Raw genomic sequence first — 72,089 nt, forward strand, 5'->3', positions numbered from 1 at the left:
CTTGGCGAGTGGGCTTCTCAGTTGAGGCTCTTGCCTTTGACATGGGCTGCCTGCCTGCTGGCCTTTTGATTTTCAGACCTGGCTTAGTGCCTTGAGCTGGCTCAACTCTCTTGGAGGTGGCCTCTTCCTCTGCCACATAGTCCTCATCTTCGGAATCTGAAGTCCTCTTCTCCCTTTGTCTCGTGGCAGCCTTTGGCAAATTGCTAGGAGTGCTCCTGCTGCCTTCATCAGATGAACTGGAGGGACTAGTGCCCTCACTCATCACCACTTGCTGCTCTGACATATTTTGGCTATCACTTTGATCAGACATGCTGCAAACTGACTGCTGAGCCTGTGAATAGATTATAGATGAGATAGAAAAGATGAGCATCACAAAATGCAGAGATTTTTGCAAAAGAATGATCCACAAACTTAGTTTTAGTTTCCCACTGAAATCATCTCGGATCTACCGATTTTCAAACTCGGTGATACCGAAGCAGTTTTGGAACCTAAACTAGTGAACTCGGTAGGACCGAGTCACAGTTCGGTGGCACCGAGACTGCTAGGGTTTCACTGAGTTCAAAAATCGGTCACACCGATAAGTAATTCTCGGTCAGACCGAGTCTCACTTGTGCAATGGAAAGAGCCAAATCGGTGGGACCGAGTTTTTCAACTCGGTGGGTCCGAGATGGTTTCGGCGGAAACCTAACCCTAAAATTTTCGAATCAAACCTAATCTACGGGCGTTTTGACTGGATAGGAGTGTTTCAATCGTGGCAAGAATCATGAAGAACACAATGTGCTAGGAATTGGACGGGGAATAGCACTGTGATCAAGTCCATACCCTAGTTCGGCGGAGACTTGCTACGGCGGCAACGGCGGGGCAGAATTCCCGTTGACGGTGACGGAGACCAGCGACTGGAGGCTGCTGGCGGCGAGAAGATGATCCGGAGACCACGAGGGCAGAGCAGGCTATCGCGCGGGCGAAGGGGTTCGGAGAAATTTCCAAATTTTGCCCGTGACTATATATAGCCCGACCCTGTCGGTGTGACCGAGTGGAACAACTCGGTGGCACCGAGATTCATAAATGCGTGCAGTTACTGAAACTCGGTGCGACCGAAAGGTTCAAATCGGTTGCACCGAGATCGAAAACCTAGATCAACTTAATGATCTCGGTAGGACCGAAAGTGGAGTATCGGTCAGACCGAGAATCATAAAGAGGTTTTGGAAGTTTAAGTCTATGACGAATCGGGGACTCCGAGCACTCCTCACACAGAGTGGTTCGAATCTGACTTGATCAAATTTTGTGATGCAGCATGAATAGAGTTTGAGACGAGAAAAGCATAGATAGCTAGAGGAGGTTCTTAGGCATTCTTGTCCATCCACTTGGCAAAAAGAAATAAAGCCGAACAATCAAAGCAACAAGTGGATGTCCTCGAATGAGTAAAATATGCAACCAGCATGCTCACACAATAAGATGGCAAATGAAATATGTGGCAAGGCATGCACAACCAATTCTAGCATCTATCAAGCAATTTGCAATGACTAGGTCATCTATATATGAGTATATTGACTTAGGAGTCAAGTGAGAACACTTGATCATAGGTCATACTCATCGTTTAAGCTCAAGTGGGGTTACCACTTTTACATAAAGCATTGTTGTGTTCACATCTTTAGAGTTGCTTTAGCTCAAGTCTTAGAGTAAAGCTCCCCCTAGATGTGATATCCCCCCTAAGAGGGATGAACTAACCTTGGGTTTTGTCGATGATGACTTCATGTAGATATTGAAGATGTGGATGCTCAATGTTGATGTAGATCTCTTGGAGCTATCCATTTGAGTGAATTGCACTTTCAATACCTACATGGGTTAGTCCCACAAGGAACAAACAAGGATATCCATAGACATAGAGTTATGCACACAAAAGATGATGTCCATGAAAACTTTTAGGTTACATTGTCCCTTGTCTTACCAACAAGAGGGTTTGTGACTCCTTGAACTAGTGCAAGATGTGGAAGTTCATTGCACTTGTTCTTGCCAAAATGATAAGAGTGAAGTATGTTGGCGGAGTCACCATCAAGAACTCTCTAGTTCTTCTTCTTTTGGATCCACATCATCTTGATGGGAATCCTTGGAGTTGTAGTCGTACTTGATGAAGTGGAACTTGAAGTAGTCTTGGGAATCCACTTGACTAAGGTCTTAGGAGCTTCTTCAAATACATGACTTGAGGCATGTAAGTAGATAAGAGTAAACGCTTGGCAATGTGAGAAGAACTTTTCTTGCGGAGATCATCATTGATTGCTTTTAAGAACTCATGCTCTTGCTCAAGATTGAGCTTCTCAAAGCATAATTTCTCATGAGCTCTTAAAAGTTCTCGATGATCTTCGAAGATGGTTTCATGAGCTAACTTAAGAGTGTTTAGTTCTTTAGTTAGGGCCTCAATCTTCTCCTTATCATTGTCATTCGTTTTATCTTGATTAGCATGTTTAATTGACATTTCATCATAGTATTCATCACTAGAGTTGTCACCAAGCAAATCATCACCTAACAAGTCATCTTCATCACTATTGAAATCAACATACTCGGGGTGTGTTACCTTAGGACCTTTGGCCATGAAGCATCTTCCAATTCCTTCATTTGGTGAGTTAAATATGTCGTAGGAGTTGGTTGACACAAGTGCTAGACCGGCAACACCTTCATCTTGAGTATCTTCGGAGCCGGAGTAATAACTTCTCTCGGAGTGGCTGTCGGAGTCGGAGCCGGATACCCATTCACCAACATGAGCTTGATGTCTTCGTCTTGTGTAGCTCCTTGATGATTTTTCCTTCCTTTCTGAATCCTTGCTTCTCCGTGAGTCTCTTCATTCATAACGATCATCTCTACTCCTTCTCTCTCTTGGTGGTGATCCTTTGCTTCTTCTTTTTGGAGAATCTTCTCTTCTCTTGTAGGGAGCCGTACACTCATTGGAATAGTGTCCGGGTCTTCCACAATTGTAGCAGTTTCGCTCTCGACTAGAAGATCTTTTGTCATTGTAGGACCTTGACTTGGAGCTTCTATCTTTGCTTCTACTCTTGTACAACTTGTTGAAGTTCTTCACCATTAAGCTCAATTCTTCATTGAAGTCTTGTTTCTCACTTGATGATGTAGGGGCTTCACATGAGGCTTTATAGGCACCACTTGATTTGTTGTGAAGTTCCTCTTTATCCTTAAGTGACATCTCATGAGCAACAATTCTTCCAATCACCTCCGTTGGCTTGAGATCTTTGTAATTGGGCATCATTTGGATCAATGTGCACACGGTATCATATTTTCCATCCAAGGCTCTTAGAATCTTCTTGATGATGAATTTATCGGTCATCTCTTCACTTCCTAAGCCGGCAATCTCATTTGTGATGAGAGCAAGCCTAGAGTACATTTCAGCGACACCTTCACCATCCTTCATCTTGAACTTGTCAAGTTGGCTTTGAAGCACATCCAACTTGGATTCCTTGACGGAGTCGGTACCTTCGTGCATATCAATCAAAGTGTCCCAAATTTCCTTCGCATTCTCAAGGCGGCTGATTTTGTTGAATTCTTCGGGGCACAATCCGTTGAAGAGAATATCACAAGCTTGAGCATTGTATTGCAACATCTTCAACTCATCCGCGGTAGCTTCACGGTTCGGTTCTCTCCCATCAAAGAAGTCACCTTGCAAACCAACACACACAATAGCCCAAACGGCGGGGTTATGTCCAAGAATATGCATTTTCATTTTATGCTTCCAACTAGCAAAATTAGTACCATCAAAGTAAGGACCTCTACGGTGATAATTTCCCTCGCTAGACGCCATACTCTCCTAGGTTGTGAAACCAAGGCTATGACCACCAAAAGCTACGGAGATCAAAGCAAATGGAGACCAAGGCTCTGATACCACTTGTAGGATCGAAAGTATGTCTAGAGGGGGGTGATTAGACTACTTGACCAAATAAAAACTTAACCTTTTCCCAATTTTAGTTCTTGGCAGATTTTAGCTAATTTAGGACAAGTCAAGCAATCATCACATGATTCAAGCAAGCATGCAAAGAGTATATTGGCAGCGGAAAGTAAAGCATGCAACTTGCAAGAATATAAAGGGAAGGATTTGGAGAATTCAAACGCTATTGGAGACACGGATGTTTTTCCCGTGGTTCGGATAGGTGGTGCTATCCTACATCCACGTTGATGGAGACTTCAACCCACGAAGGGTAACGGTTGCGCGAGTCCACACAGGGCTCCACCCAAGGGTAACGGTTGCGCGAGTCCACACAGGGCTCCACCCACGAAGGGTCCACGAAGAAGCAACCACCCACAAAGGGTCCACGAAGAAGCAACCTTGTCTATCCCACCATGGCCATCGCCCACACAGGACTTGCCTCACTAGCGGTAGATCTTCACGAAGTAGGCGATCTCCTTGCCCTTACAAACTCCTTGGTTCAACTCCACAATCTTGTCGGAGGCTCCCAAGTGACACCTAGCCAATCTAGGAGACACCACTCTCCAAGAAGTAACAAATGGTGTGTAGGTAATGAACTCCTTGCTCTTGTGCTTCAAATGATAGTCTCCCCAACACTCAACTCTCTCTCATAGGATTTGGATTTGGTTGAAAGAGGATTTGAGTGGAAAGCAACTTGGGAAGGCTAGAGATCAAGATTCATATGGTAGGAATGGAATGTCTTGGTCTCAACACATGAGTAGGTGGTTCTCTCTCAGAACATATGAGTTGAAATGGTGTGTGTGTTCTGATGGCTCTCTCATCGAATGAGAAGAAGGTGGAGGGGTATATATAGCCTCCACACAAAATCCAACCGTTACACAGTTTTCCAATCTCGGTGGGACCGAATCAATAAGCTCGGTCGGACCGAAAAAGTAAACCTAGTGACCGTTAGTGATTTTCGGTGGGACTGACATGCAACTCGGTAGGACCGATATGGTTAGGGTTTGGGCATAACGTAATCTCGGTGAGACCGATTACACAAACTCGGTGAGACCAAATTTGGTAATTAGCTAACCAGAGAGTTGGTCAGGCAAACTCGGTGGGACCGATTTGCTCTTTCTGTGAGACCGAGTGGAACTCGGTGAGACCGAAAAGTTACAAAGGGGAAACACTGAGTTTACATTGCAATCTCGATGGGACCGATTCGCTCTTTCGGTGGGACCGAAAAGTTACGAAAGGGAAACAGAGAGTTTGCAACCCCATCTCGGTGAGACCGAGATCCCTATCGGTAGGACCGAATTGCTAGGGTTTGGCAGTGGCTAATGACAAGTGAAACTCGATGGCGCCGGATAGGAAGAATCGATAGGACCGAGTTTGGCTTAGGGTTTAGGTCATATGTGGATATGGGAAAGTAGTTGAGGGTTTTGAAGCATATCACTAAGCACCTGAAGCAAGAGGCTCATTAAGCAACACCTCATCCCTCCTTGATAGTATTGGCTTTTCCTATAGACTCAATGTGATCTTGGATCACTAAAATATAAAATGAAGAGTCTTGAGCTTTTGAGCTTGAGCCAATCCTTTGTCCTTAGCATTTTGAGGGTTCCACTTTCACATCCATGCCATGCCAATCATTGAGCTTTCCTGAAATAATCATCTTGGAATAGTATTAGCTCAATGAGCTATTTGTTGTTATGAATTACCAAAACCACCTAGGGATAGTTGCACTTTCAGGCGATGAACTGATGGGAGGAGTTCAGCCACCTTTCTCTCTCTCTCTCTCTCTCTCTCTCTCTTTGCTTCTAACCTCTCTAACGAGCCTCTTTCTTCCTACCACCCCCCTTTGCTCTGTGGGTGGCTGGTCCTATTTATAGAGGCCCTGGTCCTCTTCCCAAATATTGAGCGGGAAGGGAGCCAACAATGGCGGGCTAATTTGAAGGGGGACAGCAAGTATCAGCTATCCTGACAAAAGTAGTCTTCGCTTGCGCAAAGCTCTGGTGATGACGCCGTCTTGGGCTCCACGGTGACCTCCATCTCGTAGTCCTCCTGGTCTTGGTCTCGTTGCACCGAAATGGCAACCTTTGCCTGATGCCTCGGTACTCCGCGGCTGCGCTTGCCCCCTTTGCACCAAAGAGGAAAGGAGGACGCTGCGCGGGCTCGCACCCGCCTGGCGCCCTGAGTCGTCATGGCTTGCGTCATGGCACCTCGTGAGGTACCCTGTCTTGATCTCTCCACCTCCTCGTGAGCCAGCCTGACGAGGCCGTGCCTGAGGAGGCTCCGCATCATCCGCCCCGCGAGGCTTGGCCCCTCGCGAGGGTCTTGAGTTTGTGTTGGTGAAGATGGGCCATGTTGGGCCCCCCTTTGAGCCACGCCGCAGGCCGCAGGCAGGCAAGTCTGGGGACCCCTGTTCCCAGAACGCCGACAGCACCGAACAAGTCGTCAAAGAGGAAGGCAGACAATAACACGTCCGAACCTTCATCAAAGAGGTATGGCTTTTTAGATATGCATCCTGGCCGTCACATCAAACCGTGACATTATCCGCGGCGTCTTATTAGGAACAGCGTTCGCCGGACTATGTCCGGCGATCCCGCCAGTCGCTCCTCCACTAGTCAGATTCCAGACCCTGCCCTAAGGATGGGGGCTGACATGGGAGTAACGCTGGATTGTCCTTCTGCAGAGGATTCAGATGATATGTCTGTCACGAACTCTGAAGTGGAGAGCGCCATGAATCATCGGCGCCGAAGGGCCGCTCTTTGCGACCCCGACTTTACAAAAGAGGCATTTAATGCCTTCAGCTCGGCTGACGCATACATCCGAGCTACTCGGGATGGGCTTGCCAAAGCCACGGACCAACATTTAAAAGATATGCGGGTAAATACAAATTTGGTAATCACGTACCAGTAGCCCCTGAGACTTGAAGAAGTTGATACAACTGATTTAAGGATCATTGTATAATCAGGCGCTCACGGAGAAGAATAGCCTGTTGTCTCAAGAGTTGGAAAAGTGTCAGACCCGGCTGGTTGCGCTTACCGCCAAACTGGAGAAATCCAAGAAGGCAACGCCTGGTAATATTCCCTTCCATCCAGAAAAATGTAATCATAAACCAGTAATGTTAATAATATTGCGTTTCTGATGATAGGATCAGTAGATCAACTGGAAGGGGAACTGAAAGTCACGCAGGCAGGCGAACAAGAGGCCAAAAGGCAACTGGCCGCAGGCGAACGTGTGCTGACACGGGTCAGGGATGAAAAGAACAAGCTGCAGGATTCTAATACCCTGCTGGGTGAAGGACTAAAAGATGAGCGAGCCCAGCTAGCTGACGCTGTCAAGGAGAATAGGAGGCTATGAGGCAGCATATTCAGTATGCTTTTGACCTTACCTTAATGTAATTCAGCGAAGAAATGATTTAACAGATTTATGTCTACAGGTATGCTGACTGGCCGTCCTGAAGAGGAAATGTCCGGCTCTCAAGGCGACCTGCTGCAAGAGTTGTCCCAACTGCACGAGCGAGCTCGACAAGCAATGCAGAGCATTTCCAAAGGTTTGTGGCCATCCGCCTCTCCTCCAGGAAGTATAGAGGATCTTGTGAAGCTATTCCAAGGAGCTTGGCGGCGCTTCCGATTATGGAAGATATCGGCTTGCCAAGAAGGTGCGCGAGAGGCCTGGGCCATGGTAAAAACACGGTACACCAAGCTTGATCTAAATCATATGGCCCGGGTCGGACCTCGGGGGTCAGATGGAAAAGAAATTCCAGTTAGTCTGGTATATGACCAAGTAAAGATAGCCGCCAAGTTTTCACAACAGGATTGTAAGCTAGACAGTCTGTTAGATAGCATAGAGGAAGAAGTTTTTGAGTCCAAGTGACTATGTACTTCATTTGACAAATTTGTCCCTAGCCGGATTATAAAATGATTGTCATGGCACACCTTTTCGCTTCGACCTCTGGATCCGAAGGAGTGTTTCCGAATACCCGCTCGATAATATAGACCGGGGTACGCGTGGAAACCAGATGTAGGGGTTATAGTTGCTTGAACAGACAAGTTGTATCTGGCTAGCTATGTTATATTACATGTTGATTGTAAGAAACATCTTCCAGGGAGAATAGTTCCGTTAAGGGTTCCTTTCCCTGGGCGGATACGCGTTAGTATGCATGTCCGAACTGTGATTGAAAAATCACAGTATACGTAACATCTGGGGATTCATAGTGTGATGAAGGTAAAACGTAGTTAGTTCGCCGACCGAATATTCCCTTAAGAACGCTAGCTTTCGGCTTCACCCAGTCTGAGGTACAAATCCGGATGACCCGGCTGTAACAATCGCAGAGGTGCTCCCTTTATGCCCTAGCCGAACAAACGGGAACGTAGGGCATAAGCACAGGAGCCAGGCAACCTAGCTTGGCAAAAACTTAAGTCATAACGATGCATATAATGGCGAAGAAAAGGTACATATGCGGAAGAGGACACGTATGTGTTGAGCTTGATGCTCGGAAAATAATAATAAGCTTCTGTAAAAGAAGCCCCCAGGTATTATGAGTGTATACATTTAAGGATGTGCACATCATAGGTGTGCGGTCCGGCCGCACAAAAGCTAAAGAGCTAGAGAAAAATTAAAGAGGGTAAAAATGAAAACAAAGGGAGAAGAAGACGAACAAAGAGTACGGCACTAGGCGTAGAATCTTTGGAGTCTTGCGGCATTCCACGGGTTCGGCTCTAGGCGATTGTCAGATGCATCACGCAGGCGGTACACTCCTCCAGTGAGAACCTCATCTATGATGAAGGGACCCTCGCACTTGGGCTTGAGTTTGTCCTTTTTCTTTTCTGGCAAGCGTAGAAGGAGTTCACCAACATTATAAGTCTTGGCCCACACTTCTCTATTCTGGTATCTGTGAGCCTGTTGTTGATAGAATGCAGAACGGGCCTTTGCAACGTCATGCTCCTCCACCGGGGCATCTAGACTGTCCTGTCAATCGAGCTCGTCCTCTCTCTCTTCGTACATGTGCACTTGAGGTGAGTCATGAAGGATGTCGCAGGGCAAAACGGCCTCTGTGTCATACACCATGAAGAATGGTCTGTATTTGGTAGTGCGACTGGGCATGGTCCGTAGCCCTCAGAGTACGGAGTCGAGCTCCTCAACCCAGTGCTTGTCTAATTCCTTTAAAGACTGCACTAGTCTAGGCTTGATGCCGCTCATGATAAGACCATTAGCTCGTTCGACTTGACTGTTTGTTTGTGGGTGATAGACGAAATCATAACCGAGCTTAATGCCTAGGTTAGCACACCATGTTTACTTCGTCGGCTATAAAATTGGAGCCATTATCGGTAATGATGTTGTGTGGGACACCATAACGATGCACGACACTAGATATAAAGTCTGTCACCGGTCCGGCTTCGGCCATTTTAACTGGCTTGGCCTCTATCCACTTTGTAAACGTATCTACCATGACCAGTAGATATTTTTTCTTGTGGCTTCCTCCTTTGAGGGGTCCGACCATATCAAGCCCCCAGACCACGAAAGGCCAAGTAATGGGGATTGTTTGTAGAGGGGTAGGCAGCATATGGCATTGATTGGCGAAAAGCTGGCATCCGACACAGCATTGGACAAGGTCCTGTGCATCTGCTCGGGCTGTCAGCCAAAAGAAACCTATACGGAAGGCTTTACTTACAAGGGCCCGAGCCGCGGCGTGGTGACCACCAAGGCCAACATAGATTTCAGCCAGGAGCTACCGTCCCTCTTCTTCAGAGATACATCTTTGAAGGACTCCGGTAGCACTTTTCTTGTAGATCTCTCCTTCATGGACCTTATAGGCTTTCAAATGTTAAACAATGTAGCGAGCCTCATTCTGATCCTTGGGGAGCTCTCGCCTATTAAGGTAGGCCAAGAAGGGTTCGGTCTATGGGGCAATTACTGCCATTATTAGATGGGCCGATGGTGTTATCTCGGTGGCTGAGCCCCCGATGATATCGGTATTATGTTCGGATTCTGGAGGTATAATCAAATCCGGATTGGCGTTGCCGTTCTCGTCCTGCCACACCACGGATGGCTTGAAGAGCCATTCCAGAAAGATGTTAGGCGGGACGGGGTCGCGCTTAGCGCCCATGCGAGCAAGGACATCCGCCGCTTGATTACTTTCTCGAGCCACATGATGAAACTCGAGTCCCTCGAACCAAGCTGATATTTTGAGTACGGCGTTATGATATGCCGCCATCTTTGGATATTTGGCGTCGAAGTCTCCATTTATTAGGGATATCGCGAGAGTTGAATCCCCGCGCACCACCAGGAATTGTATGCCCATGGAGGCAGCCATCCGAAGACCGTGCAATAGGGCCTCGCATTCGGCTGCATTGTTGGAGTCTGTGTATAATATTTGGAGTACGTATTGAATTGTGTCTCTAGTGGGGGATGTCAAGACGACGCTCAGTCCCAAGCCGGCCAGCATTTTAGAGCCATCTAAGTGCATGACCCAGTTGGAATATGTACCATACTCTTTAGGGAGTTCGGCCTCTGTCCATTCGGCGACGAAGTCGGCCAATACTTGGGATTTAATGGCTCAGCATGGTTTGTATGTTATGTAAAATGGTAGGAGCTCAATAGCCCACTTGGCAATCTGGCCCGTAGCGTCGTGGTTATTTATTATATCATTGAGTGGTACTTCGGAAGCCACCGTGATCAAACACTCTTGGAAGTAGTGTCGTAGCTTCCGGGATGCCATGAAGATTGTGTATGCTATCTTTTGGTAATGAGGGTACCGGGATTTTGCATGGTGTGAGGACAGTGGATACGTACTATACCGGTTTCTAAAGTGGGAACTTGTGTCCGTCCTGTTCTCGCTCAACGACGAGCACTGCGCTCACCACCTGGTCTGTTGCAGAGATGTATAATAGCATCGGTTCACCGATGTTTCGCGCAGCCAGGATTGGGTTGATCGCTAAAAGAGCCTTTATTTCCTCCAGTTCAGCTGTTGCCGCTTCCGTCCACTCAAAGTTGTTGGTACGTCGGAGAAGGCGATAAAGTGGCAATGCTTTTTCTCCTAGTCTGGAGATAAAGCGGCTTAAATCTGCCACACATCCGGCTAGTTTTTGGACCTATTTAAGGTTCGTTGGTGTAGCCAATTGTGACAAAGCTCGGATTTTGGCTAGATTTGCCTCAATTCCTCTATTGGAAACGATGAAGCCCAACACTTTTCCGGCGGGAACGCCGAAAACACACTTTTCCGGATTGGTCTTGATGTCATATGTCCAGAGGTTGTTGAATGTGAGACGCAGGTCTTCTATTAATGACTGGACGTGCTTAGTCTTGATGACGACGTCATCCACATATGCTTCAACTGTCTTGCCGATTTGTTTCTCCAGGCATGTTTGAATCATGCATTGGTAGGTGGCGCCGGCGTTTTTAAGCCCAAAGGGCATAGTGTTGAAGCAGAAAGGCCCGTATGGGGTGATGAATGCCGTTGCGGCTTGATCGGACTCCTTCATTTTAATTTGATGGTATCTGGAGTATGCGTCAAGGAAACACAGTGAGTCGTGTCCTGCAGTTGCATCAATAGTATGATCGATGCGGGGGGAGGGATCCTTAGGGCAAGCCTTATTCAGGTCTTTGAAATTGACGCACAGGCGCTAGGATTTGTCCTTCTTTAGCACCATCACCAGGTTTGCTAGCCAGTCCGGGTGTTTTATTTCTTTGATGAATCCAGCCTCGATTAACTTGGCTAGCTCCTCCCCCATAGCTTCTCGTTTAGGTTCGGAAAAGCGCCGCAGTGTTTGCTTGACCGACTTATATCCCTTCAATATGTTGAGGTTGTGTTCGGCCAGCCTGCATGGGATTCCTGGCATATCAGAAGGGTGCCACGCGAATATGTCCTAGTTCTCACGCAGGAACGTTTGTAGTGCGGCGTCAACCGTTGGGTCCAGTTGTGCCCCGATGGAAGCTGTCTTCTTGGGGTCCGTCAGGTGGACTTGAAATTTGACTATTTCATCTGCTGATTTGAAGGAGGTGGATTTGGGACGCTTATCAAGGATTATGTCATCCCTATCTACCATAGAGCGTAGTGCGGTTAACTCTTCAGCCGCGAGGGCCTCAGATAGTGCCTCGAGGGCCAGGGATGCTGTTTTATTTTCGGCGCGGAGGGCTATGTCCGTATCACTAGCAAGAGTGATAATACCGTTGGGCCCGGGCATCTTGAGCTTCATATACCCGTAATGAGGTATAGCTTGAAAGCGTGTGAATGCGTCTCGCCCCAACAGGGCGTGATATCCACTGTTGAAAGGGGCCACTTGGAAGGTTATCTCTTCGGACCGATAGTTCTCCAGCGTGCCGAATACCATTTCAAGTGTAATTTTCCCCGGGCATCGTGCCTCCTGGCTGGGAATGATCCCTCGGAGGGTCGTATTACTATGCTCGATGCGGCTCTTGTCTATTTCCATTTTATTCAGTGTGTCCTCGTAGATGAGGTTTAGTCCGCTGTCGCCGTCCATGAGCACTTTAGTGAGCCGAAAGCCATCCACAATTGGGTTGAGGACCAAGGCGGCTGGTGCCTGGACTGACCAGATTTTTGGTTCGTCACTGGCATTGAAAGTTATGACCGTGTTGTTCCAAGGATTTATTGTTGCGACTTGGCAGACTTCGGCGAGGTCGCGGAGTGCCCTCTTGTGCCGATTGTTTGAAGCAAAAGTCTTGAAGACTGTTAATACTCTGAGGTCATCGTCTTCCGGGGGAATTTGCTCCGCGGTGTTTTTGGTGAGGATATCCTCGCCGGTCTTGGCCACTTGCCAGAGTATCCAACATGCTCTAAGGCTGTGGGTTGGTACGGTATCCGGTGTCGCGTGTATTTTGCATTGCCTATCGAGCCATCCCTCTAGAACGGTTTCGTGTCTCGTAATGGGTTTAGTTTTCTTTACTATGGGTTCGGGTGCCCTGTGAGGGTGCATCCGTTTTGCTCGCCCGAGGGGTTGGGTGGAGACCGGTGGCTGCCAGTGAGCTGTCTGGGTTTTCCAGGTGCTTTCCATTATACAGTACTTTTGTACTATAGTTGCCAAGTCAGTGAAGTGTAATACGCGACGGCGGTTGATGGAGTTGAGGATTCCTTCGTCCGTGCAATTATTGCAGAATACTGAAATCGCGTCCTCGTTGCGGCAATCTTTAATCTTGTCTTTGACAAGGAGGAACCTGGCCCAAAAGTGATGGACTGTTTCCTGAGACTGTTGTCGTATGCACGTGAGGTCGCACATATCCGGATGACCGGAATTTTTGTTGAATATTGCATGTGGTGGGTGGGTGGCTTTAAATCTGAACCCTGACCCAATTTGGAGTTCGGAGTTTGAAAGGCTTCCGAGCTTATTAGACTGGGCTTCGGGATGTCAGTTGATTTTTCAGGCCCAACGTCCGACTCTAGGTTCGGAGGACTGGGAGTATCATTCCATAGACAGGTGTCTGGCTCTTCGAGCTTGGAAATCCGAACATAGTTCGTCTTCAACATAGAGGAAGAGTTGTTGTTTTGCTCCTCTACGACTGCTATCTGATGGGTGATCGGCAGATATTTGATTTCTCTCTAATCGGGTTTAAACCCAATCTAATCGTAGTCTGTAGCGACCCCATGGCGGCGATGCGATCCAGGAGTTCGTTTAAAGATGACAACTCCGCCGGATCCATCCGTTTGGAGTATTCGGAGTCAACACAGAGGGGATTTTCGATGACCTGAGAAGTCATCGTCGGGTTAATGGCCGAACGGGCGATCATGGTAAAGTCGCCTAACCGGAGGGTTTGGCCTGGGGCCAGGGCTCCTCCAGAGGTGATGCCGTCCTTGATGACAAGGCGAGCCATCGATCCTTCTGGTGACGACGCAGCGAAAATCTTAATGAAAGCACCAATGTCGGTGTCAAAACCGGTGGATCTCGGGTAGGGGGTCCCGAACTGTGCGTCTAAGGTCAATGGTAACAGGAGACAAGGGACACGGTGCTTACCCAGGTTCTGGCCCTCTTGATGGAGGTAATACCCTACGTCCTGCTTGATTGATCTTGATGAGTATGAGGATTACAAGAGTTGATCTACCACGAGATCGTTGTGGCTAAACGCTAGAAGTCTAGCCTGTATGATTGTGATTGTCCTCTACGGACAAAACCCTCTGGTTTATATAGACATCGGAGGGGCCTAGGGTTATACAAAGTTGGTTACAGAGAAAGGAAATAATACATCCGGATGCCTATCTTGCCTTCCACGCAAAGGAGAGTCCCATCCGGACATGGGAGGAAGTCTTCTATCTTGTATCTTCATGGCCCAATAGTATGGCCCATGTCACACAGGCTGGATGCTCGAGGACCCCTTATCCAGGACTCCCTCAGTGGCTGGTCGTGCCGTACTTGCATCGGACGCCCGCCACGTTGTTCGCATGGGTCGCGTCGTTCGCCTTGTCCGCGGCCCGCTCGATGCCAACGTGATGGTCGGTAGGCTCAACCGCCTCCTTGGCCCAGGTGTCCACCTGAGCACAGTAGAGGAACATGGTCGTCACATCCTCGAGCTGGTGATCTCCGATGAAATAGCCAACTTGGAGCTCGAGATCGCACTCCGGATGTACCGCGAGCGTGTCGACCGCTTGGAAGAACACCTCCACGAGTTCAGGCAGAGCCAAGAGCTACCGTTGGCAAGGGCTATTGGTCATGGTCTCATGGACGTTTTTTTCTTTTTTTGAGTCGTTTCGACATGAATAGCTATGTATTCACAGCAATCATAGTATTGCTCTCTTTATTACTCTGTTTCAATGTGTGTACTCTATTTTCCGTTCTTATATGTTCTGTTTCAATGTGTGTATATACGCTTTCCATTCCGTATATGTGGATGATAATAGCTAGATTCAAATTAGTATACAAAAACAGAGTGCCTAATTAATGATCCTCGCCACTCACCTACCAAACCTCGACCGCGAGATAGAGCGCCAATCGTGTGGGGGCGGTTGTCTTGCCAGATCTTTACATTTTCTTTTTTGAACACCAGATATTTACATCGTCTGATGATTTTTTAACTCGCACACAAGTACACAAAAATATGATTTTCCAAACCGTTATGGTTACCCATTGCATGTAGATGTAGTTCAAATTTGAATTACGGTCATTAAATGGCTAGAAAATCACTTAAATGTGTTTAAAAAGTCAAACGACCCCTGGAATTTTCCAAATTTTCACATGACAGTTGTATTAGTGCATGTTAAACATAGAAAAAAATTGAAGGTCGTAAGAGGAAGCCATCTCCCGTTCGCCATCAAACATGCATTGTTCCCTCTCGGAACCACGAACCTTCTAGTGAGTTGCTCCAGTTTGTGAGGGGGGTTGTCCAAACTTTCGTCAAACAAGCCAATTTTTTTACCACATCATCTTGGTGACATGACATTACATCAAGCAAGGTTTCATGTTTTTCTAATCATTTTTTAATTTTTTGGAATTAAAATGTCATGGCACTCCATGCATGTGCCCATGCCGTGCAACCAATATGTTTGAAAATTCCTTCTAATTTACTGCACATGGAATTAACTCGCACACAAGTACACAAATATGATTTTTCAAACCGTTATGGTTAGCCGTTGCATGTAGATGTAGTTCAAATTTGAATTACGGTCACTAAATGGCTAGAAAATCACTTAAATGTCTTTAAAAGGTCAAATGACCCGTGAAATTTTCCAAATTTTCACATGACAGTTGTATTAGTGCATGTTAAACGTAGAAAAAAATTTGAAGGCCGTAAGAGGAAGCTATGTCATGTTCGTCATCAAACATCCATTGTTCCCTCTCGGAACCACGAACCTTCTAGTGAGTTGCTCCGGTTTTGTGAGGGGGGTGTGCCCAAACTTTCGTCAAAAAGGCCAATTTTTTTACCACATCATATTGGTGCATGACATTACATCAATCAAGGTTTCATGTTTTTGTGATCATTTTTTAATTTTTTAGAATTAAAATGCCATGGCACTCCATGCATACATATGCATGTGTCCATGTCGTGAGACCAATATGTTTCAAAATTCCTTCTAATTTACTGCACATGGAATTAACTCGCACACAAGTACACAAATATGATTTTTCAAACCGTTATGGTTAGTCGTTGCATGCAGATGTAGTTCAAATTTGAATTACGGTCATTAAATGGCTAGAAAATCACTTAAATGTCTTTAAAGGTTAAATGACCCCTGAAATTTTCCAATTTTTCACATGACAGTTTTATTGGTGCACGTTAAATGTAGAAAAAAAATTGAAGGCCGTAAGAGGAAGTTATCTCCTATTTGTCATGAAACATGCATTCTTTCCACTCGGAACCACGAGCCTTCTAGTGAGTTGCTTTGGTTTGTGAGGGGGGTGTGTCCAAACTTTTGTCAAATAGGCCAATTTTTACCACATCATCTTGGTGGCATGACATTACATCAAGCAAGGTTTCATGTTTTTCTGATAATTTTTTAATTTTTTTGGAATTAAAATGCCATGGCACTCCATGCATACATATGCACGTGTCCATGTCGTGAGACCAATATGTTTGAAAATTCCTTCTAATTTACTGCACATGGAATTAACTCGCCACAAGTACACAAATATGATTTTGCAAACCGTTATGGTTAGCCGTTGCATGTAGATGTAGTTCAAATTTGAATTACGGCCATTAAATGGCTATAAAATCACTTAAATGTCTTTAAAAGGTCAAATGACCCCTGGAATTTTCCAAATTTTCACATGATAGTTGTATTAGTGCACGTTACACGTACAAAAAATTTGAAGGCTGTAAGAGGAAGCTATCTCCCATTCGTCATCAAACATGCATTGTTCCCTCTCGGAACCATGAGCCTTCTAGTGAGTTGCTCCGGTTTGTGAGGGGTGTGTACAAACTTTCGTCACACATGCCAAGTTTTTACCACATCATCTTGGTGGCATGACATTACATCAACCAAGGTTTCATGTGTTTCTGATTTTTTTTTATTTTTTGGAATTTAAATGCCATGGAAATACATGCTTAATTGTGGCATAGCCGTTAGACCAATATGTTTGAAAATTCCTTCCAATTTACTACACATGGAATTAAATCGCACACAAGTACACAAAATATGACTTTTCAAACCATTATGGTTAGCTGTTGCATGTACATGTAGTTCAAATTTCAATTACGGTCATTAAATGGCTAGAAAATCACTTAAATGTCTTAAAAGTTCAAATGACCCTTGAAATTTTCCAAAATTTGACATGACAGTTGTATTAGTACTACAAATTTTCTCGTACATTTAAAACACCATATGTTGCCACTTTACTCCAAATTCGTCTTTCATAGGTAATAAAAAATATCTACAACATCACACACAGTTGTTTTCTAGGAACCGTTCGCGATGAAAATATCTAGGTCTATTTAAGTCTTCATCCTTAAGCTTCGCCGGCTCGTCTGCTCCAGTGCCGGCAACCCCCGAATCCATGAATCATGATCCCCATTCCCACACCCCTTCTTGCAAAGATGACGCCATGGAATCGTTTCGTGAAGGCCCGTACGATGGTCGCGTCCCCCCGAGCGCCACCGCCTGCGCCGAGAGTGCGGTCGCCTACGCCGAGAGTGGCGCCGCATCCACATTGAGCGCGGCCGCTTCCGCCGAGAGGGCGTCTACGACAGCCGACAGGGAAGCTGCAATAGCCAAGACGGCTGCAGCTGCTACTGCGACGACGGCTGCAAACATCGAGAGCGCTCGAGCTGTCGTCCATGCCGCCGATGTCGCCCTGGCCCGGGTCGAGGCCATCCACGCCAAGATCGAGGATGCACACGCTAAGATATTCTAGGCCACCTCAGACTCTAGCATGCAACCCACATCTGAAAAGGTGGTGGTGGCCATGGACCACATGCTTCCTCATGAGGTCGCCGAGCGGGAGCTGGAGATGTAGGAGGCGGCGGAGATTGAGGAGCGACGAGAGGAGGAGTTGCGCGTGGCTGAGGTCGAGGTAGAGAAGAGTTTGTCCATCGAGGAATCGGCCGTGGAGTACCAACGCGAGCTCTGGCGCAGCCACTACTACGAGTACTACAACCTTGAGGGTGGCGCCGAGGACAAGGACGAGGATGCGGCCGACTTCAGCATGGGGGATGCGGAGTCCACCAACGGCGGCATGTCGCCAGGACAAGTCATCGACGTCTCATCTCACACCGGCGATGCATAGACCGGCGCGGCGGCAGATTTGTTAAAATTATGCGTACTTAGGCTTTATTTTTAATGCTGGTCTTTTATTAGAGCAATGTTTAGGTCAATTGGCTCTATTTAATTACTAAAATTTCTCGATTCAGTAAGTGTGGTTTGTCTGCTGTACTCTCTTTTGTGTGCCCCAATTAGCAAGCGATGTTAAATTATGCAATGACGTATCTGGGGAAATTTCCACCAAAATTTGAATTATCAAACTCATCCCATGCGCGTAAAGCAGAAGAATCATTTGCAATGCACACAATCGTTCAAAGTGAATGGTCCGGCGGCACCGCGCGCAAAGTTTCCCTCCACATTTCCAAAATTTTGGCCAACCGCCAAAATATCTACCCCCACCCCCTTTTCTCCCCGACCACAACTCACATTTCCCACGTTTCCTCCTTCCTTCCTTCCTTCCTTCCTAAGCTATAGCCGCTTCCTCGCTCTCGCCATCTCGCATCCTACCGCCGGGGTTGCCATGGTCTTCTTCAAAGACCTCTCCAGCGGCTCCTCCTCCGGTGATGACTCCTTCACTACCCGGGTATGCCTCTCTTCTCTCTCTTGAGCTATGATTTGGAATGAAGGATTTTTACCCGCGGTCGATTTGAGTCATTTCTTCCTCTTGTAGCTCCCTAGGACCATCAGTGGCAACGAATGGAGCGGGGTGGTTGAAGATCTATCTACTCGTTGTCACCATCAATATACATGCGTGAAGATAGTTGCGTTTGAATCTGTGGACAGTGGGAGGAAGTTTCTGGCATGTGCAGAGAAGGTTAGACCCTCTTTCGTTGTTACAAATCATTTGTTAGATGTGATTCAGACACTGTCACGGTCCCAACCCATTCATAGCACACCTTCAACCAAACGCATCCTAAGACAGTGTCACAGTTTGTACCTGGTATCTAAAATTGTTGCCATCTCATCAGCGATGCCATTAGAAAATTATTTGGCACCGATTCAGTAGTTTGTGCAGCCAACTTTGGTCCACACATCCGAACAGCCAAGCAGTAAAATACTAAATCTTTATGGCACGAAGGAACTGGGCATCGGAGCAACTAGGTGCTTCGGAGTCCGGGTCCCTAATTTTTTTCCGCTGCATCGGCTCGCCAGTGCAGGGCACCGGTGCGAGATGTAGCAATAGTTGTCTTTACACCAGTTTTGGCATACATAGTGGACGGCCTTAGTGCTATTAGTTCTATGTTACTAGATTTGTGCATGTACACACCTCTTAGTATCAATTTGCTGTCATCTAAACACTGTCGCTATGCTGTTGCTGTTATATTTACCTTCCTCATAAATGTTCAATTTCTTATTTATTGTACATGAGTAAGAAGTTGTAGCGTTGTTGTAGTTAATTATAGCTTCTGATGTTCCAGAATTTGGTTGTTATCTCAGTAGCAATTAATTCATTTGCACATTGATCTTTTTGAGAAGATATGTCATAATTAACATGTTTATTCAGTTTTTCAAAATAAGCATTGGTGATTTTCTATGTTGCTATAAACCCATTTCCCCTACAATTGTTACCGATCTGGTTTTAAATATTATAGGATGAACGGAAGTGTTCTTACTTGGAGTGGGTTGATCAAGAGTGGCCACAGTCTTTGAAGATGTGCCGAGCGAAGTTCTGGAGCATGTATGAGGAAGAGAACAGATAAAGTGTTGTCAACGCTGAAGAATATTTGAAGATGGGGGATAAAAAGAGGAAGGTGGAGAATGAGCTCAGATTTTTTAATCAGACTTTGCTAAGATGGTGTTGGTGAAGGAGGAGGCACTTTCCTAGTTGGCCAGTGCAAAACAGGTTCTTACTGAACTGAAAGCAGAGGTGGATAAGACGAGCCTGGATGATCTCAATTAGGGAAATGAATATATTGTTCTAATATTGTTCTTATGAAGTTGAACTAGCTATATGATGTATTGTGCTGTTTTCATGTAGCTATCGTACTATGATGTTAAAATATATTCATGTGTCTGATATGAAATTGGCAAACAGTTGTTCGATATGAAATGTGAATTTGCATAATACTGGTATTATTAATTGTAAACTAATAAACCTGCTAAATGTGTGATGGAACTTTGCAAACGGTTCTAGCAGTAAAAGCGCTTGTGATGGATAGTGTAACGCCCTCGATGCGGCTATATCTCCCACGTGTCGAAGCATGACTTAGAGGCATAACTGCATTGAAAGCAATGTCGCAAGTGAGGTAATCTTCACACAACCCATGTAATACATAAGGCAAAGAGATACATAGTTGGCTTACAATCGCCACGTCACACAATGCATGAATATAACATTACATCAGCCGGATACACACAAGGTCCGGCTACGGAACCAAAATAAAATAAGACTACCCCAAATGCTACACAGATCCCCGATCATCCCAACTGGGCTCCACTACTGAACAACTGAAACGAAACAACACAATGAACGAGATCTTCATCGAGCTCCTCCTTGAGCTCGGTTGCATCACCTGCATGGTTTCATCGGCACCTGCAAACTGGTTTTGGGAGTATCTGTGAGCCAGGGGGACTCGGCAATCTCACACCCTCGTGATCAAGACTATTTAAGCTTATAGGTAGGGAAAAAGGTATGAGGTGGAGCTGCAGCAAGCGACTAGCATATATGGTGGCTAACATACGCAAAAGAGAGCGAGAAGAGAAGGCAAAGGCACGGTCGATAAACTATGACCAAGAAGTGATCCTAGAACAACCTACGTTCAAGCATAACTCCAACACCGTGTTCACTTCCCGGACACCGCCGGAAACACACCATCACGGCTACACACGCGGTTGATGCATTTTAATTAAGATAACTTTCAGGTTTTCTACAACCGGACATTAACAAATTCCCATTTGCCCATAACCGCGGGCACGGCTTTCGAAAGTTCAAAACCCTGCAGGGGTGTCCCAACTTAGCCCATCACAAGCTCTCATGGTCAACGAAGGATATTCCTTCTCCCAGGAAGACCCGATCAGACTCGAAATCCCGGTTACAAGACATCTCGATAATGGTAAAACAAGACCAGCAAGACCGCCTGATGCGCCGACATCCTGATAGGAGCTGCACATATCTCGTTCTTAGGGCAACACCGGATGAGCGCTCCGTACAACTAAAACCAGCCCTCAAGTTTCCCCGAGGTGGCGCTGCAAAGGACTCTAGTTCGGACCAACACTTAGACAAGCACTGGCCCGGGGGTTAAAATAAAGATGACCCTCAGGATGCACGACTCCCAAGGGAAAAAGGCTAGGTGGCGAATGGTAAAACCAAGGTTGGGCCTTGCTGGAGGAGTTTTATTCAAAGCAAACTGTCAAGGGGTTCTCATTATAGCCCAACCGTGTAAGGAACGCAAAATCAAGGAACATAACACCGGTATGACGGAAACTAGGGCGGCAAGAGTGGAACAGAACACCAGGCATAAGGCCGAGCCTTCCACCCTTTACCGAGTATATAGGTGCATTAATTAAATAAGAGATATTGTGATATCCCAACAAAACCATGTTCAAACATGGAACAAACTCCAATCATCACCTGAAACTAACAACGCTATAAGAGGGGCTGAGCAAAGCGGTAACATAGCCCAACAACGGTTTGCTAGGACAAGGTGGGTTAGAGGCTTGGTTTAACAATATGGGAGGCATGATATAGCAAGTCGTAGGTATCGCAGCATAGGCATAGCAATAGAGCGAGCAACCTAGCAAGCAAAGATAGAAGTGATTTCGAGGGTATGGTCATCTTGCCTGCAAAGTGTCGGAGTAATGGGCCACGAGTAGGCAAACCCGAGTCCCTGAACCTTTCAAGACATCGGGGCAGGTTGCGCCCCTCAAGACCCCAGGACGAAGAGCCGCCTTCTGAGAAGTCGGCGGCAAGGCAACCGACTACCCACTCGCGGCCGAGTCCCGGAGACGGCTTCAGGATGAGCCGACTCCTAACTAGCGACCTCCAGAGAAGCCGGCCATGGGAGCCGGCCCGTGACTCCAACAAACCCCACGCCCTCATCAAGAGGGACGGGGCGGGGAGTGGCTACAATAAAGCCCACTCCCACCCCTTTCCAAGGGCAGGCATGGCCACAGTACGCCGAACCTGCGGAGATCTCCGTTTGGCGCGGCACTGTTGCCATGACGGCCCTGACATCAGCACCAGTGGGCAGAATCCTGCGCCCATGACGGCTTGTCTGTATGACCCTGGGACGGCGGGTCCCACCAGTCAGCAGGAGTCCAGAAGACAGCGAGAGCGACACCAGTCGGCCCGGATGGGAGTCAGCCAGCCCCTCCCCCGGGGCCCACGCGCCATTAACCAGATGTGACGAGGAGTGGCAATAGTGATCGCCCGCCAGGTGGCGGGGCTGTCGCCACGACCCCATGACCAAGCCCGCGTCATTAGAAGCACGGCTATAGTAATCAGCAGTCGGCAAGACCCGCCAGCGGCGGACACGGCCTGTCGGCGCCGTACCGGACCAGTCGATGGGGCCCGCGAGTTGGCAGGCCCCAGCAGTCGGCGAAGAAGACGGAGGCCGGAGAAACTGACGGCTGGGCCCGCGCCCAGCCGGATTACCATTGTACCCCGGGGGGTAGGCCTATATAAACCCCCCAGGGCACCCATGCAAAGGGTTTGAATCCATTAGCACTAGACCAGATCGTATAGGAAGAAGGGACCTAGCCTAGCCTTCTCCTACCTCCAGGAAACAGCTCAAGGAGCAACCGTGTACACACTTTGCCATAGTGATCATGCGGAGACCCCGCAGAGCAGCAGTAGCGGTATTATCTCCACGGAGAGCCCCAAAGCTGGGTAAGATTCGCCGGCGTGCATGCCTTCGCCTTATCCTATTTCCAGGCACCGGCGACGTTCTACTCTCCCCCGCCATGATAAGCCATCCTTTGGCATATGTCGCACCCAACCCCCGACATTTGGCGCCCACCATGGGGCCTGGTGCGCCGTCGTCTGGAGACCTATTCTGGACGGGAACCCTTTTCCTCCCTAGCGAGCGCAGCCAGCCCGGCATGCCAGACGGAGTTTGCGCCGACACGCTGCACGGCGCTGAGATTGCCTGCGCAGCTAGCTGCCTCGCCGATCTTGTCGGCGAGGTTCGCCTCTCCGACGAGCCCGCATCCGACGCAGGCACGGGCAGCCCCGAGAGCCTCCTCGCGGGCCTCCTTGACCAACTCCACGTCACCGGCGAGCTTGCCGTGGACTTGGAGTCTGTAGGCTCCACCGACCCGATGCTGGTCGACTCCGACACCGCGTCGCTCGATGCGTTCCCCACCAATGTGGTGGTCTACGATGAGCCGCTCCCTCGCGTGGAGAGCGATGGAAGCACTGTCACAGAGGTGCTCGTCATCAGTCATGACGAGCATCCCCGCGGAGGAGCGCCTGACCCACTTGGCGCGGCATTGCAAGACCTGACCGCGCCCATTCCGGAAGACGCTGACGCGGAGACATTGGAGGCGCGCCGCCTTCAGCTCATCGAAGGCGCGAAGAAGCTGGCTAGCATGAGACGCTTGTCAGAAGCCTACCAGCACGAGTAGGATCGCGATGTAGCGCGGTCCAGCTGGGCCCAGCCGCCTAGGCGCGGTCCAGCAGCGCGGCGTGGCCATCGCCAACCTATTCGGGGCAAGCCGCCCTGTGTACGCCACGCCTGCGGAGAACATTCGGGCCGCCCAGGCGGCGGCGGATGAGCTGGACAACTTCGAGGGTGAAGAGCGCCGCTTGATGACAGAGCGAGTCCAACGGCTCCTCGACGCGGCTGCCGCGCAGAATGAGGTCGGCTGCCGCACAGAGGCACCGCAGTGACAAAACGACGACCCGCCTCCACACCGAGACCAAGGCGTGACGTCTCGGACGCCGACTGGCGGCTCCCGAGGAAGGAAAGGCAAGGAGCCGGCTGTCAGCCACAGTCGGACTCGCATTACCATAGAACGCGACCAAGACGGCCGCCCGAGAGCAGTGGAACGACGGGACGACTGTCCGCCTCCTCCTCCTCGCAAGGAAAGGCGAGTCTCCCCGCCGTCTGTTGACCATCCGACTCTCGGCGACTGCCTGGGCCGCTGAGAGGGAGTCGGAGAAAACGACGCCCGCCACCGGATCGACCGACTTCACCGATCCCTGGCGCTGGAAGAAGAAGATGAGTTGGGTCCGCCTTGTTTCGGGCCCCGCATTCGAGACGGGCCCTTTCCCAAAGGGTTCACGCTCCCAAGAGACACGCCCAAGTACACCGGCTCCGTGAAGCAGGAGGACTGGCTGGTTGACTACTCCACGGTTGTCAGCATAGCGAACGGCAACAAGCGTGTTGCCGTGAAATACGTTCCGCTCATGCTCCAGGGCATGGCCTGGACATGGCTGAACAGCATGAAGCCCCGCAGGATCAACAGCTGGGTCGACTTCACCGATGCATTCGTCCGCAACTTCACAAGCACGTACAAGCGTCCTCCCAAACCTCGCCAGCTCTCCTTGTGCGTGCAAGGCCCCAACGAGTCGACTCGCGACTACCTCACGCGTTGGGACGAGCTCCGGAACTCTTGTGAGGGCGTGCACGAGGTGCAGGCTATCGAGTACTTCACCGCCGGGTGCAGAGAAGGCACCCTCCTCAAGCACAAGCTCCTCTGTGACGAGCTAGAAACCCTCGACGAGCTGCTGATCATAGCAGACAAGTATGCTACGGCAGACTCCTCCATGAAGGTGGAGATTCAAGTCAGTGCAACTGGCAAAGTGGCCCCTCAGGCTCCTAGAATTCCGGCTGGAGACGCCAGTCGGCGACAACAGCAGAGCGACCACAAGCGCAAGGCCCCGCAGCCGGCTTCCAGCAGCCGGCAGGTGGCGACAGACGAAGACCAGCAGCCGGATGGGCAGCCTCCACCCAAGCGACTGAAAGGCGGCAAGCCCAACTGGTTGCCGGCTTTCTCATACAAGCAGACTCTGGATGGTCCTTGCAAGTTCCACAGCAACGCGAAGCCGTCGAATCACACCACCCGGAAGTGCCACTGGCTCACCAGGATCGCCAAAGGAGACGGCCTCCTGCCTCCCCCGCCTGCTGGGCAGCAGCCTCCGCCTCCACCCCAGCAGCCGGCTGTCAGGCCAGTCGGCGCAGTACAAGACGAGTACCCCGAAGAGCACGGAGCCTACATGATATTTACCAGCGTGGCTGACGATTGACGCAGCAGGCGGCTGCAGCAGCAAGAGGTGAATGCAGTAGCATCAGAGACACCAGAATTCATGCACTGGTCCGAGAAGTCTATCAGCTGGAGCAGAGCTGATCACCCAGAGGTGACGCTGAGTCCGGGCTCCTATGCCTTGGTCTTGGATGCCACCTTTGCCACAGATAGACGAGCTGCTCGTTTCTCACGAGTTTTGATAGACGGAGGCAGTAGCATCAACGTCCAGTACAGACACCATGGAGAAGTTGGGAATCAAGCAAAGACAGCTTTAGAACAGCCGGACTGTGTTCCACGGCATTGTTCCTGGCCTTTCCTGCTCACCAATAGGCAAGATCCTGATGGACCTCCTCTTTGGAGACAAAGATCACTTCCGCCAAGAGTTAGTTTGGTTTGAGGTGGTGGATCTCGAGAGCCCATACCATGCACTACTTGGCCGACCCGCCTTGGACAAGTTCATGGCGGTCCCCCACTATGCCTACCTCAAGATGAAGATCCCTAGTTCCAAGGGGATTCTGACCGTAGCCGGTGACTACCGGAAGTCGTCTGCTTGTGCGGCTGAGAGTAGTCGGTTGGCAGAGTCCCTGGTGATCGCGGCCGAGAAGCGGCTCCTTGACCGGGTTATGGCGATGGCCGGCAAGCAGCTAGAGGTGACGCCTAACCCCAAGGAGTCGGAGGCTGAGGGTTCGTTCAAGCCGGCCAAAGAGACAAAGAAGATACCCTTGGATCCGGAGCACCCAGTGAGGTACGCTGTCGTAGGCGCAAACCTCGACAGCAAATAGGAAGGCGAGCTCGTCGATTTCCTCCATGAGAATCGGGACATCTTCGCATGGTCCCCCAAAGACATGCCAGGTGTACCGACGGAATTCGCCGAGCACAAGTTGCATGTCCGATCTGATGCAAAGCCAGTCAGGCAGCCCTTGCGCCGCTTATCAAAAGAAAAGAGAAGAGTTGTCGGAGAAGAGATAGCCCGACTCCTAGCAGTCGGCTTCATTATGGAAGTGTTCTTTCCAGAGTGGCTAGCCAACCCGGTCCTGGTACTGAAGAAGAACAAGCAGTGGCGAATGTGTATTGACTACACAAGCCTCAACAAGGCTTGCCCCAAGGACCCGTTTGCTTTGCCAAGAATCGATCAGGTGATAGACTCCACAGCCGGATGCGAGCTGCTGAGCTTCTTGGATGCATATTCAGGATATCACCAGATCAAGCTAAACCCGGCTGACAGACTGAAGACCGCCTTCATCACACCATTTGGAGCCTTCTGCTATCTAACCATGACGTTTGGCTTGAGGAATGCCGGCGCCACCTTTCAGCGTTGCATGCAGAAGTGCCTCCTCAAGCAACTCGGCGGAAACGCCCATGTCTACGTGGATGATGTGGTGGTGAAGACGGAGAAGCGTGGAACACTGCTGGAAGACCTGAAGGAGACCTTTGAGAACCTGCGCCGATTCCAGATCAAGCTCAACCCTGAGAAGTGCGTCTTCGGAGAACCAGTCGGCCAACTCCTTGGTTTCCTGGTCTCTGAACGCGGCATAGAGTGCAACCCCATAAAGATCAAAGCCATTGAGAGGATGGAGGTACCCAGCCGACTGCTGGACGTGCAAAAGTTCACTGGCTGTTTGGCGTCCATCAGCCGATTCATCAGTCGGCTGGGCGAGAAAGCTCTCCCCTTATACCAGCTCATGAAGAAGACCACTTTTTTCGAGTGGAACCACAAGGCGGACGAAGCCTTTCTTCAGTTGAAGAAGATGTTGACTACTCCACCCATTCTGGTGGCTCCAACTCCTAAGGAGCCCATGCTCCTGTACATCGCCGCCACCAGCCGGGTAGTTAGCACAGTCATTGTAGTGGATCGCAAGGAGGAAGGCAAGGCACTACCTGTCCAGAGACCGGTATATTACCTGAGCGAAGTACTGTCGACCTCCAGGCAGAACTACCCCCACAACCAGAAGATGTGCTATGGCGTGCACTTTGCCGCCAAGAAGTTGAAGCCTTACTTTCAAGAGCATCCGATCACTGTGGTCTGTACGGCCCCACTTGCGAGAACATCGGAAGTCGAGATGCTTCTGGCCGAGTGGCCAAATGGGCCATAGAGCTGGCTCCCTACACCATCTACTACCAACCCCGCACTGCCATCAAGTCACAAGCACTGGCCGACTTCCTCGTTGACTGGGCCGAGACCCAGTACTTACCACCAGCGCCCGACTCCACCCATTGGCGGATGCATTTGGATGGCTCCAAGATGCGCACTGGCTTGGGAGCCGGCGTTGTCCTCACTTCTCCTAAAGGCAACAAGCTCAAATACACAATGCAAATCCACTTTGCCACCTCCAACAACGTCGCCGAGTACGAGGCGCTCATTCATGGGCTCCGGCTTGCCAAAGAACTTGGCATTCGCCGGATCCTGTGTTATGGCGACTCGGACTTAGTGGTCCAGCAGTCGTCTGGCGACTAGGATGCCAAAGATGCAAACATGGCGAGTTACCGTTTCCTTGTGCAGCAACTCAGTGGATATTTCGAAGGGTGCGAGTTCCTTCATGTGCCAAGAAACGACAACGACCAAGCAGACGCCCTGACACGAATCGGCTCTACCCGCCAAGCAATACCATCCGGCGTCGCCCTTCAACGCCTCCTCAAGCCATCTGTCAAGCCTTCACCAGAATCAGACTCCATCTTTTTGCCGGCTCCTCCCGAAGAAGTCGGATCCGACTCCAGAGCCCCGGCAGATGGTACGAGGATTTTGGCAGATGGCTCCAAAGCCGCCACAGTCGAAGCCAGCCCAAAGACTCCAGAACTCGGCCCGAGGGCTGCACCAGTCGGCCCGGGGACTTCATTGATCCAGCAAGAGGTCGCTGACTCCAGCTCGCCGCCTCCCGGCCAAGCCGCCCTCGTCCAAGTCACAGTTCTGGCAGTCGAAGAAATAGCAGCACCCTCATGGGCCCAGCCCATCCTCAAATTCCTGGTGAGCAAAGAGTTGCCGACTAATGAGACCTCAGCTCGGCAAGTACAACTCCGAGCGGCAGCCTACACCATAGTCAACAGAGAGCTGGTCAGGTGCAGCGTCACTGGTGTCTACCAGCGCTACGTAGAGCCAGAGCAAGGCCAAGCAATTCTCAAAGACATCCATCAAGGCGAGTGCGGCCACCATGCGGCTTCCAGAGCACTCGTCGCCAAAGCCTTCCAACACGGTTTCTTCTGGACGACGGCCTTAGGAGAGGCCAAGGAATTGGTCCAAAAATGCAAAGGGTGCCAGAAGTTCCGCTCCAAGCCGCATCAGCCGGCTTCTGCATCAAGACCATCCCCATTGCCTGGCCCTTCGCAGTTTGGGGCCTAGACATGGTGGGACCATTCAAGACGGCACTAGGTGGCTTAACTCACTTACTCGTCGCAGTGGACAAGTTCACCAAGTGGATAGAAGCGAAGCCAATCAAGAAACTGAATGGCCCGACTGCCGTGACTTTCATCTCCGGCATCACAATTCGGTACGGCGTACCACACAGCATCATCACCGACAATGGCACAAATTTTGCCAAAGGCGCCTTGGCCCGTTTCTGCATGATGCAGGGCATCCGACTGGACTTAGCGTCCGTTGCCCATTCGCAGTCAAACGGCCAGGTGGAGCGAGCAAACGGCCTCATCCTGTCCGGCATCAAGCCCCGACTGGTCGAGCCTCTGGAGCGCTCGGTTGGCTACTGGCTCGATGAGTTGCCAGCCATCCTCTGGAGTCTGCGCACGACTCCAAAAAAGTCAACCGGCTTCACGCCTTTCTTCCTCGTCTACGGTGCTGAAGCCGTCATCCCAACGGACATAGAGTTCGACTCCCCGCGAGTCACCATGTACACCGAGGAGGAAGCAGAAGAAGCACGTCAAGACGGCGTTGATCTGCTGGAAGAGGGCCGGCTGTTGGCACTCAGCCGGTCCAGCATCTACCAGCAGAGCCTGCACCGATACTACAATAGGAAGGTCAGGCCGAGATCTTTCCAAGAGGGCGACCTTATGCTCCGACTGATCCAGCAAACAGCCGGCCAGCACAAGCTATCGGCACCTTGGGAAGGCCCTTTCATCATCAGCAAAGTGCTGGGCAACGACTCCTACTACCTGATTGACGCTCAGAAGCCCCGAGCACGCAAGAGGGACGACTCCGGCAAAGAAACGGAGCGGCCATGGAATGCAAATCTCCTTCGAAGATTTTACAGTTGATGCAGTATGTACCACGCTACCTCTTGTATTAAAAGTACCAAGACTTCGGGCCCCCCCGAGACGAGCTCGGGGACTGCCCTCTTTTATCTATATGATCATAATTATGCCTACGAGTATGTTACTCTTTGGTATGCCGCTTGGCACCGGGTTCGGCTAGTCGGCCCAGGGACTTGCCGCCTTGCGCTATGAAATGGTTCCTGCAGCCGGACAAGTAGTGTGTGGCGCCTAAGCCATCTCCTGTCAGAAGCCGCAGCTCGCAGAGCGACTGTCCGGTGGGCAGGATAAGGTAGAATGGGCGTTCACATGAAAAATGGCAAAGGACTCAAAGCATAAAACATAGCTTAAGCCAGCTTCCAGCCTTTTTTCGCAAACCGACTATTAAGCAATCGGCTCGCCGCCTTCCATCCAATTTGCTAAACAACTCTAAAACGGCTAAGTACTTTCCTTCCCAAAAGTAGCCAAGCATTTGATCCAGCGGCAGTCCACAGAGCGGCTGTCCGACTGGCAAGACGGCAACTAAGGGAAGGCGGCAAAGGAAAAAGCCAAAGGAGCAATGAGCAAGAAAAAATAGAATTCGGATAAATATTTACATAACATAGGCCCTTGGCCGAATCTTTGTGCAGAAGTGCAAAATACACCCCGCGGGTGGAATTGTGCGAATTAACAAGTTCTTCAAAGACTACTAAAGCAGATAAAATAAAGATAAGGCGGCAGCCTAGGAAGCGGCAGACGGATTCAGAGGGTCAGAGGAGACGGCAGTGTCAGGCGTTGGGCGGCCGGCTGGGCAGTCTCGGCTTGATCGCCTCTGGCGGCAGTCGACTCGGTCGCACGCGGCTCGTTGCTGGAGGCGCGGTCGAGCTGAGGCTGGCCGTCTGCTCCGTCTTCTGGTGCCTCTGTCTTGCCTCCGTCCTCCGCCTCGCCTTCCTCCTCGACACTGGAGCCGATCACCTCCGTCGAGTCCTCGCCGTAGTCTGGGTTCATCCCAAACCACTCCGGTGGTACCTCCCCGCCGTCTTCAGCCCGCTCGGGGACAAAGATGCTGGTGTCGGTGTACTCGGTGATCGCTGCCGCGCGCTTGACAAGGGCGTCTTCCGCGGCTGCCAGCTTCGGCTGGGCCTCTGACCGAAGTGTGGCCAGCCGGTCTAGGTCCAGCCCCGGATACCACGCCTTGACGAATTCCAAGGCTCGGCGCGCTCCAGCCCAGGCCGAGGAACCTTTCCAGGCCTCAAGACGGCCAGCCGCGACCTCCAGCCAGTCGGCAGTCCGGCTGGGGGTGCGCGGAGCCTGCATGTCCGGCCACAGGGCAGCAATCGCCTGGGCGCCGACATGTTGAAGCCGGCGCAGTATCCGGTGGGCCGGCCGAAGGCGAGCCTCGATGCTCAGGATATGCTCGTCAAGGGTTCAGGGGGCGTCGGCGGCGATCTCTGCGCCTTCCGCCCTCCGCCTTCACGGTCAGCCTCGATGGCTTGGTTGGCGGCCTGCGAGTGGCCAGGGAAGAAGTCTGCCAAGACGAAAAGAATGAAGAAGCAAGTCAAAAATCAGGAGTCGGCTCGACCTATAGTCGACAGCTCGAAGAAAGAAAGTAAAGAAACTCACCATCAACGATGTCCTCAATCTCGTGGAAGCCAGAGGCCAGCAATGCCTCCTTGTCAGACCAAGAGGAGAGCTCGCTTGCGAACTCGGCCAGGAGGGCAGTCTCCGCTTTTTCCGCCTCCTTCTGCGTCTTCTTAAGCAGCTCCTTCTACTCTGCCAATTGTGCGGCCAGCAGATCGCGCTCTACGGCGAGCTTGCTGCACTCCTCCCCTTTGGCGTGCAATGCGGAGTTGGCTTCGCTCAGCTGCTGTTCAAGAGTGGCGTTAGCCTCTGAAGAGAAAGAAGAAAGAAGGCATTAGGTCATCAACAAAGAAGGTCGCTGGGGAGATCTGGCCCGACTGCTCAGCAGTCGGCCCGAATCTCGGGGACTACAGCTCGCGGGTGCGCCAGCGCGCCCCCGCAAAGAAGAAAAAGGACTCACTCCGGCTCTTCGACAAGTCGGCGGTCCGCTTGCCCAGCTCTTCAACATTGCGGTTGAAGGTGGTGACACGGAGGTTGTGATAGTCCTGCGACAAGTATTTCAGACAAAAGTTAGTACCCAGAACTCACCAATTGGAGTTCCGGGCCGCCTGCTCAGCAGCCGGCCCGAAACTCGGTGACTACACCTAGTGTGTGCTGTCGGCATTTTGGGAAAGGGGGTCCCCAGACTTGCCTGCCTGCGGCCTGCGGCGTGGCACAAAGGGGGGCCCAGTACGACCCATCTTCATCAACACAGACCCAAGACCCTCGCGAGGGGCCAAGCCTCGCGGGGCAGACGACGCAGAGCTTCCTCGGGCATGGCCTCATCAGGCTGGCTCACGAGGAGGCGGAGAGATCAAGGCGGGGTACCTCACGAGGTGCCCGTGACGCAAGCCATGACGACCAAGGGCCCCAGCGGGTGCCAGCCCGCGCAGTGTCCTCCTTTCCTCTTTGGTGCAAAGGGGGCAAGCGCAGCTGCGGAGTACCGAGGCATCAGGCAAAGGTTGCCATTTCGGTGCAACAAGACCAAGACCAGGAGGACTGCAAGACGGAGGTCATCATGGAGCCCAAGACGGCGTCACCACCAGAGCTTTGTGCAGGCGAAGACTACTTTTGTCAGGATAGCTGGTACTAGCTATCCCCTTTCAAATTAGCCCGCCATTGTTGGCTCCCTTCCCGCTCGATATTTGGGAAGAGGACCAGGGCCTCTATAAATAGGACCAGCCACCCGCAGGAGGGGGCAACTCAGTGAGAGGTTGGAGATCGAAGGATCAGGGGGAGAGAGAGAGAGAGAAGGGTGACTGAACTCCTCCCAGCAGTTCTTCCCCCCAGCCAAGAACAGACCCTCGCGAGGCTGTTCTTCCTTGTATTGTTCATCATCATCAGCCCAAGAGGCAATCCACCACACCACACACTGGAGTAGGGTATTACACCACAACGGTGACCCGAACCAGTATAAACCTTGTGTCCCTCGTGTTATTCTTTCCATAGCTCAGACCTTAGTGAGGCGGAGGGGTGCAGGTAGGTAGGAGGCGAAATCTCCGTGCGCACCCCAGTGTTCGAACCTCAAGGGTCTGCCGGAACCCGAAATCCGACATTTGGCGCGCCAGGTAGGGGTGCGCCGGGATTCGTCTTCCACCACCTCGTTCTCCTCCGACCATCGCACCCATGTCTGACGCTCGTCGGGCCCGCGCCGGGCCGCTCTCGCTTCCCGCGTCGCCCAGACTGCTCCTGTCGGCGGGCGTCCTCGTCGTTCCCCGTCACCTGCCGTCAACGCCGCCACCGGCCCGGCGGGGGACGAGCAGCAAGCATCGTCTCAGCATCCGTCCGTGCAGCAAGATGGCCGCACCGCAACTCCCTCGCTCACCCCAGTTGGTTCTTCGTCCCGCGCGCTCCGCGCGCCCATGGAGGCTCGGGCTGCGCTCATCGCGGCAAACAAGCTCCTGCGCTACCGTCCCGTCGACGACGTCTACGAAGAATGGCTCGACCGCGTCGCCGAGCTCGTCCGCGCCGCAGGGGCTCTCCTGCGCCGTCCGTTCCGCTGCACCGCACCCTGCCCCGCGCGGGCAATGAAACTCCGGCGGCGCCCCGGCCGCCTCCTCCTCAGGAAGGCGCCATGGCTCCAAGGCGCGTGGCCCCTGGGCGGAACCCGCTCCGTTAGGTGCCAGCGTGGCAAGAGCAGAGCTGCCAAGAAGTCCCTCGCCCGCAAGAAGCTGCCCGGGCGCTCCCTGCTCCAGCATGTCGCGACCATGCTCCTACTCCCGCGCGTCAAGACCCCGCGCTGCTCCCAGCGGCAGCACGTGGGGACATGCAAGACCAAGCTCTCCATCATCTAAGGCCTCCCGTGGCCACAGCAGGCTGCCGCGCCTTCACCGTCGAGCTACGCAGCGTCGCGTGGCCCGGCAAGTTCAAGCCAGACCTGCCTCCTCGTTACGACGACACGGCTGACCCTGCGGAGTTCCTCCAGCTCTACGAGCTGGGCATCGAAGCTGCCAACGGAGACGAGAAGGTCATGGCGAACTGGTTCCCCATGGCGCTCAAGGACGGGGCCCGCACCTGGCTCCTGAACCTGGCTCCAGGCACGATCTCCTCCTGGGACGAGATGCGCACCTGCTTCATCGCTAACTTCCAAGGTACTCGCGACCGGCCACCCGCCGTGAGCGACATGCTCCGCATCAAGCAACAGCCTGGGGAGACCCTTCAGAAGTACATCCAGCACTTCAACAACGCTCGCCTCAAGATTCCCAAGGTGACTGAGGAGGCCATCATCTCAGCCTTCTCCGACGGCGTGCGCAATGTCAAGATGAAGGAGGAGCTGGCAATGCATGAAGACCTATGTACTTCCTTGGAGTTGTTCAACTTGGCAACCAAGTGTGCCAGGGCTGAGGAAGGGCGTCTCTCCCTCCTCGAGCTGCCTGCCGCAGACCCAGAAGAGAAGAAGCCCAAGGCCAAGGATGTGAAGCGCAAGGGGGCTGCCGTGCTCGCGGCAGAACCAGACACCAAGCGGGGCAGAGATCAGCCCGAACCTTCCAAGGGCAGCCGGTACTGTGTGTACCACGACCTCCACACCCACAACACCAACGAATGTCAAGAGCTCCGAGCCGTGCGAGAAGGAAGGATCGGATGTCGCCCTGACCGTGGTGACCAGGGCTATGGTCGAGGAGGAGGAAGGAACGCAGGACGCTGGGAAGACCGTGGCCCGCGCCAAGGGTGGCGCGATCAACCTCGCGAGGATCGCTGGCAAGACCCGCCTCGCGAGGGAGACTAGAGGGATCAGCCTTGCGAGGATCGCCCGCTAGGTAACGTAGGCCTCCCTCCACTGCCGCCGCAGCCAAGGAGAAACGAGGACCGCCACCAGGACGAGGGGGCTGGGGGCTTCCAGGAGCCACGCGCGATCGCCTGCATCCTGGGCGGGGCTCAAGCCCCAGCCTCTCAACGCATCTTCAAGCAGTTCGCCCACGAAGTGAATGTAGTCCTCCCCAGGCTCGAAGCCACGCACCCTCTCAGGTGGTCGGCGTGCGCCATCACGTTCAGCTCAGCAGATCAGCTCAAGTGTGCGGCTACAGCCGGAGTCCTCCCGATGCTTTGTTCCCCAATCGTCAGCAACGTGGTGGTCACCAAGACCCTCATCGATGGAGGGGCAGGGCTCAACGTCCTGTCCGTGGAAACATTCAACAATCTCCAAGTGCCCTACAGCCAGCTTCGGCCAACCAAGCCTTTCTCCGGTATCACCGACGGCTCCACGGTCCCGATTGGGTAGGTCCGCCTCCCAGTCACCTTCGGGGCACGTGACAACTACCGCACCGAGCTCATCGACTTCGACGTCGCTCACATTCGCCTGCCGTACAATGCCATCCTTGGGTACCCAGCGCTGGCCAAGTTCATGGACGTAACTCACCATGGCTACAACGTCCTCAACGTGCCAGGAAGTGGCGGAGTCATCACGGTGCCCTGTGAAGAGAGGGACACGGTGTGTTCCCTGGAACGAGCCTTCCAGGCTGCGTCACCGGAAGACCCGGATCACGGAAGCAGGAGGCCTCCCGAGACCGCCCCTAAGAAGAAGAAGACATCGTCCGGCCCGACCACTCAGGAGGCAGGCCCCTCTGGGCCCGTGCCTGCCCAAGGGGAACCTCCTTCCATCACATAGGAAAGCACGCCCGGCGCCCTCCTCAGGCAGGGCTCGGGGGCCCTCCCCTGGAGGGCCACCGACCTAGCTAGGGTCACGAGGGAGGCGCTTGGGCACCACATGGAGGCGTGTTTCGAAGCACGTTTCCCTCAAGAAGGAGCAAGTCAAGGAGATCCAGACCCTCAGGAGTTCGTCAGCAAGGCCATCCAGGAGCTACATGAGTCAAGAGTCATGAAAGGCGGCCGCCGCCTACCAGCAGTGGCTCCCCATCCAGGCAAGGATGGTGGGCTGCGCGTCTGCATCGACATACCAGGGCTCAACCGAGTCGCCTCTCTGGAGCGCCTCTGGCCCTCGCGAGTGGGGCGCTGCGGAGGTCCACCCCACAGCTACGTTCGCATGCCTTACGCCTGGCCGAACGCGGCCGCCACGTACCAGCGCCTCATGAGGGGCATCACGGAGCCACAAGAGGCCAGGCGTTCCGCAGCCCTGGCAGAGATGGAGATGGTCCGCGAGGAGCCACCAGCGCCTCCGGAGCCTCCCGAGGCCCCTGGGCCTGGGGGCTCGTGAGGATCGGCTTCTGCTGCCCATCGAGTCTGCTACACCAACACCCCTTCGTCTTCAACGTCATCAGGTGACATCTTTCAAGTTTCACTTCCAGCTGGGAGCGCCCCCCCAGGGCTGCATTATTCCCAGGCCGCATGGGTCCGTCCCTGCGGCGTGTATCCCTTTTATTTCATGTTGTTAGCTTACCTTGTTGGGGGCGCCCCTCGGGCTGCATGACACCCAAGTCGCTCGGGCCGGACCCAGCGGCATGTACCCCATTTGCGTTTATTTCCGGTTATGCGTTATACCCGCCATGCTTGGTTATTTGATGCCGGTCCACGGCACCTCTTCTTCTCCATGCCGACCACTTGCATGTTAAAGGGGGGGTACCTGAGCATCGCGACTCAGGGCTCTTACTGGCTCTCCAGCCCTCACCCTCTGGCCTTGTCCACGGCATCGCGACCTGACATACCAGCGACGGCTGAGACCAGCTCGAGGGCCGGGACCCGAGGACGTAGAGTGCCGACATCTAACCAAATTTGCAGGGACACATCATGAGATAAGGCCCAGTGCCAGGCGCAACCCGCCTAGAGGTAGGGCCCCGTGAGTCCCGCGCTGGCTCACGGGTGCCCAGATACACCTCGCCAGGCCCTACCGTGCCAGCCATGTGTCAGGGCGGGGCTGTACACGCCCCGGGGGCTCCTCCCGGAGGGGGGGCCCCTCCCACGTACCACTGGAAGCACCATGCTCTGCGCTGGCTGATGACACTGCCGAGGAGCGGCTATGCCCGTACACATACGGAAGCGCTATGCTCCGCGCTGGTGATAAACAACTGAGGGTGGCCCCCGGGCCGCATCAACCTCAGGGAGCCCAGAGCTCAGTGTCTAGCCTCATCATAATGCCTCCCCTCGGGAGTGCCGTGCGAGGGGGCTGGGCACGGGGGCTGCGCCCGGGTCACGCCCGGACGCACGCCGCCCAGCCAGGCCCCCCCCCCCGGGCCTGGTTCGTCGCGCGTCTCTCCCCGAGCGGAGCCAAGGTACGAAGGCCGTTTGAGCGTCAAGGGGGACTCCTTAGCATCGCGACTCAGGAGCCTAACTGGTCACGTAGCCCCTCACTCCGTGGCCCCGTCCTGGTTTCCGGTCGGGACCAACGCTGGGTGAGGCATGCGCACGGCCGGGCTCTGCAGACGTAGAACGGTAGATCCACCCGCATCACATCTCCCTACTTGCTGTTCGTGCGCCAAGGGGGACTCTTGAGCATCGCGACTCAAGAGCCTAACTTGTCACGTAGCCCCTCACTCCTTGGCCTCGTCCTGGTTTCCGGTCGGGACCAATGCTGGGTGAGGCATGCACGGGGCCGGGCTCTGCCGGCGTAGAACATAAGCAAGTAGGAAGGAAAAGCGCAAATTTCGAGGAATTAAAAAGCAAATATTACAGTTCACACTGTTATCTCAATGCCAAACGCAAGTTAAAATGCCTCCCCGAGGCATGATACATGTGCAGGAATTAAAGGCAGGACAGGAGCCACGGCGGAGTCACTTGTCGGCGGTGGAGCAGCGCGGAGTGGGTTCGCCTCATGGAGCAGTGGGGTCGGCAGCGCTTTGCTTCGGCTTGGTGCTAAAGGCCCGGAACTTCCCCAGCAGAGCCTCCGTGCGACCCTTCACGGCCTCGGCAGCGGCACGCTCGCCGCTTACTGGCTCCAGCAGGCTGTCGAGGTCGACGCCGGGATCGCAAAGGTAGATGTGGTTGAGGACCCGCGTCAGTGCTGCGGAAGACAGGACACGCGCCTCGGCCTCGGCCGTGGGGCCAAGGCCAAGGGCGACATCTTCAAGAGCGCGAACCAGGAAGGGAAGCAGCTTGGCGGGGCCGTCCTCGGCGCCAGCCAGCGGGCTCTCCAGGCCGCTGTCGTAAAGCATCCTCAGCGAGGAGCGAGCCTTCGCCTCCATCTCCGTGAAGGCCACGCGGTCCTCGGCAAGAACTAGGGCCTTGTCGTCCAACTCGGCCTTCTTCGCCCCCAACTCCTGCTCCAGCGCGCTCAGGCGGTCGCGGCGCTTCCTGAGCTTGACCTCCCTCTCCTTGACGGCCGCCTCGCGAGCCTTCACGCCTTCTTCTTGCTCTTGGTGAAGGCGGACCTCTTTCACGAGCTGGTCCCGCAGGCCTTGCAGCTCGTCCTGTAGCGCCTTGCAACGACCACGGACGTCGACCACCTCCCCCAGGGCTGCGTCACAAGCAGCCTTCGCCTCAAGGACGGCCTGCTTCTCCTCATCGCAAGCCGTCGAGGCCTGGACCAGTGCCGCCCGAATCAAAGCGTCGGAGCGAACCCATCCTGAAGCCAGCTCCAAGCGCCCGGCCACCAAGCGAGGGTCGGCGCCAAGAAGATCCTGCCACAGTCAGTCCAGCTCAGCAACAGCACGATCCAGAGCGGCAGAAGGAGTCAGAGAGACAGCAGCCGGTGGAGTAGGAGGAGAAGGCGGCAGCGCGACCACAGCATCCTGAGGCGGAGTCTGCCGCGCCCCAACAGCTGTAGTGGCGGCGGCAGGCAAGAGCACCTCGGGAGCCGCTTGGGCCGTGGGGGCTGAGCTCGCCCCAGCCGGCTCAGCCAGGCCTCGCGAGGACGACCGGGCAGGAGAAGCCTATGCATCGCGGTCACCCTCCTTCGCGGGCAGAGACGCTGCCATGGGTGGAACCTCAGGAGCTCCCTTTGACTTCTTTGCTGCGGGCGCCAGCCTATCCAAGAGATGTGGACATCAAGCCTCAGAAGCAGAGCAAGAAATAAAGACAAGAATCAAATGCTTACAGGTCGTCGCCAGTGAGCTCAAGCGGCCTTCGGCCGAATTTGAAGCCTGAAAGCCGGCAGGAAGTGTCAACCTCGGGAAGCTTGGAAGCGGAAGGTGCGTCTGCGGTCCGCCTCATGGCCGGGGCAGACCCGCGGGAGATCAGCCCAGTCCTGTCCTTCTTCGGGATCGGGGGCAAGCTCCCGCCGTCCTGCTCGTTGTTATCCGCGTCATCATCTTTGTCGTCATCCTCGTCGTCATCGCTCGGAGAGAGGCAGAGAACGCAGGACCTGCGCCGAGGGAGGGGAGCCCTCGACTCTCCGTCAGTCGCCTCGGAGCCAGGCCCTTTTTCCCGCTCCCCTCATTCCTCCTCTTCGCTGGAGTCATCGGAGGGCACGTCCACCGGTTCCTCGGGAGTTTCCATGGGCACGGGCCCATCCCCGTTGAAGACGGGCATGGACTCCACTACCTGCTCCCAGTCGTCGCGGAGGAACAAGGGCGTAGGAGCGCCCACGAACCTCGCCACATTGCCCCCGACCAGAGATTGGAGAACCGCAGCCAGGTCTCCGTCGGCCAAGGCCGCGGGGCTCGAACGGGGCCTCCACATTGGAAGTGAGTACTGCCGAAGCGGAGCCAGCTAGTGCTCCAGGAATTCCCTCAGCAGCGACGCGCCGGTCAGCTTCGCCGCCGCCATGTTGGCCGGCCTCAGATCCGCGTCCATCTTCTCCAACACCAGCTTCGCACGGGGGTCCGCGAGCTCCGCTCGACCCCAATCGCTGGAGCTCGTGGGCTGCTCCGTGGGCAAGATCAGCCGAGAGTGGATGCGCCCAGCATCCACCAAGACCCACTTGCTCCTGAAGCCCTCAATCCTTTTCCCGGGGTTCGAAATGGCAATGGCGCCACCGTACGCGATGAAGCTCGCTCACGCGGAAGCAGGACCGCGAGAGGTCCGGAGGTAGAAGTAATGGCGCAGCAAGGCCACTAAGGGCTGCACCCCTATGTGAGCCTCGCAGTAATAGGCGAAGATTGCCAGGAGAAGGACGGAGTTGGGGTGGAGATGCAGAGCCTATAGCTTATAATGGCGGAGGACAAAGAAGAAGAACTCGGAAAAGGGAGGCACCAGGCCAGCAGCAATGGCACTTACGAAGAGCGGATAGAAGGTGCTCCCTTGACCCTCAGGGGTGGCGGAGCCGGCTTTGAACACCTTCGCCCCGTTGATGCCCCGCGCCGCCGCCATCTGGCGCAACCGGGCGAGGCTCGCCTCTGACACGTTCGGCGGGTCCAGGGCAGACGAGTACCAAGCTACGGCCGGGGGCTGACGAGGCGCCATGGCTTCCTAGGTCACACGGTCGGAGTAGATCTGGAAATTTTGGAGGAAGGAAGGAGAGGCGCAATAAAGGGGATCTGAGCAGCAACCGGGGAAAGCAAAAGGTGAAGCCTAGGCGGATGCCGCTCCTTTATCAACTCGCACGGTTGCTAAGGCGCCCGCGTCCAACCAATCGCCACGCGGCGCCCAAGGCCGCAGGCTGTTAGGGCCCGCGGCGCTTCGCTCTTGCCCTTCCGCCTCCCTGCACAGCCAAGTCCGGGCGCGCCTTGGGCCCGGGGGCTACTGTCGATGTTCTGGGAACGGGGGTCCCCAGACTTGCCTGCCTACAGCCTGCTGCGTGGCACAAAGGGGGGCCCAGTATGGCCCATCTTCATCAACACAGACCCAAGACCCTCGCGAGGGGCCAAGCCTCGCGGGGCGGACGATGCAGAGTTTCCTCAGGCACGGCCTCATCAGGCTGGCTCACGAGGAGGCGAAGAGATCAAGGCGGGGTACCTCACGAGGTGCCCGTGACGCAAGCCATGACGACCAAGGGCCCCAGGCGGGTGCCAGCCCGCGCAGTGTCCTCCTTTCCTCTTTGGTGCAAAGGGGGCAAGCGCAGCCGCGGAGTATCGAGGCATCAGGCAAAGGTTGCCATTTCGGTGCAACAAGACCAAGACCAGGAGGACTGCAAGACAGAGGTCATCGTGGAGCCCAAGACGGTGTCACCACCAGAGCTTTGTGCAGGCGAAGACTACTTTTGTCAGGATAGCTGGTACTAGCTGTCCCCTTTCAAATTAGCCCGCCATTGTTGGCTCCCTTCCCACTCGATATTTGGGAAGAGGACCAGGGCCTCTATAAATAGGACCAGCCACCCGCAGGAGGGGGCAGCTCAGTGAGAGGTTGGAGATCGAAGGATCAGGGAGAGAGAGAGAGAGAGAGAGAGAGAGAGAGAGAGAGAGAGAAGGGCGACTGAACTCCTCCCAGCAGTTCATCCCCCCAGCCAAGAATAGACCCTCGCGAGGCTGTTCTTCCTTGTATTGTTCATCATCATCAGCCCAAGAGGCAATCCACCACACCACACACTGGGGTAGGGTATTACACCACAACGGTGGCCCGAACCAGTATAAACCTTGTGTCCCTCGTGTTATTCTTTCCATAGATCAGACCTTAGCAAGGCGGAGGGGTGCAGGTAGGTAGGAGGCGAAATCTCCGCGCGCACCCCAGTGTTCGAACCTCAAGGGTCTGCCGGAACCCGAAATCCGACAGGTGCGCTGGCGCGCCCCCATAGAGAGGAACAAGAAAACAAGGACAAAGGAGAAAGCATACCCGGACGGCTGCCCGCGACGCCAGGTACGCCTTCGTGCAGTTCTGGATAGCGTCGCCCTTAGCTCGCAGCTTTGTCTGGACATCCAGAAACGCCTGGTTCAGCGGGCCCGTGCCGCCTCCTCGCACCCACCCAATGGGCGCGGCGCTCGTCGCTTTGGCATCTAGGATCACCGAGCTGGCGGTGCCGGTCTCCAAAGGGCGTGGCGCCTAAGTCGCCTTCTCAAGACGGCGGTGCGTTGGCGAGCCGACTTGAAGGAGAAGCCTCGCCACGGCCTCGTCTTCAGTCGGCGGCACCGGCGGGTCCGCCGGCTGTTTGCCTTGCGCGCTCCTAGACGGTGGCGGAGGCGGCGGCGGAATGATCACGTCCGGCATGGAGGCGTCGCCGCCTTCCCTCTCCATGATGGGGTTCTCGCCGCCGGTTTCCCCAGTCTGCCCCATGAACTCCGGAGGCGGCGGCGCAAAGTTTAGCAGGGTGACGAACACCGCCGATTGGTGGTGCGCGGCCTCCTCAGCCTGCCGCCTCGCCGCGATAGCGGCTTCGGCCTCCGCCAGCTTCTTCTTGGCGGAGACCTCCGCCTTCTCGGCCTCCACCTTCTCCAGGCGGGCGGCCTCTTCCTCGTTGCGCTTCTCATGTGCGTTCCGCTCCGTCGCCTCCCGGAGGTCGGCGGCGGCGTCAATCCACCGAGTGGTGGCGGACGTCTCCGCCGACCCCATGACGGAGGCGGCGACGACCCTCTCAAGAGTGAGGGGAGCCCTGAAGCGAGGGAAGCAAGTAAAGACTCAGACAAAAGCCACTAAGAAGGAATAAAGGCGCTAAGATGGAATACTCACGCGGAGACCAGTTGCGGCTTCTTTACTTCCTTGCGGAAGCGGATGGCCTTCGCGGCCGCCTCGTCCCGTTTGGTCGCTGCGGCCGAACTCTTGGGCTTCTTCGGCCGACTACTGAACAAGGTCAGCACGGCCCTGCGCTTCTTCCCGCCGCCTGGAGCGCCCGGCGCGGCAGAAGAGCCCGCGCCGGGATGGCCGACTCCCGGCCGGTGGCAGGGGCGACCTCCTCCTCATCATCAGGCCAGTCCTCTGGACTAGCCCCGAGTCGCGGGCCACCTCCTCCCTCGGCGTCGTCTTCCAAAGCCGCTGCCCCCAGATCGGGGTCGTCGATGTCGCTCTCCGCCCGGTCGGCGAGGAACTCGCGGGCCGGCCCCGCGGTGCCGGTTGATGGATGGAGGAGGGGATTCTGACCAAAGCCGACTGGTTAGGTCGGACAAGACAAACTCGGCAAGAAAGAAGACAATTCAAAGAAAGAAGGAAAAAAGGCAACTCACTATGGGCGAGGGGTTGGCGCGAGAGTACGGCTCCTTGCCGAACCGCCAATCCTCCAGGAGCTTGCTGTCCGAGAGGTAGTTCACCATGTAGGCCACCTCCTCGAGAGGCATGTCCTTGGTGCACATCCGACTCGGGTCATGGTGCCCGCTCATTTGGCATATCATGTGGGGGCGACCTTGGAGCGGGAGAACTCGGCGCACCACGAAGGCGGCCAGCAGATCAGGAACAGTCAAGCCCTCTGACTGCGTCAGCATTCAGAGTCGCGTGACGGCGCCGGCTCCCGCAAGCGTCAGCGACTTGGCCCGATACGACCAGTTGGGCAGCCTCCCAGCCCGCGGGCCGGCTTCGAAAGCCGGCAGATTGACCTAATCGCCCTTCGTGAAGACGCTCTTCACGTAGAAGTACGATCGCTTCCACATCTTCACCGACTTTATCAGTTTGATGGTGGGGAAGGGGTTGTCGGCCCCCGACCTCCGCACGGCGATGAACGCGCCGCACTGAGCCGGCATGCCTGCGGCCTGGGTGTCGAGCTTGGAGTAGAAGAACTCCCCCCAGAGCTCGATGGTGGGGAGAACTCCGAGGAAGCCTTCACATAGAGCAACGAAGGCGGACAGCAGCACCACCGTGTTGGGCGTGAGGTGGTGCGGCTGGAGGCCGTAGAACTCCAGAAAGGAGCGGAAGAAGCTGCTCGCCGGTAGCCCCAGGCCGCGCAGGCAGTGCGAGCGGAATATAACCCGCTCGCCCTCCTCCGGCGCCGGAGAGATCTCCCCCCTCGACGCAAGGCGTACCCGCACATAATCCTCGCCGGGGAGCCGACGAGTCTTGCGAAGGAACTCGATGTGGTCGTCATGGACCTTTGAGCCATCCCAGGTGCCGGAATGCACCGAGGGAGGCACGTCGGCGGAGGAAGAGCTCATCGTGAGCGGATCGCCGCAGCGTTCGGCAAAGCTTGGGCGCACGGCGGTGCGAGGAAGAAGAAGAAGAGCAAGGAGTTGCGTGGAGGAGGGGCGCACATGCTCTGCCGCGCCCCCCTCCTCCCCCTACTTATAGCCTCATGGGCTGCGAAGCCGAGGGTGCGATCGTGGGATTTACTGCGCCCATGACCCCATGACCCCCACATTTCCACGCCAAACTTACTGCGCGCAGTAACTTCACGGGAGTCCCAACCGTCCGCTCGGGCCGCAGCGGATCCGCTCATGCGCCGAGGCGCGGTAATGGCGGGCCCCGCCTGTGGGCCTGTCCCGTCACGTGCGTGGGCAGGCAGACTGGCCCGGCCGCGTGTTGCCACGTGACAGGCCCGGAACGGGCGGCGGCCGAGAAGCTTAGCCAGCACGCCACTTGGATCCCGCCGTGGCGTTCGAAATATTGTTCAAATCAGAGTTGAGTGAGTCCGACTCCTTCTAGTCGGCCCAGCAGAAGTCAAGCAAGATCCATGTCTCGGGCACCCGGAAAGAGAAACTACTGAGGCTCCTCGGCCAATCGTCCGCGGCGCCTCATCAGCTTCGGGGACTACTATCGGAGTAATGGGCCACGGGTAGGCTAACCCGAGTCCCTGAACCTTTCAAGACATCGGGGCAGGCTGCGCCCCTCAAGACCCCAGGACGAAGAGCCGCCTTCTGAGAAGTCGGCGGCAAGGCAACTGACTACCCACTCGCGGCCGAGTCCCGGAGATGGCTTCAGGATGAGCTGACTCCTAACTAGCGACCTCCAGAGAAGCCGGCCATGGGAGCCGGCCTGCGACTCCAACAAACCCCACGCCCTCATCAAGAGGGACGGGGCTGGGAGTGGCTACAGTAAAGCCCACTCCCACCCCTTTCCAAGGGCAGGCATGGCCATAGTACGCCGAACCCGCGGAGATCTCCGTCCGGCGCGGCACTGTTGCCATGCCGGCCTTGACATCAGCACTAGTGGGCAGAATCCTGCGCCCACGACGGCTTGTCTATACGACCCTGGGACGGCGGGTCCCACCAGTCAGCGGGAGTCCAGAAGACGGCGAGAGCGCCACCAGTCGGCCCGGATGGGAGTCGGCCCCCAGGAGTCGGCCAGCCCCTCCCCCGGGGCCCACGCACCATTAACTAGATGTGATGAGGAGTGGCAATAGTGATCGCCCGCCAGGCGGCGGGGCTGTCGCCACGACCCCATGACCAAGCCCGCGTCATTAGAAGCACGGCTACAGTAATCAGCAGTCGGCAAGACCCGCCAGCGGCGGACACGGCCTGTCGGCGCCGTACCAGACCAGTCGACGGGGCCCGTCAGTTGGCGGGCCCCAGCAGTCGGTGGAGAAGACGGAGGCCGGAGAAACTGACGGCTAGGCCCGCGCCCAGCCGGATTACCATTGTACCCCTGGGGGGGTAGGCCCATATAAACCCCCCAGGGCACCCATGCAAAGGGTTCGAATCCATTAGCACTAGACCAGATCGTATAGGAAGAAGAGAGCTAGCCTAGCCTTCTCCTACCTCCAGGAAACAGCTCAAGGAGCAACAGTGTACACACTTTGCCATAGTGATATGCGGAGACCCCGCAGAGCAGCAGTAGGGGTATTATCTCCACGGAGAGCCCCGAAGCTGGGTAAGATTCGCCGACGTGCATGCCTTCGCCTTATCCCGTTTCCAGGCACCGGCGACGTTCTACTCGCCCCCACCATGATAAGCCATCCTTTGCCATATGTTGCACCCAACCCCCGACACAAAGATCTCGTAAGGAAGAAGAACGAGTCCATGAAGAAGACAAACGGACGTAGCCAACGTATCCTCACAAACGCAACGTTACCGGATTACTGAGAAGAAGTACACTGGAAAGAAAGCAAAAAACATAGTGAACAACCATCACATAATCATGGCATGATGCACAACCAAGTATGATGCATGTCCGGTTTAAAGATACATGGCATGGCAAAATGCACAAGCAATCCTACAAATTAGGTGGAGCTCAATATGCAACGAGTTGCATATTGACGGAACACCACATGACTTATTTAGTTCGATCTTGTTTATGTACCCAACAATATTAAAAGTTGTTAAACATGTCAAGAGGGTGAAGCAAAAGTAAACTAACTATCTAGTCAAGTTTAAATGAGGCCGGAAATAAGAAACAACAATTCCGGAAACTCCTCATGTGCATATTTTAAGGTTTGGTACTGTTCTGCCCTAAACACAATTTTAGAGTTGTTAAACATGCAAAGTGATGCCACCATGTTAAACTAGACATTTTTCTACCCCATTTACATAAAAAGATTATTTAAAACCGAGCTACGGTTATTTAGTTATGAATTAAATCATTTTAGCAAGTTATTTAAGCAAATTTAAACAAACAGCATTTTAAACATGGATGAAAAAGACATATTATGAAACTACACAAAATTCTAAGCAACTTTCATATTAAGTTTGTTTTAATCCGATGCACGGTTCAACAGTTATTAAATGCATGATGCTGGGGGGTTTTCTACAAAACTGCAATCCTGCGGATAAAAGCTAAATTCGCGCAGACTGAAAAAAAAACACTACTAGGCTGAAATCTGGGACACTGCACAGGGGCTGGAGGGGGGCTTCTCACATTGGGCTTGGCCCGGTTGGTGCTGGGCTGGAATCTGACTGGAGAGGCCTGGGCCTCAGCGCCCTGCTGGGCCGCGACGAGGCACAAGGCGAGGCCGGCCTAGGCGCTCGATCGGGAAACACCAGCGGCTGTTCAACGCGCAGGGGCGCGCGTACGGGCAGATCGAGCAAGCAACGGCGCGGTTGGAAGCAGAGGTTCGGCGCGAGGTGCAAGAGGAAGACGGCGGCGCAGGGCAAGGGACTTGGCACGGTCGAGGACGTGGGCGGTGGATCTGGCGACGCAGTTAACAGGCACGGTGCTGCTCGTCCTCCTATGGAGCAGGGACGAGGCAGGCGGGCCGAGCGGACGCTACTCTTGGCGGCGAGCCATTGTTCCTGTGAAGGTTCAGAGAGAGGGAGAGAATTGCGTGAGAGGGAGAAAGCAGAGGAAGGAAGGAGAAATAAGGGGAGGCGGCGAGGGCCCTGGCCTAATGAATCTGGCCGTCGGGCGACTCCGGTGGCCTGCCGGCCGGAGGCGGGGCTGGACGGAGAGAGGAGCTCGGCCTTCTCTCGATGCTGCGAGCACAGTGCTGCGGGCACTGCAGCGAAGCGACGGCAGCACGGGGACGAGGTGACGAGGTGCTCAGGCGTCTGCGCGCTGGATCGAGGGCTCGAGGAGCACCTCTCCTTTGGTGCTGGACACGCACGGGAGCAGGGAAGGGGAGGCAGTTGTGAGCTGGTTGGGTGGATCGGCGCAAATCGAGGGAGATGGTCGGAGGGAGGTGATTGGCCTGGCGCTGAAATTGAGGAGAAAGTGGGCGGCGGCGCTAGGGTAGGATCCCTAGAAATTAGGGGTTTGGTCTCGGTTTAGACTAGTATATATAGCGGGTAGGTTAGGCTAGCGGCTACCTCGTCCCTCCGATCGTGATCAGGCGGTCGAGAAAAAATATGTTAGGAACTCCAATTAACAAAACGGAGACGTTTTGTAGATGTTTGGGGATGATCCGGACCCAACGGTGACGACTGCCCGGGTCGGGCTCGGGACAACTTTCGGACGCACGCGAGGGGAGGTCCGCGGGCTGACGAGAGAGGTCAGGTTGGGCATGGCGGTAGGCAGTGGGCTGTGCAGAAAGCCTTGGGCTCAGAGAAGAGAAGAGAGAGACCCAGCGACTGTTTTCGGAGACCGAAAACGTCCGATGTTAGACCGGCTATACTACCGCTATAGTTATCCGTTGGGGCGTTAAACGGACTCCGAACGCGATGAAACTTGGCAGACGACCTATCTACACTATAGCAACATCGCATGCCAACTTTCAACCCATTCCGAGAACATTTTCCTGCCACTTGTAAAATAATATCTCGGACGTGCCGCGGGCATGTGCAAGTGTGTCTGGACTCAGAACAGACAACGGAAGGAACGGGGAAACCCGGACATATGCTAGTTTCAAGAAAACATGATCATGCAATGCACATGATGACATGACAAGATGCAACACGCAAGCGACTGGCATGGCAACGACAGCGAATAACTGGAAGACACCTGGCGCAACGGTCTTGGGGCGTCACAACACTCCACCACTACGAGAGGATCTCGTCCCGAGATCTTGAATGGCACCAGAGGGAAAAACGGAAGAGGAAGAGAAAAGGTAAACTAAGTTGCTTCTTTGACAAACGAGTGAAACCAAAGAACCTTGCGAGGTTGAACAAATTGAAATAAAGAATGCAACGGAGATGAACGAAGTTGAAAACACTCCGTTAGAAAAGAGGAACAAGGAACATTACGAGAAACTTTGAGGTTAAATGCCAAGATAGATATTGGAACCACTCCGGTTAAAACAAGGTAGAGAAGGAATAAGAATGATATAATTTGGGCAGCACTCCGATTGAAAAGAGATGCAGGAATTGATAAGATGAAAAGAACTTGAGCCGAGGGCACAACACTCCGGTTGAATGGATAAGCAAAACAAAGAAACATGATCTTGATAAAACAAGATGATGGGTCGAAGAGAGCAACATCGCAAAGCCTCCGGAAGAAAAGAGATAATGGAATGGAATGAACAGAGGAGAAAATCAATATCTTCTATCTCGAATGAGCTTGAAAGCATCTTTATGAGAAGGGTCGAACGTAGTTGTTGGAAAACCAACAACGAAAAGAGTAAGCTTGTCATGGGCTTATGGAGAACATCTCAAAACTATGAGGTGAAATACTGCCACTAACGGAAAACAATAGATTGGATTGATATCAACAAGGAGACGAGAAACTTATTTCGCCGGGAGGATAAATAAAGAACTTGGGTCATCTACACGCACCATAAATAACAACAATCCTTAGGGAAGGCTTTAGGTGAAACATGACACAAGATAACTCCAAGGAAGGAGGTGATAGGTTTAAGATACCTCATTCTTGATGACATGTGAAACATGAAACATGAACTAAAAATATGAAGAATGACATAGCACCACCTCAAATGATACAGTAGAAAGAATCACACTTCGGAATGCAAGATGAAGAATACTTGAGCTCCTTTGAAAAGAATCTTGATGAACACTTCGAGAATGAATTAACTCCTAGATGAACCATCATGTAGAACCTCCATGAAGAACTTCGGTAATAAAAGAATGATCGAAAAGAAAGTGAAGTTGAAAACACAAGGTGAAGCCTTGCAATGATTTAGATGAATCTTCGTGGTGATATAAACGAGAAAAACTTGGAACTCCGGAAAGGAAGATGAGCACTTGAAACTAAGAATTTACTCATCATGAGCAAACTCCGGAAGAAAGAATCCATCATTTGGATGAAGCAAGGATAAGAATTACATTATGCTTATCCTTCACCAATTTAGATTGATGACAAACAACGGATTTGGCATACTACTTATTCTTCTTGAAAAGATTGGAGAGAGATATTGTGCAAACTTAATGGACCACCGGTAGGATTTAACCAATGAATAAATTGATAAGGAAGAGAAATCTGGAAGAACCACCGTAAGAATTGAAAATGAACGAAGGAAAGATAAAGAAACACCGTGTAAAATTAGCAAATGAACGAAGATGCTTGCTAGGATTTAGATACTTGAGAACGAAGAGATCATGAATTGATTAGAGAATATTTGAATGATGCACCGGTAAGATTTGGAGAATCATAGTTGAAAGCTGAGAATGAATAATATTTGAAAAGATGGCCTTCGGAGGAAATAAATGGAAACAACTCACGAAATGCTCCAGGTGGGTGAAAAGAATTCTCACAATCAAAACCAACTATGAGAGGATGGCACGAAGCTAGAGCCATGAATCTTGAAGAGAAAGGAGCAAGATTTAGAGGTAAAATCTTCTTTGGTCTTCAAATGTTGAGAATGACAATGAGAAACACCACCAAGAATTGTTGAGATACTCCGGGAGAATGAATAATGGAAAGGTTGAATCAATCGATGAAAAGAATTTGAAAGATCTTAGAGAAGACTGATGATAATTCATTCTTACGTCAATTTTGAAAGAATTTCGGTTAGCTCTGGGAAAATTAGAAGAGTCAGGTAAGATTCTGGGAAAAGACCTGTGGGTTAGGGCCCACTCAAAAGATACACCATAGAACGATTACTTAGGAAGAGATATTGCACCGGTTGATTTAAACGACTTGAATGAGATAACAGCCTCGAGATATCTTGAATACTCCGGAACAATTGGATAGCGAGAAGTGGAAGATTATGAGGTGCACCGGCATAAGAAGGTATTTTCCACGAAGAAAAAGGATAATATCAACACCAAAAGCTTGAATTGAAACCATCGGAGAAGAAAAGAATGAAGAATGATGATCTTGAATCTCCGTAAGAATCTTCTTGAGAATCACCGTATAAGAATATTGACGGAAAAGATTGGAGAGACTTCCCATCCATAAAAGGGTACTTGAATAAGAAATCTGAGTCCTTGAAGAAAAGGGGTGGGTTGTTACGCCCCCGATTCAATCGTACACTAATCATACACGCAAACGTGTATGATCAAGATCAGGGACTCATGGGAAGATATCACAACACAACGCTACAAATAAAATAAGTCATACAAGCATCATATTACAAGCCAGGGGCCTCGAGGGCTAGAATACAAGAGCTCGATCATAGACGAGTGAGCAGAAGCAACAATATCTAAGTACAGACATAAGTTAAACAAGTTTGCCTTAAGAAGGCTAGCACAAACTGGGACACAGATCGAAAGAGGCGCAGGCCTCCTGCCTGGGATCCTCCTAAACTACTCCTGGTCGTCGTCAGCGGACTGCACATTGTAGTAGGCACCTCCCGAGTAGTAGTAGTCGTCGTCGACGGTGGCGTCTGGCTCCTGGGCCCCAATGTTTGATCGCAGCAATCGAGTATAGAAAGGGGAAAAGAGGGAGCAAAGCAATCGTGAGTACTCATCCAAAGTACTCGCAAGCAAGGAGCTACACTACATATGTATGCATTGGAATCAAATGGAATAAGGGTATCATATGTGGACTGAACTGCAGAAAGCCGGAATAAGAGGGGGATAGCTAGTCCTTTCGAAGACTACGCTTCTGGTAACCTCCATCTTGCAGCAGAAGAAGAGAGTAGATGGTAAGTTCACCAAGTAGCATCGCATAGCATAATCCTAACCGATGATCCTCCCCTCGTCGCCCTGTGAGAGAGCGACCACCGGTTGTATCTGGCACTTGGAAGGGTGTGTTTTATTAAGTATCCGGTTCTAGTTGTCATAAGGTCAAGGTACAACTCCGGGCCGTCCTTTTACCGAGGGACACGGCTATTCGAATAGATCAACTTCCCTGCAGGGGTGCACCACATTTCCCAACACGCTTGATCCCATTTGGCCGGACACACTTTCATGGGTCATGGCCGGCCTCGGGAGATCAACACGTCGCAACCCTACCTAGGCACAACAGAGAGGTCAGCACGCCGATCTAAATCCTATGGCGCAGGGGTCTGGGCCCATCGCCCATTACACACCTGCACGTTGCGTGGGCGGGCGGAGAGCAGACCTAGCAACCTCCATTAGAAAGGAAGTTGCGTTACGCGGTCCAACCCGGCGCGCGCCGCTCAGTCGCTGACATCACGAAGGCTTCGGCTGATACCACGACGTCGAGTGCCCATAACTGTCCCCGCGTAGATGGTTAGTGCGTATAGGCCAGTGGCCAGACTCAGATCAAATACCAAGATCTCGTTAAACGTGTTATCTTGAAATAACCGCGAACGCCGACCAGGGCCAGGCCCACCTCTCTCCTAGGTGGTCTCAACCCGCCATGTCGCTTCGCCATAAAGATCCACACAGAGGGCCGTTGGGACAAAGGTCCTTTCAGCCCCCAATCCGTGAATCACTCGCGGGTGCTCCACGAGCCGACCCAACTTTAGTCACCACATGTATCATGTATAAAGTATATAGTATATACCCGTGATCACCTCCCGAGTGATCACGGCCCGATAGTATAGCATGGCATACGGACAAGAATGTAGGGCCACTGATGATAATCTAGCATCCTATACTAAGCATTAGGATTGCAGGTAAAGGTAACAACGGTAGTAGCAAGGACAGGCTATGCATCAGGATAGGATTAACGGAAAGCAGTAACATGCTACACTACTCTAATGCAAGCAGTATAGAGAAGAGTAGGCGATATCTGGTTATCAAAGGGGGGGCTTGCCTGGTTGCTCTGGCAAGAAGGGTCGTCAACACCGTAGTCGACAACAGGGGTACCGGCAGCGGTCTCGGGGTCTACCGGAAAGAAATATCGGAGGGGAACACAATAAATAACAGTGCAATCAAAGCATCACAAGGCATAACATGACAATACGCGGTGCTAGGGGTGCCCTAACGCGGTATGAGGTGGTACCGGCAAAGGGGGAAACATCCGGGAAAATATCCCCGGGGTTTCGCGTTTTCGGACAGATGAATTGGAGGGGGAAAGGTGCGTGTTTGCTATGCTAGGAATGCGTGGCGGACGAACGGGCTGCGTATCCAGATTCGTCTCATCGTTCTGAGCAACTTTCATGTACAAAGTTTTTTTCATCCGAGCTACGGCTTAATTTATATTAATTTTCAAGTTTTTAATCATTTTTGGAATTAATAGAATTAAGTTAATTTGGAAATGCCATTATGATGTCAGCATGATGTCGGGGTGATGTCAGCAGTCAGCTTTGACCGTTGACCAGTCAAGCTGACAGGTGGGGCCCCACTGTCGTAGACTGTTTGTCTCATCAGCTAATTAAGGTTAATTAACAGGGTTAATTAGATTAATTAACAGGGTTAATTAGATTAATTAACAGGATTAATTAAGCTAATTAATTATCTTAATTAATTAATTGATTAAATTTCATCATTATTATTATTAATCTTAATTATTTTATTTTATTTTATTATTATTTTTTATTTGTTTTTTTTACGTTCACTGAGCGTGGGGCCCACTCGTCATGGACCCATAGGGCCAAAAGGGCGCTAGGGATTGGGTGCGGGCACCAGCCCGAACGGCGAAACCAGGCACACGCGGGCGCGAGCGCCGGCAGCGGGCACCGAGTGGCGGAGGAGCAGCAGGGCGCGAGGCACGGGCTGGCCGGCGGCCAGGGGCGGGCCAGCGCGCGGTAGGTCTCGCCGGGGCGGCGCAACAGGCAAGGGCAGGGGAGGCATGATGCAGGGTGGCTGGCGAGCGCAACCCTGGGGCGAGGCAGGGCCGTAGCAGGAGAGGAGAGGAGCACGTGCGGCGCGGTCTAGTCAAGGCGGGCGCGACGGTGCGAGCAGGGGAAGCGCGGACCGCTGTCGGCGGCGAACGCAGGCGATACGGGCGAGGCGCGCGGCAATGCACGAGGGCGCGGGAGCAGGGGCACGCCGGACGAGGCATGGTCCAGGGCGCGGTGATGGGAGTAAAAAGGGGGAGGCGAAGGCGGGGCCTCACCGGCGATGGAGGGAAGAGGGCGGCGACGTGGCTCGTTGTACCCATTCGGGGAGGAGGACGGGGACGACGAGGTGTGGCGGCGAGGTGGCCTCGACGAGGGAGAGGAGGAGGTCCAACGCGTTGAGGCGGCGGGAGCATCCAGCAAGGGTCCGGCGAGGGGGAGGCCTTCGAGCGGCGGCAGCGATGTCGTCGAGCGGCCACCGGGGGGGGCGATGGGGTCGGGGCGCCGTTGCCCCGATCTGGATTGGGGAGGGAACAAAGGGAGTGGGGATCGTGGGGGTATGGAGTTAGGGTTTCGGGGGGGAGGGTATGTAGGCCGGGGGAGTGGGGTGGGCCATGTGGGCAGGCCTGGCCGGCCGGCTGAATGGACAGCTGGGCCATTAGGCCCACTGGGGGAGGTGTTTTTTTACTTAAACTTTTCCGTTTTCCTTTTCTGTTGTTGTTTTGCCTTTATTTTTAATAGTAAATGAGTTTTATAAAATATGAAACTTGGCCCATATTTAGTGATGCAATATTAGACACCGCAACAAAGTATTGGGGGGTTAATTAAATTAGTTTGTATTTTCATAAATTAGGAAAAGCATTTTAAACAATGAATTGGCCCATGTTTCATTTATTTTAGGACACTCGGCCACCTTATAAAATGTTGGTTAATAAATGACAATTAGTTAGTGAATATTTGCAACCCAAGTAACATTTTTAATTTACTGTTTGAAGAAATAATATTTTGGCTTGTTATTTGAATTTGAATTTGACTCGTGTTTGAACCAAGGCGAGATTAGCAACAGTAATGCCGATGACATGGCACCATTAACGTGGAATTATTGTAGCTTAATTATCCGGGCGTCACCTGGGTGGGCGGGAAAACAAAGGCAACTTGGAGACGGATGAGACCAACAACATTGGGAAGACTTGAGTTGATCTTGCGAATGTAGTAATGATCGGATCCACTTGAAGAGAAACACGCCGGTTGAAAAAGGATTGACATGACAATCTCGATTATCATGAAGGATTAGTATTCACATAGAAATATGAGAACACCGTTTAGGAAAGGTATGGAATCAACACTTGACATTGAAGCAACTCGAAAACCACAACTCAAAACAAAACAAAGCAGAATAAGCCGGAACAAACATATGATAGAGATTTCGTCCGAAGTTTTCGTGGTGGGGCCCACACGGGCTCGATCTTACAGCACCATCATGTACAAGGCAGTGCACATGACATACGAAGCATCCCCGAGTCAACATAGCCAAGAACTCTTTAAGACGCAACGAGACCACTGTAAAACCAACCTTGGATAGGCGGACCACTAGACGTCGAACCCCAATTTCATATCATACATCTGTCGGAAAGATATCCTAGGAGCTACTTGAATTCCCACTTATCAACTCCCGAAATTTTCTGGTTATGCAATCAGGTGTTGGGGATACAGGGGAAGCATAATATCTCACCCAAAACTAGCAAATCCTACATCCAGCTGTATCCATCCTTCAACACATAACCAAGAAACCATCGGAAATCATTTACCTCAACCTTCGAAAAGCATCCGTTATACGAGTTATGGCAATACTCCCGAACTCACGCCCCAGTACTGGGTGGCATCGAGGTTATCTCACCAATAACTGCATAAAAGAGATTTTTGATGTCGGCGAAACTCAGGTATTCCAGAATTGCAACGATAAAATTGTGATGACAACACCTCGGAGCTCAAATCCCCGGGACACTGCCACAACCCCTAAATGTCAGGAGGCGCCAAGAACAATGTTCTCGTCACAAAACCATCGGAACGATTCCAAGATACTCGCGTGATCCTAAAAAAAATTTAGTGAAATTTGAGAAGAGAAGAGTCAAAACTCTACGTCAGGATGCCTCACCAGAGCGACGAAGGGACTAAGGAGTAAAAAGAATCCTACTCTCCGATATATATAATCCTAAAAGACTCAAAACATTTTTCTATACTCAACAACGCCAGTGATTCGATCAAGCAGGGGGGCTCCTAAGTCGGGGAAGGCTCTGATTACTAACTGGTAACGCCCTCGATGCGGCTATATCTCCCACGTGTCGAAGCACGACTTAGAGGCATAACCGCATTGAAAGCAATGTCGCAAGTGAGGTAATCTTCACACAACCCATGTAATACATAAGGGAAAGAGATACATAGTTGGCTTACAATCGCCACATCACACAATACATGAATATAACATTACATCAGCCAGATACACACAAGGTCCGGCTACGGAACCAAAATAAAAGAAGACTACCCCAAATGCTACACAGATCCCCGATCGTCCCAACTGGGCTCCACTACTGAACAACTGAAATGAAACAACACAATGAACGAGATCTTCATCGAGCTCCTCCTTGAGCTCGGTTGCATCACCTGCACGGTTTCATCGGCACCTGCAAACTGGTTTTGGAAGTATCTATGAGTCACAGGGACTCAGCAATCTCACGCCTCGCGATCAATACTATTTAAGCTTATAGGTAGGGAAAAAAGGTATGAGGTGGAGCTGCAGCAAGCGACTAGCATATATGGTGGCTAACATACGCAAAAGAGAGCGAGAAGAGAAGGCAAAGGCACGGTCGCTAAACTATGACCAAGAAGTGATCCTAGAACAACCTAAGTTCAAGCATAACTCCAACACCGTGTTCACTTCCCGGACACTGCCGAAAACACACTATCACGGCTACACACGCGGTTGATGCATTTTAATTAAGATAACTTTCAGGTTTTCTACAACCTGACATTAACAAATTCCCATATGCCCATAACCGCGGGCACGGCTTTCGAAAGTTCAAAACCCTGCAGGGGTGTCCCAACTTAGCCCATCACAAGCTCTCATGGTCAACGAAGGATATTCCTTCTCCCGGGAAGACCCGATCAGACTCGGAATCCCGGTTACAAGACATCTCGAGAATGGTAAAACAAGACCAGCAAGACCGCCCGATGTGCCGATATCCTGATAGGAGCTGCACATATCTCGTTCTCAGGGCAACACCGGATGAGCGCTCCGTACAACTAAAACCACCCCTCAAGTTTCCCCGAGGTGTCGCTGCAAAGGACTCTAGTTCGGACCAACACTTAGACAAGCACTGGCCCAGGGGGGTTAAAATAAAGATGACCCTCGGGATGCGTGACTCCCAAGGGAAAAAGGCTAGGTGGCGAATGGTAAAACCAAGGTTGGGCCTTGCTGGAGGAGTTTTATTCAAAGCGAACTATCAAGGGGTTCCCATTATAGCCCAACCGTGTAAGGAACACAAAATCAAGGAACATAACACCGGTATGACGGAAACTAGGGCGACAAGAGTGGAACAAAACACCAGGCATAAGGCCGAGCCTTCCACCCTTTACCAAGTATATAGATGCATTAATTAAATAAGAGATATTGTGATATCCCAACGAAACCATGTTCCAACAGGGAACAAACTCCAATCTTCACCTGCAACTAACAACGCTATAAGAGGGGTTGAGCAAAGCGGTAACATAGCCAAACAACGGTTTGCTAGGACAAGGTGGGTTAGAGGCTTGGTTTAACAATATGGGAGGCATGATATAGCAAGTGGTAGGTATCGCAGCATAGGCATAGCAATAGAACGAGCAATCTAGCAAGCAAAGATAGAAGTGATTTCGAGGGTATGGTCATCTTGCCTGCAAAGATCTCGCAAGGAAGAAGAACGAGTCCATGAAGAAGACAAACGGACATAGCCAACGTATCCTCACAAACGCAATGTTACCGGATTACCGAGAAGAAGTACACCGGAAAGAAAGCAAACAACATAGTGAACAACCATCACATAATCATGGCATGATGCACAACCAAGTATGATGCATGTCCGGTTTAAAGATACATGGCATGGCAAAATGCACAAGCAATCCTACAAATTAGTTGGAGCTCAATATGCAATGAGTTGCATATTGACGGAACACCACATGACTTATTTAGTTCGATCTTGTTTATGTACCCAACAATATTAAAAGTTGTTAAACATGGCAAGAGGGTGAAGCAAAAGTAAACTAACTATCTAGTCAAGTTTAAATGAGGCCGGAAATAACAAACAACAATTCCGGAAACTCCTCATGTGCATATTTTAAGGTTTGGTACTGTTCTGCCCTAAACACAATTTTAGAGTTGTTAAACATGCAAAGTTATGCCACCATGTTAAACTAGACATTTTTCTACCCCATTTACATAAAAAGATTATTTAAAACCGAGCTACGGTTATTTAGTTATGAATTAAATCAGTTTAGCAAGTTATTTAAGCAAATTTAAACAAACAGCATTTTAAGCATTTTAAACATGGATGAAAAAGACATATTATGAAACTACACAAAATTCTAAGCAACTTTCATATTAAGTTTGTTTTAATCCGATGCACGGTTCAACAGTTATTAAATGCATGATACTGGGGGGTTTTCTACAAAACTGCAATCCTGCGGATAAAAGCTAAATTCGCGCAGACTGAAAAAAAACACTACTAGGCTGAAATCTGGGACACTGCACAGGGGCTGGAGGGGGGCTTCTCACATTGGGCTTGGCCCGGTTGGTGCTGGGCTGGAATCTGACTGGAGAGGCCTGGGCCTCAGCGCCCTGCTGGGCCGCGACGAGGCACAAGGCGAGGCCGGCCTAGGCGCTCGATCGAGAAACACCAGCGGCTGGTCAATGCGCAGGGGCGCGCATACGGGCAGATCGAGCAAGCAACGGCACGGTTGGAAGCAGAGGTTCGGCACGAGGCGTAAGAGGAAGACGGCGGCGCAGGGCAAGGGACTTGGCGCGGTCGAGGACGCGGGCGGCGGATCTGGCGACGCAGTTAACAGGCACAGCGCTGCTCGTCCTCCTCTGGAGCAGGGACGAGGCGGCCAAGGCCGGCGGGCCGAGCGAACGCTGCTCCTGGCGGCGAGCCATTGTTCCTGTGAAGGTTCAGAGAGAGGGAGAGAATTGCGTGAGAGGGAGAAAGCAGAGGGAGGAAGGAGAAATAAGGGGAGGCGGCGAGGGCCCTGGCCTGATGGATCTGGTGCCGTCAGGCGACTCATGTGGCCTGCCGGCCGGAGGCGGGGCTGGACGGAGAGAGGAGCTCGGCCTCCTCTCGATGTTGCGAGCACAATGCTGCGGGCACTGCAGCAAAGAGACGGCGGCACGGGGACGAGGTGAGGAGGCGCTCAGGCGTCTGCGCGCTGGATCGAGGGCTCGAGGAGCACCTCTCCTTTGGTGTTGGACACGCACGGGAGCAGGGAAGGGGAGGCGGCTGCGAGCTGGTTGGGTGGATCAGTGCAAATCGAGGGAGATGGTCGGAGCGAGGTGATTGGCCTGGCGCTGAAATTGAGGAGAAAGAGGGCGGCGGCGCTAGGGTAGGATCCCTAGAAATTAGGGGTTTGGCCTCGGTTTAGACTAGTATATATAGCGGGTAGGTTAGGCTAGGGGCTACCTCGTCCCTCCGATCGTAATCGGGCGGTCGAGAAAAAAATATGTTAGGAATTCCAATTAACAAAGCGGAGACGTTTTGTAGATGTTTGGGGATGATCCGGACCCAACGGTGACGACTGCCCGGGTCGGGTTCGGGACAACTTTCGGACGCGCGCAAGGGGAGGTCCGCGGGCTGACGAGAGAGGTTAGGTTGGGCCTGGCGGTAGGCAGTGGGCTGTGCAGAAAGCCTTGGGCTGAGAGAAGAGAAGAGAGAGACCCGGCGACTATTTCCGGAGACCGAAAATGTCCGACGTTAGACCGGCTATACTGCCGCTATAGTTATCCGTTGGGGCATCAAACGGACTCCAAATGCGATGAAACTTGGGAGGCGGCCTATCTACACTATAACAACACTGCATGCCAACTTTCTACCCATTCCGAGAATATTTTCCGGCCACTTGTAAAATAATATCTCGGACGTGCCGCGGGCGCGTGCAAGTGTGTCTGGACTCAGAACGGACAACGGAAGGAACGGGGAAACCCGGACATATGCAAGTTTCTAAAAAAACATGATGATGCAATGCACATGATGACATGACAAGATGCAACACGCAAGCGACTGACATGGCAACGACAGCGAATAACTAGAAGACACTTGGCGCAATGGTCTCGGGGCGTCACAGATAGCCTAATGCCACACAGTTTTCCTCATCAAATCGTGTGTGATGTAGTTCATAAAAGCAAACAGTTAACCAAGGCAGAGCGTGTGTGATAGTTACACCTTTCACACATGAGCCTACACATAAAAATATGTGGGATGTACATACAAATGGAAATGTTTTCCCTGGATTGACTGTGTGGGATGTACATAAGAACGGAAACGTATTCTTTGGATTGACTGTGTGTGATATACATATGAATGGAAACGTTTTCCCTGGATTGACTGTGTGGGATGTACATAAGAACGGAATTGTATTCCTTGGATTGACTGTGTGTGACATACATACAAACGAAATGTTTTTCTGGGATTCACCGTGTGGGATGTACATACGAACAGAAATGATTGGGTTTTGATGCCTCGCCCGATCACACACGAGCTCATTTTGCCCCAGCCTGTGTCCCTGGAGGGCCTATCCCCGACAATTTCTGGGTCATGTGGGAAGGATCCCCCTATCGCTCACACTTACTTGGTGACGGTTCCAAATACCATCGCCGGAAAGGAGTTAAAAACCGTTTGTATAGCACCGACGCATACCAGTGGTGTCTTATTCACCAGTATAATGTGTAAAGTAAGCAGATGGAACTCAACAAAATTAGAAGCAATACAAGTTTGACATCATACATAACGTGCAACCACATATAACGGTGCCAAGCAAGAGGGAGCACCAGTGATGGTGGACTAGGGGAGACATGCTCATCATCAACACATCTACATTGAGTGTCTATGCATGTGTTGTCTTGCAAATCTCATTGGGGGGATGGCGGAGTAGAATCTGTAGAGGCCCTCCGTTTCAGTTGGTCGGAAGGAGCACCATTATCCACTGCTTGCTAAATTCCTTCCGCTTTATTGGTTTTGCATTGTCAAGTAAAACCGACAAGAAAAAGCAATAAAATCCACTCTTTAGAACTCATTCATGCTTGTTACTGACAATCACTACTTTAATGTAAGGCAAACACATGATATGAGGATGGAATATTTACGAAAAATAGCACAACATGGCATATTCACAACTGTTTGTGTAAACTAAGCAGAAGCCATTTCAACAAATTAGAAGCAATGCAGGCTAGACACCACATGAAAGATGCAACCAATATGACTCTTCCTAGTTAAAAGCATCCCATCATAAATGGCATTTCAACAAATTAGAAGCAGTGCATGCTATAAATCATATAAAAGATGCAACCAATATCACACTACATATACTAAAGGTGTCTAGTCATAATTGATTGATGTGGGATACAAAAAGTAGTAGTTTTATATAAGGTCATGCTTAATAGACAGATGTAATATGTACCAAAAACAGGAAGGCGTGTCACATTGACAGGTATAATGTATAAAGTAAGCATAATAGCACATGCAATTAACCAGATTGGAAGAATTACAATCTAGACACCATATGCAACATGCAACCACATATCACACTGATACATCCATTTTGCATCATGTTTTCTTACTGTTATTTATAACATTTTTATCCATAATAATGTTTTTTGGAGTAATTCTAATGCCTTTTCTCTCATAATATGCAAGATATACACAAAGAGGGAGAATTTCGGCAGCTGGAAATCTGGACCTGAAAAAGCTACGTCAGGCTACCTATTCTGCACAACTCCAAATGAACTGAAACTTCACGAGGATTTTTTATGGAATATTTAAGAATTATTGGACCAAATAACTACCATAGGGGGCCCACTAGGTGGGCACAACCCACCTGGACGCGCCAGGGAGCCCAGGCGCGCCCTGGTGGGTTGTGCTCACCCAGGCCCACCTCCGGTGCCCATCTTCTGGTATATAAGTCATTTTTATCTAGAAAAAACAAGAGGACTTTCGGGATGGAGCGCCTCCGCCTCGAGGCGGAACTTGGGCAGGAGCACTTTTGCCCTCCGGCGGAGTGATTCTGCCAGGGGAACTTCCCTCCCGGAGGGGGAAATCATCGCCATCATCATCACCAACAACTCTCCCATCTTGAGGAGGGCAATCTCCATCAATATCTTCAACAACACCATCTCCTCTCAAACCCTAGTTCATCTCTTGTGTTCAATCTTGTTACCGGAACTATAGATTGGTACTTGTGGGTGCCTAGTAGTGTTAATTACATCCTGTAGTTGATTACTATATGGTTTATTTGGAGGAAGATTATATGTTCAGATCCAGTATGTTATTTAATACCCCTCTGATCTTGAGCATGTTTATCATTTGTGAGTAGTTACTTTTGTTCTTGAGGTCACGGGTGAAATCATGTTGCAAGTAATCATGTGAACTTGATATGTGTTCAATATTTTGATAGTATGTATGTTGTGATTCCCTTAGTGGTGTCATGTGAACGTCGACTACATGACACTTCACCATATTTGGGCCTAAGGGAATGCATTGTGGAGTAGCAATTATATGATGGGTTGCGAGAGTGACAAAAGCTTAAACCCCAGTTTATGCGCTATTTCGTAAGGGACCGACTGGATCCGAAAGTTTAATGTTATGGTTAGAATTTATTCTTAATACTTTTCTCGTAGTTGCGGACGCTTGCCGGAGGGTTAATCATAAGTAGGAGGTTTGTTCAAGTAAGAACATCACCTAAACATCGGTCCACCCTGATACGTCTCCGTCGTATCTATAATTTTTGATTGTTCCATGCCAATATTATACAACTTTCATATACTTTTTGGCAACTTTTTATACTATTTTTGGGACTAACATATTGATCTAGTGCCCAGTGTCAGTTCCTGTTTGTTGCATGTTTTTTGTTTCGCAGTAAATCCATATCAAACAGAGTCCAAACGAGATAAAAACTGACGGAGATTTTTTTGGAATATATGTGATTTTTGGGAAGAAAATCAACGCGAGACGATGCCCGAGGGGGCCACGAGGCAGGGGGCGCGCCCCAAGGGGTCAGGCGCACCCTGGGCCCTCGTGGCCACACCATAAGGTGGTTGATGCCCTTGTTTCGCCGCAAGAAAGCTAATATCCGGATAAAAATTGTGTCCAAATTTCAGCCCATTCGGAGTTACGGATCTCTGGGAATATAAGAAACTATGAAAGGGCAGAATCTGGGGCGCAGAAACAGAGAGAGACAGAGAGATAGATCCAATCTCGGAGGGGCTCTCGCCCCTCCCATGCCATGGAGACCAAGGACCAGAGGGGAAACCTTTCTACCATCTAGGGGGAGGTCAAGGAATAAGAAGAAGTGGGGCTCTCTCCCCCTCTCTCCCGGTGGCGCCGGAACGCCGTCGGGGCCATCATCATCACCGCAATCTACACCAACAACTTCACCACCGCCATCACCAACTCTTCCCCCCTCTATGCAGCGGTGTAACCCCTCTTTTACCCGTTGTAATATCTACTTAAACATGGTGCTCAACGCTATATATTATTTCCCAATGATGTATGGCTATCCTATGATGTTTGAGTAGATCTGTTTTGTCCTATGGGTTAATTGATGATCGTGATTGGTTTGAGTTGCATGTTTTATTATTGGTGTTGTCCTATGGTGCTCTCCGTGTCGCACAAGCGTGAGGGATCCCCGCTGTAGGGTTTGCAATATGTTCATGATTTGCTTATGGTGGGTGGCGTGAGTGACAGAAGCACAGACCCGAGTAAGTAGGTTGTTTGCGTATGGGAATAAAGAGGACTTGATACTTTAATGCTATGGTTGGGTTTTACCTTAATGATCTTTAGTAGTTGCGGATGCTTGCTAGAGTTCCAATCATAAGTGCATATGATCCAAGAAGAGAAAGTGTGTTAGCTTATGCATCTCCCTCAAATAAAATTGCAATAATGATTACCGGTCTAGTTATCGATTGCCTAGGGACAAATAACTTTCTTGTGTGACAACAAGCTCTCTACTAAAACTAAGTTAGTTGTGTCTTCATCTAAACAGCCCCTACTTTTTATTTACGCGCTCTATATTATCTTGCAAACCTATTCCGTTACACCTACAAAGTACTTCTAGTTTCATACTTGTTCTAGGTAAAGCGAACGTTAAGCATACGTAGAGTTGTATCGGTGGTCGATAGAACTTGAGGGAATATTTGTTCTACCTTTAGCTCCTCGTTGGGTTCGACACTCTTACTTATCGAAAGAGGCTACAATTGATCCCCTATACTTGTGGGTTATCAAGACCTTTTTCTAGCGCCGTTGCCGGGGAGTTATAGCGTGGGGTGAATATTCTCATGTGTGCTTGTTTGCTTTATCACTAAGTAGTTTTTATTTTGTGCTCTTGTTTTGTATCTTTAGTTATGGGTAGGAAACGCAAAATATCAAAAAAATTAGTTGTACCTACTACACCAATGGTTGAAGAACCACTCAAAATCTATCACACTCCTGAAGCTTTTTACTTGGATCATCTTCGATCCCTATGTGCTCGTGCTGAAATCCCAACTAGCTTAGTTGAGGGCAAATCTTTAGATGAGCATGCTTGTTATGTGCGACACTGCATATCTGAAAAAGGGAAACTTCTACTGGATCTAATTCATCATTTCAGTGCTATGCTTGGAATTTATGTGAAATATATGATTGTACTTGTTGTTCTAAAGACCCTAAGAAACACCTTCCTTACCAATGTGGGTTTAGTGATAATGAAATCGTATCTTCATATACTAAGGGTGTTTATAATTACTATGATGTTCAACAAATTGAAGAATTTGTTGCTTTTAGGGGTACTTATGAAATTGCTTCTTTTATTGAAGAGTGTGATACCACTCTCTACAAATCTGAAAATTTGGCCATACTTAAATATTGCTATGATAATTATGCTTCTAATCCTTATATTAAACCATGTATTGAGGACTCCTCCGCTCTCCAAGAAGAGACTAATATTTTGCAGGAGTCTATGGAAGAAGAAATTGATGAAACTATGGGCTCATTGGATGAAAAAGATGAGGAGGAGAGTGAAGAACAAAAGGAGGAAGAGCGGATTGACCACCCGTGCCCACCTTCTAATGAGAGTAACTCTCCAACTCATACATTATTTAATTTCCCTTCGAATTTACCGAAGGATGAATGCTATGATGATTGTTATGATCCCGTTGATTCTTTTGAAATGTCCCTTTTTGATGATGCTTTCTATGCTTGTGGCCAAGATGCCAATATGAATTATGCTTATGGAGATTAACTTGCTATAGTTCCTTGTGTTAAACATGAAATTGTTGCTATTGCACCCACGCATGATAGTCCTATTATCTTTTTGAATTCTCCTGACTACACTATATCGGAGAAGTTTGCCCTTATTAAGGATTATATTGATGGGTTGCGTTTTACTACTACACATGATGATTTTGATAGATATAATATGCATGTGCTTGCTGCTCCTACTTGCAATTATTCTGAGAGAGGAACTACATCTCCGCCTCTCCATGTTTCCAATATGATAAAATTGCAAGAAACTGTTTATACTATGCATTGGCCTTTACTATGTGTGCATGAATTGTTCTTTTATGACAGGCCGATGCATAGGAAGAGAGTTAGACTTTGTTGTTGCATGATATATGTTACTTTGTGCTCACTACTAAATCACAAACCATTGTTAATTAAAATTGGCTTTGATATACCTTGGGATCTGGGTGGATCCATTACTTGAGCACTATATGCCTAGCTTAATGGATTTAAAGAAAGCGCTGCCAGGGAGACAACCCGAAGTTTTAGAGAGTCATTTATTTCTGTTGAGTGCTTTTATATAGTTTAAAAACAAAAAAATAAAGAGGGGAACCCAAAACTTTCCAAAAAGGAAAGTGAAAGTGAGAGAGACAAGCATTGTTGAAGTGGGGGAGCTCCTTGAACTTTGTTCATGCTCATGGAAACTTTGTGAATCTTGATTACAGAAACTTTTCAACAAAAAAATTATCCCCTTGTACAATCCCATTGTATTATAAAAATAATGTGCCAAGGTTCGCCTTTAGGATGTTTACATTGCTTGTTGGTTTGTGCGGTGCAAGACATAAACTTTGGCTGTAGTGTGCGATTTTACATTTTTTACTTGAACATCAAACGGATCTGAAACTTTTTGCACTGCCTTTCTATACAAATTGTTTATTTTTCCTAATTATTTCAGAATGTTTGGAGTACCAGAAGTATGGTGAATGTACAGATTACTACAGACTATCCTGTTTAAGACAGATTCTGTTTTTGATGCATAGTTTGCTTGTTTTGATGAAACTATCGATTTCTATCAGTGGATTAAGCCTTGGAAGAGTTATATTACAGTATCTACAATGAAAAAACAAAATATGAATTGGTTTGCAATAGTACTTAGAGTAGTGATTTGCTTTATTATACTAACGGATCTTACCGAGCTTTCTCTTGAGTTTTGTGTGGATGAAGTGTTCGAAGATCGAGGAGGTCTCGATGTGAGGAGAAGGACGAGAGGCAAGAGCTCAAGCTTGGGGAAGCCCAAGGCACCCCAAGTAAATATTCAAGGATACTCAAGCATATAAGCTTGGGGATACCCCGGAAGGCATCCCATCTTTCTTCAACAAGTATCGGTATGTTTTCGGATTCGTTTCGTTCATGCGATGTGTGCAAATCTTGGAGCGTCTTTTGCATTTAGTTTTCACTTTTCTTTGATGCACCATGCTGGAGTGAGATAGTCCATGGTTGATTTATAGAATGCTCTTTGCACTTCACTTATATCTTTTGAGTATGGCTTTATAGAATGCTTCATGTGCTTCACTTATATCATTTGAAGTTTGGATTGCCTATTTCTCTTCACATAGAAAACCGCCATTTGTAGAATGCATTTTTGCTTCACTTATATTTGTTAGAGCATGGGCATATCTTTTGTAGAAATAATTAAACTCTCTTGCTTCACTTATATCTATTTAGAGAGATGACAGGAATTGGTCATTCACATGGTTAGTCATAAAATCCTACATAAAACTTGCAGATCACTGAATATGATATGTTTGATTCCTTGTAATAGTTTTGCGATATAAAGATAGTGATATTAGAGTCATGCTAGTGGGTAGTTGTGGATTGTAGAAATAATTGTGTTGAAGTTTGTGATTCCCGTAGGATGCACGTATGGTGAACCGTTATGTAACGAACTTGGAGCATGAGGTATTTATTGATTGTCTTCCTTATGAGTGGCGGTCGGGGACGAGCGATGGTCTTTTCCTACCAATCTATCCCCCTAGGAGCATGCGCGTAGTACTTTGTTTCAATGACTAATAGATTTTTGCAATAAGTATGTTTGTTCTTTATGACTAATATTGAGTCCATGGATTATACGCACTCTCACCCTTCCATCATTGCTAGCCTCTTCGGTACCGTGCATTTCCCTTTCTCACCTTGAGAGTCGGTGCAAACTTCATCGGTGCATCCAAACTGTCGGATTTCGGGTTCCGGCAGACCCTTGAGGTTCGAACACTAGGGTGCGCGCGGAGATTTCGCCCCCTACCTACCTGCATCCCTCTGCCATGCTAGGATCTAAACTAAGGAAAGAACAACACAAGAGACGCAGGGTTTATACTGGTTCGGGCCACCGTTGTGGTGTAATACCCTACTCCAGTGTGTGGTGTGGTGGATTGCCTCTTGGGCTGATGATGATGAACAATACAAGGGAGAACATCCTCGCGAGGGTCTGTTCTTGGCTGGGGCGATGAACTGCTCGAAGGAGTTCAGTCACCTTTCTCTCTCTCCCTCTCTCTCTGCTTTCCTCCAACTGACCGACCCTGATTTCGACCCCAGCTTGTTTCTGGGTTGGCTGATTCTCGATCCTCCCTACCCTGGGGGTGCCTAGTCCTATTTATAGAGGCCCTGGTCCTCTCCCCAAATATTGAGCGGGAAGGGAGCCAACAATGGCGGGCTAATTTGAAGGGGGACAGCAAGTATCAGCTATCCTGACAAAAGTAGTCTTCGCCTGTGCAAAGCTCTGGTGATGACGCCGTCTTGGGCTCCACGGTGACCTCCATCTCGTAGTCCTCCTGGTCTTGGTCTCATTGCACCGAAATGGCAACCTTTGCCTGATGCCTCGGTACTCCGTGGCTGCGCTTGCCCCCTTTGCACCAAAGAGGGAAGGAGGACGCTGCGCGGGCTGGCACCTGCCTGGCGCCCTGAATCGTCATGGCTTGCGTCACGGGCACCTCGTGAGGTACCCCGCCTTGATCTCTCCGCCCCCTCATGAGCCAGCCTGATGAGGTCGTGCCTGAGGAAGCTCCGCGTCGTCCGCCTCGCGAGGCTTGGCCCCTCGCGAGGGTCTTGGGTTTGTGTTGGTGAAGACGGGCCATGCTGGGCCCCCCTTTGAGCCACGCCGCAAGCCGCAGGCAGGCAAGTCTGGGGACCCCCGTTCCCAGAACGCCGACAGTAGCCCCCGGGCCCAAGGCGCGCCCGGACTTGGCTGTGCAGGGAGGCAAAAGGGCAAGAGCAAAGCGCCGCGGGCCCTAACAGCCTGCGGCCTTGGGCGCCGCGTGGCGGTTGATTGGACGTGGGCGTCTCCACTTCCCCACGACGCCTCGGCAACTGCACGGATTGGACAAGTCCCTGCATGCAAAAAACGGTCATGATTACCTGCGATCGTGGGGGCCGTCGTTGGCCCTCGCCAGCTATAAGTACTGATCGATGCGTGTCCTTCCAGTTTTATTTCCCCTCGCTTCTCCTTCTTCTTCATGGCCCCGTCGAGGAGGTTCTCGGCCGCGGAGAAGGGGAAGGCTTGCCAGGCTGGGCGTGCCTCTCCTCCGCCCAAGCGCGGCCGAGGGCGCCCCCGCAAACATCCTGTGGCCACCACGGCAGCTCCCCGCGGCCGCGGAGACGCTTTCCAGCACGATGGCGGGCAGATTACTGCGACCAGGGGGTGCGCTCCGGCTGCGCGTCCCCCCATGTCGCGCTTCCGCGCAGCCGAGGTGCTACCGGAGTTCATCGTGTGGTCGGCGGAGCCGACTAGCACCCGGCTTCCTCTTCCTCGCTTCCTCCTCGGCGAGCTCCCGGCCGGCGCCCCGGGCGGCCTCTGGCTTCAGGCTGACGGCTGCTGCAGCCGGGCCTCATGGGTTTCACTGGAGGTCTCCGTAGCCGGGAGCCTGGCCCTGGCCCGTGGTTGGCAGTCGTTTGCCCGCGCGCGCGGCCTGGGTCGTTGGTGCACCCTACACTTCAAGTTCGACGGTGATGCCACCCTCTACGTGAGGGTGTTTGGGGAAGATGGTCGCCATGCAGGGTGCTACCCCGAGGGTGATGACCGCGGCTGGGAACCCGGCTCCGGTGATGATGGAGAGGGCAGCGCTCGCGCGGCCGGCGGCGCTCAGGGTTCCTCAAGCTTCTTTGGTTCTTCTTCAGGCGGCGATTCTTCTAGCGGTAGCCGTGGTCAGCCTCCACGCCATCGCATCTGCTTGGGAGGTGGTAGCGTGTCCTCCCACCGTCGCGCCCTGGTGAAGCGCGAGAGGGAGTCCGCCTGAGCTCCGGAGGCAGCTCGGGCTTCCCTGCGAGCCGGTGCGAGGTGAGCTGCACCAGATTTGTTCTTCCTTTTCCTTTTTCCTGCGTAAAAAGGACAGTAGTGTGGAGCCCCGCGGGGGCGTGTATGGGTTATTGCTGTTAATCATCGTTTTGCTTTCTTTATCGTACCTTCCGGCTACGTGCCCACGCGTGGATGGTTCCCGGCCCCAGCCGTGGGGGCGACCGACCCAGGCCCTGCATCTGTGTCGCGGTGCCCGAGGGGCACGGACTGGAGGGGTGCTCCTGCAAGGGGCCCAGGTTGCGAACCCTTTGAATGACTAGGATAGGGACTCTCGCGAGGGCGCCCGGCTGCCCCCCCCCTCGCGAGGCTTTGCACCAGAGAAATCGAGGCAGGAGAATGAAAGGTCGAAGAACCGCAAGCCAAAGACGGCAACAACTTCAATAAAACTTCGAATGAGAAGGAACAAGCCAACTGCGGAAAGCAAATGAAAAGCCGCGTCCGGCACCTAATCTAGTCTTCGACGTCTTCTCACCAGCGTGGAGCTAAGTGCTGCCACTGGGCGTGGGAGGGAGCCCCAGGGCCTGAGGCCGGCACTCCTGAGACTCCGGGGCGTGTACAGTCCCAACTCATCATTACGTGAGAGTGTCACGGGAGGCGAGCTTCACAGGCGTTGGCCTTCTTCACAGGCTTCGGGCCTTTTCCGAAGCGCGATAGCTTCACAGGCACTCGCCTTGCTTCACAGGCTCTGGGCTTTTCCAAAACGCGATAGCTTCACAGGCACTCGCCTTGCTTCACAGGCTCTGGGCCTTTTCCAAAACGCGATAGCTTCACAGGCACTCGCCTTGCTTCACAGGCTCTGGGCCTTTTCCAAAACGCGATAGCTTCACAGGCTCTGGGCCTTTTTAGGGGTAGAACCTCCAGAGGTGCTGGATGTTCCATGCATTCTGGACCGGCACTCCCTCCTGAGTCTCCAAGCGCGCGGAGCCGGGCCTGGAAACATGAACAACCTTGAACGGGCCCTCCCACATGGGAGAGAGCTTGTGCAGTCCCTCCCTGGAGAGAACCCGCCTGAGCACGAGGTATCCTACCTCGAGAGTCCTGGGGCGGATGTTGCGGCAGTGATATCGCCGCAGCGCCTGTTGGTACCTCGCCGCTTGCAGCACGGCTTCTCGGCGACGCTCCTCCCCTAGCACGAGGTCCATCCCCCGCATGGCGTCCTTCTGCGCCTCGTCGAACGCCAGGACCCGCGTGGAGCGACGTCTCACCTCGTGAGGGAGGACCGCTTCTGCTCCGTAGACCAGGAAGAACGGGGTCTCTCCAGTCGGCTTGGTCGCAGTGGTGCGGATGGACCACAGCACGGACTGAAGCTCGTCGTACCAACCTCTGCCGCAGGCCTCCAGCTTCTTCTTGAACGTCCTGGTCTTGAGGCCCCTCAGGACCTCCGCGTTTGCCCGCTCGGCCTGGCCGTTGCTTCGGGGGTGCGCCACTGAAGCGTAGCATATTTGCGTTCCAAGGTTAGCATAGTATGTTTTGAACAGGTTACTGGTGAACTGCGAACCGTTGTCCGTGATGATGCGATTCGGCACCCCGAACCGGCTCACGATGCCCTTGATGAACTTGACTGCGGAACCCGCTGGAATGGTGCGGACAGCCTCTACTTCAGCCCACTTGGTGAACTTGTCCACGGCAACGTAAAGGTAGCGGTAGCCCCCTGGCACCCGAGGAAACGGGCCCAAGATGTCCAGCCCCCAGACTGCGAATGGCCACGAAAGGGGGATAGTCTGCAAGCCCCCTGCTGGCTGATGGATCTGCTTGGCGTGGAACTGGCAGGCTTCACAAGCTTTCACCAGTTCCACAGCGTCATTGAGCGCGGTGGGCCAATAGAACCCACTGCAGAACGCATTGCCGACGATGGTCCGTGATGATGAATGACGTCCGCAGTCTCCGCCGTGTATATCTTCCAGTAGTTCCTTCCCTTGCTCCCTGGAGATGCAGCGCAGGGATACATCGTTTGGTCGCTTCTGGTAGAGCTCTCCATCTTTGATGCAGTATGTCGTGGCCTGGCGTGCCACTCGCTCTGCTTCCTCCTCCTTCTCCGGCAGGGTCCCTTGCGTTAAGTAGCTTCGGAGCTCCGCGATCCAACATCCCTCCTGAGGTTCCATCATCAGGAGCAGGCGTGCTCCCGAGGCCGGGCCACAGGCCGGAGCTCCTGAGGCAGGTGGCTGGGGGAGCTCCTCCCGGGGCTGAGCCATGTTTGATAATGACGGCAGGGCTGAAGGCTTGAAGAGCCGCTCCTCGAAAACGCCAGGCTCCTAAGGTAACCGCCTGGACGCGCGTTTGGCGATGTCATCGGCTTCCTGATTGGTGCCACGGGGCACATGCTGCAACTCCAACCCCCAGAACTGCTTCTCCATTCCGCGGACCTCCGCAAGGTAGGCTTCCATGTGCTCATCCTTCGGCTCATACACCTTGTTGGAGAAGTTGACAAGAAGCTGCGAATCGCCCTTGATGGTGAGGTGTTTCACCCCCAGGGCAGCCGCGGCCTTCAAGCCCGCTATTAGACCTTCATACTCCGCTATGTTGTTGGAGACCTTTTCACCTTGCTGGAAACAGAGCTGCACGGCGTAATAGAGCTTGTCCTGAGTGGGCGATATAAGCACCGCCCCAGCCCCAGCGCCGTGCCTGGAGAACGCCCCATCGAAGTACATGACCCAGCCTTCTGGTGCCTCGCTTCCCGGGGACAGGGACCGATCCTCGTCGGCCTTGAGGCCTGGCGCCTCCATCCATTCTGCCACAAAATCCGCCAACGCTGCTCCCTTGATGACTCTGGTTGTGCTGAATTCGAGCTGAAATGCTTGCAGCTCTATGTTCCACTCGGCGACCCTTCCAGCTGAATTGGGGCTCCTGAGCACTCTCTCCAGGGGGTATGACGAGACGACCTTGATGGGGTGACCCTGAAAATAGTGCTGCAGCTTGCGCGAGGCCACCAGCAGCGTGAGGAGGAGTTTCTGAGGCATGGGGTACCGTGCCCTGGCATCCCGCAACACCGTGTTGATGAAGTACACTGGGTGCTCAACAAGGTGGAGTGCGTTAGTGCTGGTGGCTCCCTTCGGAGACCTTGGCGCCTCTTGAGGCAATGAGGACTCCTGAGACTGGCCATCTGGGAGTGGGGCCTCTTCCGCTTCCGGTGCGCCCCTTTGCGGCGGCTAATCCTCCTCAGCCGCTGTAGCGGTTTCTGTGGGCCTTCCCCGTTCCTGTTCCGCCTCGCCCCGGGCTGCTGCTGCGGTTTTGATTCGACGCTCCTCTCTGACTGCCACCAAGGCTGCGCTGGCGGAGTAGGGAGTGGCGGCGAGGTAAAGCACCAGGGGCTCTTGAGGGCGCGGAGCCGCCATGACCGGTGGACTGGTCAGGTATCTCTTGAGATCCTGGAACGCCTTGTCGGCCTCTTCAGTCCACTCGAAGGGCCCCTTTTTCTTCATTAGCTGGAAGAAAGGTAGCGCTCGCTCCCCGACTTGGAGATGAAGCGCCCTAGCACGGTCACACGCCCCGTGAGCTTCTGCATTTCTCTGAGGGTCTTTGGCGGGCTCATGTCTTCCACTGCCTTGACCTTCTCCGGGTTAGCCTCGATGCCTCAGTGGGACACGAGGAAACCCAAGAGCTTGCCCGAGGGGACTCCGAACACACACTTCTCTGGGTTGAGCCGTAGGTTCACTGCGTTGAGGCTCGCGAAGGTTTCCTCCAGGTCTTGTATCAAGGTCCTG

Source organism: Triticum urartu, chromosome 1A (assembly GCF_056163025.1).
Source record: "Triticum urartu cultivar PI428250 chromosome 1A, HENAU_Tu73, whole genome shotgun sequence".
Lineage (NCBI taxonomy): Eukaryota > Viridiplantae > Streptophyta > Magnoliopsida > Poales > Poaceae > Triticum > Triticum urartu.